The sequence below is a fragment of the Nuphar pumila genome, chromosome 4 (assembly GCF_984573655.1).
Source record: "Nuphar pumila chromosome 4, dmNupPumi1.hap1.1, whole genome shotgun sequence".
Lineage (NCBI taxonomy): Eukaryota > Viridiplantae > Streptophyta > Magnoliopsida > Nymphaeales > Nymphaeaceae > Nuphar > Nuphar pumila.
Window position 1 is genome coordinate 116,949,860 of NC_143252.1, and position 72,089 is coordinate 117,021,948.

At 38.1% G+C, this 72,089-nt stretch overlaps 1 protein-coding gene across 1 annotated transcript; it reads right to left on the minus strand.

Annotated features, from left to right (window-relative positions):
* Window positions 1-29,125: 29,125 nt before the first annotated feature.
* On the minus strand, window positions 29,126-58,115 carry LOC149840761 (putative glucose-6-phosphate 1-epimerase). Its single transcript, XM_090003302.1, has 9 exons — window positions 57,945-58,115; window positions 57,565-57,711; window positions 55,315-55,389; window positions 31,099-31,155; window positions 30,851-31,008; window positions 30,642-30,773; window positions 29,884-29,986; window positions 29,569-29,668; window positions 29,126-29,495 (listed from the first exon to the last, which is right to left on the minus strand). Exons 2-9 carry the CDS (start codon window positions 57,640-57,642, stop codon window positions 29,284-29,286), a joined length of 915 nt encoding a protein of 304 aa, XP_089859428.1. The 5' UTR covers window positions 57,643-57,711; window positions 57,945-58,115; the 3' UTR covers window positions 29,126-29,283.
* Window positions 58,116-72,089: the final 13,974 nt, after the last annotated feature.

Consider the following 72,089-nt stretch of genomic DNA (forward strand, 5'->3'; position numbering starts at 1 on the left):
GATAAAAAATAAGATCAAGCTTATTTAAATAAACAACCGAATATACCAAAACATAAACCGTTTGATTGTCATACAATTTCATACATTAAAGAGGAAGAATTTACTTTTGGCTTAAAAAGAGAGAATTTAGATAATTGAATAATCTTTTGAACACATAAAAAATTACTGAATTTTGATGTATGGTTAGAAAGTTAAAGAGGGTGCTTGGTTGATTGAAAAAGTTTGGGCTTGAGGATCTCATCCTGCGCATGGGTGACCATATGATAAGTGCAAGCATGAGGAGAAAGAGTAGGGTTAGCACCACAACAAAGCAGGGTATTAGCGACGACCACATTCCGTCGCTACGCCTGTTAGCGACGACGAGGCGACAGTATGCTTACGTCGCGAATTTTTCGACGCTAACTGGCGACGAATGTATTCCGTCGCCAGGTCCGTCGCTAATTGCGATGGACTAACGAGCGTTGTATTCCGTCGCCAATCTGCCGATAGTAAACGGCGACCACGGCTTGGCGATGGATGTACGTCCGTCGCTATGCCGTCGATAGATTTATATGACTAGCGACGGATGGTTCCATCGCTAATCCGCTGCAAAAACGAAAAAAAATTAAAAAAAAATTATTTAAAAATTAAATACCGAGAACAGTACAATTTATATTTCCTGTACAATTTATATTTCCTGTAAATAAAAAACAAACCACACAAAAAATTCTATATAACAAGATTCTACAACAATTAATCGTTCCACCTTAAAATTAACAAGTTTAATTATTTACAATTATAATTAGGAAACATAAAAAACTAGAACTTCTTCAACACAGTTCTCTAATCATCACCAAGATTTTGTGCGTCTTCTTGTTCATTGTCTTTATCTGTCCCTTCAGCTCCGCTACGCTGATTATCGCTAGCAGCCTACACAAGAAAAGAACAGTCAGTATTGATAAACAAAATATAATAAAATAATCTACACACTATATGTGATTCTATCATGTGCTCATGTGTGATCTAAGGCAATAAAAAAACTCTATATGTGATTCTATCATGCTCATATGTGCTCTAAGGCAGGCAAAAAGTTATATATGTGATTCTATCATGCTCATATGTGTGCTAAGGCAGTCAAAAAATTGAATATGTGATTATAGCATGTTCATATGTGTTCTAAGGCAGACAAAAAAACTCTATATGTGATTCTACCATGCTCAGATGTGCTTTAAGGCAGGCAAAAAACTATATATGTGATTTGATCATGCTCGTATATGTGCTAAGGCAGACAAAAAATTGAATATGTAATTATAGCATGCTCATATGTGCTCTAAGGCAGGCAAAGCAAAAAAATTTATATGTGATTCTATCATAAATGATATATGTTCTAAGGCAGTAAAAAAACTCTATATGTGATTTGTGCATGCTCATATGTGTTTTAAGGTAGTCAAAAAACTGAATATGTGATTATAACATGCTCATATGTGTTCTAAGGCAGTCAAAAAACTGAATATGTGATTATAGCATGCTTATATGTGCTCTAAGGCAGGCAAAAAAGCTTTATATGTGATTATAGCATGCTCATATGTGCTCTAAGGCAATAAAAAAACTCTATATGTGATTCTATCATGCTCGTATGTGTGCTAAGGCAGTCAAAAAACTGAATATGTGATTATAACATGCTCATATGTGTTCTTAGGCAGTCAAAAAACTGAATATGTGATTATAGCATGCTCATATGTGTTCTTAGGCAGTCAAAAAACTGAATATGTGATTTGTGCATGCTCATATGTGTTTTAAGGCTGTCAAAAAAACTTTATATGTGATTCTATCATGCTCATATGTGTTCTTAGGCACTCAAAAAACTGAATATGTGATTATAGCATGCTCATATGTGCTCTAAGGCAAACCAAAATTTTTATATGTGATTATAGCATGCTCATATGTGCTCTAAGGCAATAAAAAACTCTATATGTGATTCTATCATGCTCGTATGTGTGCTAAGGCAGTCAAAAAACTGAATATGTGATTATAACATGCTCATATGTGTTCTTAGGCAGTCAAAAAACTGAATATGGATTATAGCATGCTCATATGTGTTCTTAGGCAGTCAAAAAACTGAATATGTGATTATAGCATGCTCATATTGTTCTAAGGCAGTCAAAAAAACTTTATATGTGATTCTATCATGCTCATATGTGTTCTTAGGCAGTCAAAAAACTGAATATGTGATTATAGCATGCTCATATGTGCTCTAAGGCAGGCAAAAAATTTTATATGTGATTATAGCATTGCTCATATGTGCTCTAAGGCAATTAAAAAACTCTATATGTTATTATAGCATGCTCATATGTGCTCTAAGGCAGGCAAAAAACTCTATATGTGATTCTATCATGCTCATATGTGCTCTAAGGCAATCAAAAAGTTATATATGTGATTTGATTATGCTCATATGTGTTCTAAGGCAGACAAAAAACTGAATATGTGATTATACCTGAGAGGGACCTGGAATCAAAGATCCCCTGTTCAGAACAAGATTGTTGATCTCATTTCGGAGAAAGGGGGCGACAGTGTATTGGAAGTAGTTATTCAGTGATTCCGTAACGATCTGGCGTACATCATCACTGGAAAGAATAGTCTGCTGCTTGGAGCTTATGTTGGCGCAAGAAGTCGGTGAGCCGTAACTGGAAGAAGCAATAACTGGTGAAGTGTTCATATTACTCTCAAACCCGAACACACGACTTTTTTTGGGTTCATCTGCTGCAGTCACCCATGCTGTAGGATCAAATGATGGATGCTGAGTAGCGTCATCGCCATATCGCTCTACCATCTGTTGCTCATATGCCTCCTACAAAATAATGTTTAAAGTATTCATTAATAATTAATGATAACATTATGATAACTTGCATATATATTGCAATGATTATTAATTGAATAAATACATTACGTTGTCGTTCTCGCCTTCTCTGATACGAAGACTCCCGTGGTCTTTCGTTTATGTGTTTCAACAAACACATCCTTATATGGTACACTGCCTCCTTTTTCTGTTTCCTGCGAAGTTAAATGACAAAAGATTTAGTACACAAGTTTGCAACAATACTTATAAAATTAATATTATATATTGATGAGTTACCATTTTCTTCAGGTGGCTCCCAAATGTCTTAGATCCACCTGTGTGTAGATGAGCTTCGGGCATCTTCGATCGATTTTGTGCAGCCTTCGCAGAGCGATTTCTAAATGCATCTTCCGCCCACTTATCACACATTTCATCCCAGTAATCTCTCCTGATAGTAATAGGGCCATGACCCTTCCACAGTAATGGATCATCTATTACGCCAGATGCTTTTTTTGCTGCAGTCTTCATAGTGTGCAACATGTCTGCAAATCGATTGGCAGTCACCTTCTGTCACACCTTCCTTGCATCATTTTCTTCCACCGTAGTTGCGAAGCGATTCGAAGCCTACAAATATTTTCAGAAAGTTAGTAGACATTACTTAAATAAATTAAATATGAAACACATTAACTATGAGAAACAACTGTATACCATGAATGAGGACCACAATCTGTCTAACACCTCCTTTGGGTACTCTTTTCATTGAGCAACCGGTCCTGGTAGATGTTGAAGAAGTGAATTCCTAATCTCCCGTACTACTTCTTGTGGTTCAAACCTCGTGCTGCACATGAATTGTTACACAGTAAATATCAATATAAAATATTTATAAGATATGCAATAATTGAAAACAAAATACTTACGGTCGATTATCGATATACACTATTCAAATGAGTCTTCTTGTGCCAGCCTGAGAAGACCCTGTTTCCTGTGTTGGCTCCTGACTTGTGTGATCAACTGGTGTAGGTGGGTCGTGTACAGGCGCAACATCATCTGTAAAAAAATACGTTAGAAATTCTAAGAATGCGCATTTGAACTAATCAAGCATCCAATTAGTTATATGATATACCAATCACAGGAGCCCGTGAAGATGAAGGCTGAGCTTGGCTACTACTGGATGAGCGACTACTATAACCTCCACGAACCATATTCTAACAAATAACATATGTCATACAATACATTCAAATAATTCACATCAAGTATTACAATACATTCAAGTCATTCGCATCAAGTATTACAATAATTCAAATCATTCATATCTGCAATGCATTCAAGTCATTCACATCAAGCATTGCAATGCATTCAATCATTCGCATCAATTATTACAATGCATTCAAATAATTTAAATCATTCACATCAAGTATTGCAATAATTCAAATCATTTGTTGCATAAATTATAATACATTCAAATAATTGAAATCATTCGATCACATCAAGTATTGCAATGCATTCGAATCATTCATATCAAGTATTACAATACATTCAAATAATTCAAATCATTCACATCAAGTATTATAATGCATTCAAATAATTCGTATCAAGTATCATAATACATTCAAATAAAATTTTTAATCATTCACATCAAGTGTTGCAATACAACTCATGCATTCGCATCAAGTATTACAATACATTCAAATAATTGAAATCATTCACACCAAGTATTGCAATACAACTCACATCAAGTACTGCAATGCATTTAAATAGAGGTTTGTAGTATAAGATTTTGCTCACTAGCTTGAGAATTCTTCCTCGTCACTAGTTTGACTTTCTTCTTCTTCTTCTTCTTCATTGTTACAAATACTGGCCAACATGAGTATGGAGTTGATCTACCTCCAAATGGATTAAATCCATCTGTACATAGACCGAGTCTAACATTTCGCACTTTCATTGTGAAGTTCTGATGAGTACGATCAAAGTGCTTCCAAGCTTCAGCGTCAACAGGATGCGTAATCTTGTTTTCATCGTGTCGAACTTTATTTGCATGCCATCTCATGTGTTTAGCTGTCCTTGAAGACATATACAATCGCTGCAATCTAGGAGTGATAGGAAAGTAGCAGAGCGACTTGTATGAAACTTCCTTTGATCTCGTGCTACCATTGTCTCTTGTCTTTGGCTTGAACCGAGGATGCCCACATGACGGGCATGATATGTTGTTTTCCTGCTCCTTGAAATACAACATGCAGTGATTTGGACAAGCATCAATCTTTTTGTAACCCATACCTAGAGCGTTGACCATAACTTTCGCGCGATAGAAATTTTGTGGCAATTTCTCATCTTTGGGCAACATACTCTTCACAATCATGCACAAACGGTCAAAACATGATTGACTCAATTTATACTCGAACTTCAAATTCATTAGTTGAAGAACTGCAGACAAGATAGTGTGACTCTCACAACCGTTCCAAAGTGGCTCATCAGCATCTCTAAGTAAATCATAAAATCTACTAGCTGCATCGTTTGGTGATTCTTCATCTACGACAGTTCTTACATCACTAGAACTCATAGCAGAACCCAGTTTTGTTCATGCGGCATCAAATATCAAATTCGTATATGGATTATCGTGCACCATATTCACCCGTGCATCAAAATCGTTTCTAAATTCTTCTCCATGAAACATCCAGTTCTGATAATCACTCACAAAACCCTTCCTGTATAGGTGATGTCTAACGCCATGAGCTTCTACAAATCGATTATTCTTACAAATCTTGCAGGGATACCTAATCTGACCTGTGGGATCCATTGTGCTGACACTTGTCATTGCAAATTCAATAAAACTGTCAACACCATCCATATATTCATGCGATAACTCATTGTCCACTATCCTACTGTATATCCATTCACGGTTTGCAGTCATTTTCTTATGATGTTACGAATAATAGCCTAACGAATTAAAAGAGAACAATCAGAATGCTACGATGAAGAACATATCAAATTTATCATGCAATATATGATGTCATACAATAACAAGAATTTTGATGCATGCATTGATAACTTAATATTTTCATGTGCAAACTATTCATGACACGATACAATCATTTGAAACATGCTTTCATTATACAATTTCACATGGAAGTCATAATCAAATTGAAAGTTACATGCAAGCATGGATACAATTACATCAAACATTGCAATATATCGTAATCATTCAGATCAAACAAATGGCAAACATGTACCTGCAGCAAACACACTTCAATATCTCACTAACTACTATCATGCCTAGCATGGACTCCGTACTCCGAAAATAAGAACACTTCAATATTCATACATTAAAATCATGCTCAGCATGATCTCCGAACTTCAACGAAGCAACTCTAAATATCAATAACTAAGTGAGTGTGTGAACAATAAAGTGTTACATCTAATAAATTAAATAACATGTGATACACTTGCATCACTTACTCACCATGGGTATTTACCCGATTTGCATTATTTTTGACACTTACTTACCACAGGTGGATGAGCACGAGCTGGTTCCGTGGAAAAATTTGCAAAAAAAAACACTGTTTTAAAATAAAGTCACCACGAAAAAAAAATTTGTTCTGGCAAGGGGTCGACTCCCGTGCTGTTCCGGCAGGGGGTCGACCCCCTTACGGAACATAGGGGGTTAACTCCCTTACAGAACGTAGGGAGTTAACTGACCCCCTGTTCGGGCAGCGGGTCGACCCCCAACCTGTTACGACAGGTGGTTAACCCCCTGTCGGGGTCGACCCCCTGCCGGAAAGGCAGGGGGTTAGCCCTCTGCCAGAAACGCAGGGGGTTAACCCCCTGCCGGAAAACGCAGGGGTTAACCCCCTCCGTTTTCCGGCAGGGGGTTAACCCTCCGCCGGAAACGGCAGGGGACGCAGGGGGTTAATCCCCTACGTTTTCCGACAGGGGGTTAACCCCCTGCATGAAAACGGGGGTTAACCCCCTGCGTGAACCGGGAGGGGGTTAACCCCCTGTCGAAAACGACAGGGGGTTAACCCCCTGCGTTTTCTGGCAGGGGGTTAACCCTCTATCGGAAACGGGAGGGGGTTAACCCCCCTGCCGGAAACGGCATGGGGCATCCTTTACCTTTCTCCGGGCGGCGGATGGTGGGACCGGCAGACGGTGGGACCGGCGGACGGTGGGACCGGCGAACGGTGGGAGTGGGACCGGCGGGAGCGGCGAACGGAGGGAGCAGCGAAAGAAGAAAAGGAAAAGCTGCCTGGGATTAGGGTTATTCGAAAGTTAGCGACGGATTAATTCCGTCGCTAAGCCAATGTAAAATCAAATTTACGAAAATAGCGACAGATGAAATTCTGTCGCCACATCCGTCGCTACTTAGCGACGGACTAGATTCTGTCGCAAACGTCGTCGGTAAATGGTGCGACCGTAACGACAAAACAGTACGTTGCAACATCCGTCGCTACTTAGCGACGGACTAGGCGACAGACTATATTCCGTCGCTATTTTCGTAAGATTCATTAATTATAGCAATGGATGTTTGTCGCTCGCTAATCCGTCGCTAACTAGCGACGGAAAGATTCCGTCGCTAGCGTCCGTCGCTAACAACGTATTTTCTTGTAGTGTAGGAATAATATGAGTGGGTGAGGATAGAAATGCACATGAACCGAGTTCAATCCAAGCCTAAGCAGTTTGAACTCGACTCGCTTTAAAATGCATGTGTTCAAGCTTGGCTTGAGCTCAAAGTCGAGCTTGAACAATATTGTCCAGACTCGATTCAGTTCTGAGCTTGAGTCGAGCTTGACCATTATTCCATAAAGGAATTACCAAAAAAGGGTATTGCAAAGGTGGGATTCGATCCCCAAACCCCACAGACGATACACTTATGACCCACCATTATGCCAAACTCTGTTTTATTATTATTACGACCCAAAAAAATTACATATACTAAAATTTTCCTAGATTACTACAGAGAGAAAGTTTTACGGCATGAAAAAAATTGAACTAAACACCGACCAAGGCCCTATCCGTTACGTAAACAGCATTTTTTTGAATTTATTTTGCAAATATTATATATATGCATTCTTATGCAAGCCTTATCGAGCTTTTTGATCTTAATTGAGTTCAGCGACTTGACCAAGCTTGACTCATTTATCCACACCAAGCCAGAACTTGTGTTCAAGCTCAGCTCATTTTTTTTTAACGAGTTTGAGCCGAGCTTAAACGGGTTGAGTCTGAGCTAGCTCGACTTGTTGTGTATCCCTAGGTGAGGGTGAGGTCTCCATGGCAAGCGATGAAGGAAGATGAGGAGAACTGGGAACAGTAGAAGGTATGGGCACATATCAGAGAAAGGAGTAGGAGGGGCATTAATAGGTAAAAAAAAGGTAGGCTCTAGTGGGAGTGTGAGATTTGTTAGAGATGATATACGATGAGGTTGGAAAGGGAAGGATCTTTCATAAAAAATAACATGTCGGGAGACAATAACTTTTTGATTGGTGAGATTTAAGCAAAGATATCCATGGTAACTAGGATTGTGGCCAAGAAAATTATGACAGGAGGACTTGTAATCTAATTTATGAGCTCAATAAGGTTTTAGGTAAGGGTAATATGCACATCTGAAAATATTTATAAAGGTAGAATTAGGATCTTGATTAAGTAAAATCTTCATGGAAGATTGATGATATAGGCTGGGGGTAGTAAGTGGTTAATCAAATAGACGGTTGTGGAGAAAGCATAAGTCCAAAGCTAAGTAAGGACATGGGTGTGAGCCATAAGGGAGAGCCCTGTTTCGACAATGTGTTGATGTTTGCGCTTAACTGATCTATTTTGTTCTTGTGTGTGTATAAGAAATTTGATGTCCAATCTCAGAACTATGTGAAAACGTATCTACGGCCTTAAATTCTTTCCCACGTCAATTTGTAAGAACTTGATTTTGAGCCAACAATGTTTTCAACATGAGCTTTGAATTTTTTAAATATAGTTGCCACATCCTATTTATTTTTCATAAAAATATCCAAGTAAATCAAAAGAAATCATTCACAAAACTGAGATAATATTTGAAACCTTGAGTACCAGAGATTAAGGCAAGTGTCCACACATCAACAAATATCAAATCTAAAAGTTTTGAAATATTATACATACTGATAGAGAAGGGAAGTTTGTGGTGTTTCCTTTTTTGACAAGCATCACACACTTTATAGTCAATAAAATTAATGAACAACAAACTAAATTTAAAAATAACTTGTTGGACAATTCTTAACACCAGATAGTCCAGTGGACAATGTCACTATAAAGTAGCTTTTCACTCTCCAACATTGGATGTTTTATTGTGATTGAGTTGGACATGGTACAATCCATTCTTGGTCATTCCTCATAGTATTTCCTTCCTCGTTACTATATCCTTAACACAATAGTGAGACAATTGAAACTCAAAAATAACATTATTATCTTGAGTGAATCACTGAACATATAATAATTGCATTTTAATTGAGAAATATATAATATGTCTCGTAAATAAAATTTAGCGCCAACATGAGAAAAAATATATTCACCAATATGAGAGATAGGCAAACATGTCTAATTACTGATTTTTACTGTAGCATTGTCTTGAAAGTCAGAGTTGAGGGATAGAGAGTTCAAGTATGGCATCTTATGATGAAAGGCACCTGAATATGAAAACCAACCTTCATTTGAATAATTTGATATAGATGCATGATATGTCATGGGTGATGATTCTGACAAAAGCTCTCTCTGAAGAAGGCGACACTGGCTAGCTGTGTGATTTGTTTTTTTGCAGTATTGACATAAAACACTTGGAGTGTTCCATAAACCATTGAAATGTTCACCTTGGCGCCCACGACCACGAACCCTAAACTGACCATCTTGTTGGAAATTTCTGCCATGTCCTCAACAAGAGTTGATATTAAAATTGTTATTTAACTGCTAGTTGAAATTTGCTTTTGGAGCAACATCATGACTGGTTTTGGTGGATTTGACTATGTGAGTTTCCTCTAATAGAAGCACACTGTGAAGCTAGTTTATGAATATGGAGACTCTAAAGGCCACATACTTATGGCCAATTGGTGGGTGATGAATTTTGCTTTTTGAAAAAAGGTCATCAATACTCTTCTTTTTTTTTAAGGGTATGCAGTAGATCTTTTAACTACAATACACAATATCGAGAATGGGCAACATAGGTTTCTCTTAAAACTACCTAGACCTCATATGAGGTTTTTAAGCCAACGACTTGTGTGTGATCAGGTTAAGTTAAAGAGAAAATAAGCTAGCAAAGGAGAAGTTGGTTATGACATTGCCAACTCAAGATTATGCATTTGCTTTCCATTTTGGATAATTAATTTAACTGGGCATGGATTTGATTCATCAATGAATATGTATAGGTAATTGGAGTAGGTAATTAAAATCAATATTGTGATAAATTGTTTTTTTCATAGTAAATAGCTGTCTATAGATAAATTTATGCTGAAGAAATATTGTAGGTTTGTTGGAGCAGGAAAAATAAAACTTATCTTTGAAGTTGTGATGCAAACATGATGCCCAAGGTTGGCTCTAATACCATAAACGAGCATGCATTTAAGTGAAGAAAGAAATCAATCACAATCTAGACTTCAAAGAAATGTTCTATTATTGTCTTTTTTAAACTACCTACAAATATTTTTCTTTTTTTCTAATTCTCTAATATATCTATTAAATCGATCATCCTATGATGCATGTTCCGCATTGCTGGTTACTAATAAGTTAGCCACTAAAATAGAACAAAATTTCATGTTCAAATAGACTTTATTGGGTACTATGTTGGTCTCAATATGTCCATTTTTTCAATAAGATTGCTCCTGCAATTTGCAATGGATTGGGAGAATGATTTGAATTTTCTCTATTTCTGTTATTAAGAAAAAGTTTGTTCTCGAAATTTGCATTGTCATAGCATTTGTAGGATGCAAGGAAGATATGCCATAAGGTGAACTTGATTCAGGAAGTGGAAGCTAGAAGCGAGGCACTTCCAAAATTTTAAGAAGCGGGAAGCACATAATGACTTAGAAGCAAACCAAAAATTGTCTTGAAAGCGTCCTAGAAAGCAAACCGGAAGCAACCTAGGAAGCGAGGGAAAAGCGAAGGGAAGCGAAAATGGGAAAAAAGTAAAAAAACAATAGAAAACACAAAAAAAATGAAAAAATAAAGAGGAGTGCTTCCCAATTTTTTTGGTGCTTCCCTGCACGTTTCAAAAGCACCACGTTTTGTGCTTCCGAAATGCGCTTCAGAGAAGCACGCTTCTTCATATGCTATGGTGCTTCGGGCAACCTTGATCTGACTAATTTATTTCAGTCAAATTTTTTCTGTTATGATTTTTCAGAAGCCAATTCAGATCACTCTCGTTGGTGGGAGGAAGCAAAGGGTTGCCATTAAGGTACTTGTTCTTTCTTGGTGGTTTCCCTGCATAATGAATCAATGCTTTTGCTAATAGAAACTTTATTTGCTCATTGCAATATACTAATTGGGTTTCAATTAGCATTTTGTAATACTAAAAAAAAATACTTCTTTTTGTTTTATCTTTATTTTTGAGTCATAAATGCAGTTTGGAGTTCCAAAGGTGATTGTTTTATGGGTTGCCCACCACTTGGAAGCGATGCATTATGCATATGTTAATCTACATGGAAGGTGGAAGCGTCATCGTGCATGGTGATGCATGATGATGTTGCCATTTTGTTTGATTGATGGTTATGTGAGATAAATTGTAAAAGAAAATTATATCGAGTAGAGTTCTATTTTTTATTTCGTTGTGTTAATCAAAAGTTGTCGAAGAAGATATAAGAATAAGGGCGATATACAAGATTGCACAAACTATCGTGATATGAAACTCATGAGTCATACTATGAAACTTTGGGAGAAGGTGATTGTGTCTAGGTTGAAGAAGGTTGTCATGATATCGGAGAATCAATTTGATTTTATGCCTGGAAGATCAACTATGAAAGCTATACATCTTCTTAGACAACTTATTGAGAGAAATAGAGAAATGAACAAAGTTTTGCATATGTTTTTTATTGATTTAGAGAAGGCATACGATAGAGTACCTAGTAACGTTCTTTAGTGGACAATGATGAAGAAAAGTGTTTCTCTCAAGTACATTAGTATAATTAAAGATATGTATGAAGGAGTAGTAACCAATGTTCGCACTTGTGGAGGGGTGGCAACCAATTTTCTTATAACGGTTGGGTTACATCAAGGATCTGCTTTAAGCCCTTTCCTATTTGCTATAGTGATGGATGAGCTTACGAGATCAATTCAAGAAAATTGTTGTGGTGTATGTTGTTTGCTGATGATATTGTTTTGATTGATGAGTCTAGAGTTGGGGTTAATGCTAAGTTAGAATTATGAAGACAGACATTGGAAGCAAGAGGTTTTAAGTTGAGTAAGAGTAAGACAGAATATATGGAATGTCGGTTTAGTAAGCAATGAAGTAGTGATGAAAGTGTAGTGAAGCTTGGTGAGCAAGAAATACCGGTGGATGATTGTTTCAAATATTTGAGATTTATCATTCAAAAGTATGAAAAAATTAATGAAAATGTAAATCATAGAATAAAGATTGGGTGGATGAAATGAAAAAGTGCAACTGAAGTGTTGTGCGATCGTAGAATGCCATTGCGGTTGAAGGAAAAGTTTTATAGGCCGACTATTAGGCCTGCTTTACTATATGGTACGGAATGTTGGGCTGCCAAGAGACATCATATTCAAAAAATGAGTGTAGCTGAGATGTGTATGCTTAGATGGATGTGTGGAAATACAATAAAAGATAAGATTCAGAACGAGGAGATACATAAGAAGCTAGGTGTTGCACCCATTGAAAATAAGATGAGAGAGAATCATTTACGGTGGTTTGGACATATTCGGCGAAGGCTTAATGATGCTCCAGTTAGAAGGATGGAGAAATGGGAAAATATATTAGTTAAAAGAGGTCGAGGTAGGCCTAGGAAGACTTGGATGGAGATGATAGGAAAGGATATGAATGCTTTGAACCTCATCGAGGACATGGCATTGGATAGAAATGATTAGAGGAGAAGGATTCATGTGGAAGACCCAGAATGATTTTCTTTTTTGGTTCATATCGCGAACCCCAATTGTTTTGGAATGAAGGCGTAGTTGTTGTTGTTATTGTTGTGTTAATCAAAAGTGTTCAGTTGTGAACCAAGTATAGTTTTCTAACCAATTCAGTTACTTGTAGGGGCCTTGTTTTTTGGTTGGGACCTGCATATCATGTAAAAGAAACAAAAAATGGTTCAAGTTCCAACAGACTCTATCTTGGTTCATCCAAGTTATAAGGTTAGTTTGCTTTTCATACTTGTTTTGGTTTGTGTAGGACCACCAACAGGTCATGGTAAACTACCAACAGGTCATGGTAAACCTAACTTGATACCAAACTTACTAGATCCACAAGAGTAGCTCTGATAAGCAAATCAAGTCAAATCCTAGGCTTACCTCAAATGCATTATAAACTTGGTGTACAAGAAATTAGGTGGGTTGATTTAAAAAAGTGAGAAAGAAAGGATCCTTGAGTGTTTTCTCTATTACAGTCAACAAGAGAGATAGAAAAGTTTTAAATATAAATCTGGTACACAATGGTATGTCATCAGAGTTTGGGTGCACATTTTGGTCAACTTGAGTATAGCAAAGTGCATGTTACTACCCTCAAGAGATATGCCATTGCAGGTGCCTTTGGGGGCAGTTGTGTTGTAGGGCAACTCTCCATGCATAAAGAAGCACTAAAAGTGTTACAACAGGAAAAAAGTCTAACCACCCCCAGTTGGACCTTTTTTTCTTGGTTCTATATTGGTCAATTGTACAAGATTAAAAATTTCTATATAGGGATGGCAGTAGACTGGGGCGGGGGGTGGGGGACAAAGTCTCCACCCCCACCCCGTCTCAAAATTTTGCCCTCTATCCCTGCCTCCATTTTTGCACGGGTTTTGATTTTAACCTCTATCCCCATTTCATGTCCTCCATCCCTGATCCAAATGGGGTGAGACAGGGCGGGGCCCCATTTCTCCCTGGTCCACTGTCATCCCTAAAGGCATTTTAGTTATTTTACTAACAGGGATCGGGGATGGGGTGGGGCAGGATAGGGGAAAGTGTAAGTCCATCCCAGCACGGGTTTTGATTTTAACCTTCATCCCCACCTCCATCCCTGTTTCATGTCCTCCATCTTCGATCCAAATGGGGCAAGGCTGGCGGGGCTCATTTTCCCCGGTCCACTGCCATCCCTACTTCTATAACTGGTTTGCGTCAGACATGAGTTCCAAAGTGGTGTTGTGATCACTGTCATGGCCTAAGAAGCAAATAATGATATGGAGCAGCTATTCGGTGATCCCCATAAGCATATATGTCACTGATAGAGTGCAATTATACTTCAATATATGCATATTGAATACGATTATCAGAGTATATTGATTTGATGGACTTGATCCATCAAGAAAATACAACTAGGGATGTCAATGAAATGGATTTTATCTTGTATTTCACCGAATTCAATTCTTTTAGTTGCATTTGGTAAACCAATACCATATCCAATTATAACTGGATATGGGCATTATTTTGATTTTTTCTACTGAATTCAACAAATATCTAAATTTAATGGATATTTGAATCCATTTACACGTAAAAATACAGATATGGAACAAGTTTTTTACCATCCAAATCCGAACCTAAATTTGAATCTATTTAGCCAGCATTTGATTAGTTGGATATGGTATTGGCAACATATGATCTAAATCTATAACATTTACATCCCTAATTAAAATAGACTTAAGAGCTTATGCTATAAAATATAAACACACACACATGCAGTATATATGCATTTTAGGCAATGCATAAGACAAGCACTTGTGATCATGTCCCAATGCTAACAATATATTTGGATTATGTCTTCATATTTAACATTTCCATTAAAAGAAAAATCTATATTTCAACAAACATATATTCAAGTTAAAATCCAACAATATAAGTCAAGGAAATGCATTATAAAATTTATATGTATCTTTACTGTTAAAACTCATTTAAGCTCGAGGTTTGAGCTTCAATGGAACTACTGAGAAAAAGATTCCTTCAACCAATGGGGGCTCTGCGTGGTTGGTAGGAGCTGTCTGTGCAGGTCTCCCTGTGGTGGAACATTACAGATTCAAAACCCCAGTGTTATATTGAATAATAACTGGTGTGGGTCTTCCCAACCCCAACTTGCCTTAAAAAAAAAGATTCCTTCATCCTTTCTTAAATCACAATTTTTCTCCAAATCATGGTTGTTCTCATGAATTCTTGGTTCTGATATTTTAGTAATAATTGCATGGTCTTGTGCTTGTCTACTCATGTCACCATATAGTTCACTTCCATCAATAATCACTTTTTCCCTTGACTGAATTATTGAAAACTTGATATGAAAAAATAAGAGAAACAATTACATTCAAATTTAAAAGAAAAAAAAACTTGAAATAAGAAATACGAACAAAGACACCAAACAAAATTGAAGAAACTATATTGTATTAATGAAAAATATTACATAAGGGAATACTATGCAAAATGTACAACATGGGATTCCCATATTGCTATCATAATGCTTTCATCAAGTAATTATCATATACTTGTTTTCACCAATAAAGGTGTGCCTTCCAATTAAGTATTGTTGGATCAATATTGATGCAACCTAGGAAGACTAGAGGCAATCAAATTTATTATGCTAGAACCGTGTTTTAGAATCTTGACTTATGAACACTTGGCTTAATCCCTAACCCATGGGTTGAGCACCAAATTTGTCCATTTACTTCACATACAAGTTCAACATCATCCATTCATTTCAAATGAATCTCTCTCTCTCCAAAGTGGACCTTGCACAGGATGCACCAAACGTCAAAGAGGGAGCCGAGTTGTGTGGCATGTCTTCCTGTCTCACATTCCTTATTTGATATATGAGACATGTTGACAAACATCTCAAAGGATACTTAAAATCAAGAAATTTTGTTTTTTTAGGAAAATGATATGGTCCCAATCTTTGCGGACCTAGATCTTGATTTGAACAATGCGGACCTAGTCTTGGGTAACCCAGATCCAACTTCAAATACCCAAAAAATACAATTAGATCCCTGACAGGATAAACCAAATCCAAGATCCAATCTAGTTCCTAAGGACCGAATGAAGCAAACAGGATCCCAAATTGATTCAGATCCATTATCCAAGATACAATAGATGCAGCCACCCCTACCATGTGTCACCACCTCAACTCCAGCAGCTACCTCATCCTCATGGGACCCACCCTTGGACATCCCCCTATGAAGAGCATTGAATACATGGAATGACCCTCTAGAAGCCTCCAAAAATGTTGTGTTGCTTTTTCCCCTCTATGCACATCCTTAAGGCATTCAAGCCTATCCTTAGAGACTTGTATAGCCTCTTGAGAATACCCAAGCATGGCCTTGTGGGCTGGGCCTCTTAAGTTCCTTGGGGAAGTGAATTTGCCTAAGATAGGATTAGGTGCTTTGATTCTTGTATTTATTTTAATTAGGCCTAGTTAGTTGTATTTTGCCTTTATTATTTCTTGTTAAGTGTGATGTCAATTATGGAGCTCCCGTGGAGCCTATAAATTGAGTCACTTGTGTTGGAAAGGTAGGAGCCTATAAATTGAATCACTTGTGTTGGAAAGGTAGCTAAGCATTTTGAATTGAAAAAGGTTTTCTTTTGGAAAAATATCTTTCTCAAACTATTTCGTATTCATGCTGGTGTTCTAAGTCATCCTCAGCCCTAGCTTACAAACCAAACCTTTTCAATACTTTAAGACATCTCCCTTAGGCCCTGGTAAGTCAAACCCACCCTCACCTGGGCTCAAACACACTTTTGAACCTTCTTGACCCAAACTGGATATAGTTAACCCAATTAATTTTGCATGCTGAGACTTATAGAATTTAGCCCAATTTTCTTAGGTCATATCTTCCTAACTAGAATGAGTTTGGTTCTCAAATTTAAACCCTAACTCAATCCATATATCTCCAACTTAGTGTTCAAAAATCAGCCATAAACTCTCAAATAATTAGGAGAACCACTCTATTTACCAAAACCTATCAAAATAAAAAATTAAACTTGGGCAGATTTTCTACGGTTTGATCACGAACTCATAAATTCTCAACCAAAAGGAGTTTGACCTGTGGTTTATTGCAATATCTTCCCCCACGTGTTCCCTAAGTACCCTTTAAATTGAGTCACTTATGTTTAGCCAATTAGGAGAAATCACAGTTTTCCTAAAATCCATCAGAATTTTCAAAACCTATTTTTTGACCTAGACCCTGTTTTGACATAACTGACCTTACCCGAGCCTAGGTTCAAACACAATTTTACTCCAATCCCACTTGAGACATAATAAAAAACAACTATATGCATGAAGAGATTTAAACCTGAATAAATTGTTGTTGATCAGCAGTGCTTTGTTGGTGGTGGAGGTCCACCACAAAGGATGAAGGGTGGTAGGAGTCCGTAGAAGATGGGTGCACCCATTGGTGGTAGTGTTTGTAGAGGTGAAAACACACATCAGACTAGGTTGAGGTGGTGGTGAGACAAGTTTAATAAATTTAGTGCAAGAACACACACACACTCACACGTGAGCACAATTTTAATGTAGTTCAACCAAGCACATGTCTACATCCACAAAGAGAAAAACTATTTTTTCTCTCTCTCAACATTTTTCAGAGAGGGAAGAGGTTCCTTCATATAGAGAGTTGCATGTTGTTTAGGATTACAATCCTGAGTTGCATGTTGTTTAGGACTAGAATTCTTCTCAGGGTGAACATGTTTAGACATTTTATTCCAATTGGTCTCTTTTTCTATAAGGAGTCCAACTACATTAGCCACCTTATTCACATTAAGAGTCTTCATAAGTCAATTTGCATTGACTTGATCTTTACTGATTTGGTGAAACGTGGGGTCCATTTTGCCTAATTGGACCTAGACCCGATACCTCCTTAATAGCCCCCCTAAAGCTCAATGACCTAGGAGGGGTGTTGAGCTTTGAGCTTGTCTCAAAGTAAATTGAATCTGAAGTTGAAAAGAGGTTTGGTCATGACGTCAGCCAACTGATCTACAAAGGAGATATATCGAACTTGAAGGTGCTTTTTGGCAATATGATCATGAATAAAATAGACAATGATGTCAATGTGTTTGGTGCGATTGTAAAAGACAGCTGAGAGGTAAGAGGCACCAATGTTGTTAAACCAAATCGTTGGTGGAACAAAGCTAGTAATGTGAAGATCTTTCAACAAAAACATGAGTCAAAGCACCTTAGTAACAGTGTTGGACAGGGGATATTCTGCTTCAAAACTAGAATATGCCACCATGGACTGAGCAAACCAAGAAATGAGGGAATCACCAAGGAATACAACGAAGCCTCCCGTAGACTTGCGGTCATCGACATTGCCAACCCAATTTGCATCTGAGAAGGCTGAGATGTCAAAGTCGCGACATTGAGGAATAAGATCATAGTCTAAAGTATGCTTAATATAGTGAAGTATCTACTTGACAGTTGTCCAATGAACACTAGTAGGTTGGTGTATGTATTGGTTGACCTTGTTGACCATATAGGCTAAGTTTGGTCTGGTCAAAGTCAAATATTGCAAGGCCCCCACGACCTGTTTGTACTGGGTGGGATCTGCAAGTGGGTCACCATCATGGTGAGCAAACTTAGTTGATGCAGCCATGTAGCGACTCGTTTAGCCTTAGTCATATGAGTTCGATCCAACAGGTCTAGCATATATTTTTGTTAGGAGAGAAACATCCCAACAAGAGTAATATTGAATTTAATGCCTAAGAAAAAGTGTAGATTGCCATGGTCCTTATGAGAAAATTTAGAGATCAACCTGTCAATAATGTGGGTTAAATAGCTAGAAAAGTTGCTTATTATAATGATGTCATCGATATAGATAAGCACATAAACAAGGAGCATGAGCTTGTGAAGAACAAATAATGAAGTGTCAACTCAATGACCCATAAAACCAAGGTTGAGGAGAAAGGAGCTTAACCGTTGGTACCAAGCTCATGGGCCTCTTTGAGACCATAAAGAGCCTTATGTAATTTGTATACATGGTTAGAAAATTGAGGATTAACAAAGCTATGTGGTTGTGTCATGTACACTTCTTTATTTAGAATCCCATGTAGTAACACATTATGGACATCAAGTTATCGAATAATCCATCCTAGGAAAACAACAATGGTGAGGACCAAGCAGACAATGGGATGTTTTATGCAAGCATGTGCACACTCACACGTGAGCATGATTTTAACATGGTTTGACTAAGCACATGTGTATGTCCACGAAGGAAAAAAATATTTTCTCCATCTCTCTCAACATTTTTTAGAGAGGGAAGAGGTTCCTTTATATAAAGAGTTACATGAGGAGTTTCATGTTGTTTATGTTACAATCCTAAGTTGCATGTTGTTTAGGATTGCAATCCTTCTCAGGGTGAACCACTACATGTTTAGACATTTTATCTCAGTTGGTGTCTTCTCTTACAAGGAGTCCAACCACATTAGCCACCTCATTCACATTAGGAGTCTTCATGAGTCTATTTGCATTGGCTTGATCATTAACCACTTGATGAACCATGGGGTCCATTTGCCTAATTGGATTTGGACCTAATATCTTCTTAACAAAGTTCTACTCGACAAGTGGTAGTGGCATTGGTAGAGGTGGTTGTGCACAATAAGAGGCGTTCAGTCGGCGCAATTATTGGAGATGTAGCTGGTGGTCATGTTGGTAGTTTTACACATGTGGGGCTCCTATTGGTGGTCAACAACAACAATAATGGGGACCACTATTGGTGGTTCCACACAGCTAGTGGTCATGATGGTGACACAATAGTGGGGAGACGAAGAGAGGGGAGGAGGCAAAGTCATGTGGTGGTGGCATGCAAAAGGGAGTCTGTGTTACGACCCAAATTTCAGAAGATAGTGTAGATATGAGCTTTAGGATCCACATGTCTTTCCTTATAGGTAGTGAGGGTAGTCCAAGCCTAGGTGGGACCAAAAAGGGTGATGTGGTAGTTGAAGTATCCTCCTCACATGTATAAAAGTCAATGAATACATGTTTAAAATAGAAGAAAAAAAGCATGATACTTTTTTACACTATAAGAAAAGAAAGCTAGCTAGCAGAGCTCACATAGAAGGGCATTAATTAAGAAGTCTTGGGTGGTATGTCTCGACCTCTCTAGAGGATTCTTTTACCTTCCAAAAATGTGATTAGGGAGAGTCTAATCAGATATTCTCAAGTTGATTTTAATTAAGACTTATAATCAATGTAGGAATCATGACAGAGGTAGGACTCTAAAATCATCTCTCTAGTCTAATTTTTTTCATAGTAGGACTCTTTATGACTTATGTGATTAAGTAGAGACTTTATCTCAAGCCTCCCATCTATAAATAAAGGTATAAGATTTTCTTTTAATGCAATGAAATAATATTGAAGTTTTTTTCTACCCTTTATTTCTCTCTCTCTCTCTCTCTAGATGTTTCTCTCTCTCCTTCTTTATGTTTTTCCCTCTCTTATCTGTAATTCATGTGATGTCAGGCCTCTCTAAGCTAGTCATTCATCCCTTCCAAGGACCCAAGTGCTTCTTGTACTCTTATCTTGCATCAGAATGCCTCCTTACATGTAAAAGCTAATGTTGAAGCCCTGTCAATCATGGTTATGTCGATTAGTCATCCTCTCAGGTATTTATGCACTCTTTGAACCCATATCATATCTTAGGATCAATCTCTAATCTTCTTTAAAGTCTCCTAAGTTGTCTAAACCAAGATCACACCTGAAACAGTGCAACCCCATTTTGCGGACTGTTTTGCCTTTTCTAACCTCCTGCAAATACCCTGACCACACATGAACTTATTGACCCCTTTAGGACCTCCTTATACCTACTACATAACCTCTAGACATAGCTAAGACCCTACCCACGTTCGAGACATGAAATACTAAAATTGTACCTTGCCAATTTAGCAGAATGTATAGTTTTGTTCATTTGACCTAATCAGCCTCCCGAACGACAACCTCTCCGACCCTTAGCACCTATATCAGACCCCAATACACGTCTAATTAAGTTCCCCCATAAGAAAAATCATGCCATGTTCCTTTAAGCATTACATGTGGTTCATAACCCATAAACTATTCTTTTATCATTTTACATTGAGAAATCACATATCTTAATCGGAACTTGGGTTGGACCCAAGTTTGATATGAAATTTCACAAACCATAACAAGCTTTATATACTAACGACCCTTTGGTTTCGACCTGAGTTCGAGTCAGACCTTGTTCTTTATCTTTGAACTCTAACCCTATAGGGGTCTTAGTCAAACCCGACCCATTGACAGCTCTGATATCATGACAATTATCTTTGTTATCATTAGAGTAATTTACAACAAGCTTCTTCAATTATGATCTATTTACAAAAAGTGACCCAACGTTTAGATTGCTACATTTAGCTGCCTGTTTCTGTCGATGACAAGTTTGATCCTAAAAGGACACTGGATACGACTATCATTGAACAGCAAGAAAAATATACGGCCCTTCTAAGTCGTAATCTTCTTTGTTTTTTTTAAGGTCTCCATGGAATACTTGTCTTAATTTAAGGGGTGTTTGACTCGGGGGACACACTCCTACAGGGACCGACCAGTCCTGCCAGGGTGCTGTTCCGCGTTTGATACACGATGCGGGATGCATCCCAAACAAGACAAATGGTGTTCCACCCACTTGCACAAGGGGCGGCAAAGAACAAATCAATAAAAATGAGTAGAGAATGACATAAAAATACAGTCAAAACTTGCGTTCTTTACTTAAAATTAATCCAAACAATTTACTATAATGTAGCTTTTATAATATAAAAATCAATTCTAAAAACGAAAGTATAATTCTTTTAACACAAAACAGAAATTTATATTGTCCAAGATTTCAATTTCATATTGGGTGGATCAAGCTTTGATAATTGTTGAGTGGTTTCTTGGTTTCTTAATGAGTCGTGCTTAATCACCAATTTTTGTTCCAATTAATCACAGTTTGTCAAAGAAGACAATTCCCCAGCAATTGTAGAGTCGTTCAGCTATTGTGGATAAAATATCCATAGGTCAAGCAGCTCTTCTCTTTAGTACATATTCTGAGGAAAATGCTTCATACATAAGTGTTAGACAAATCTAGGAAGTAGGTTGACATGTATAATAAATCCTATCTATCAAATGTTTGATTATTAATATAATATACGTCATTGATTCGTGGAAATTACAAAAAAAGAAAATTCAAAATTTAGAAAAAAAATATTTCCTTTCCTTAAACAAAACAGAATAAAACCAAATCCATTTAGGTTAGGAACAAAACTATAAAACTTTGTATTTTTTAGTACTTAAGCTATTCCCTTAGTCCAACCCAAGTTACTAGCCCAAACGAATCTTTGTAAATGATAAGTTTTTTTTTTTTGGACATTGACGTAGATGGCTCTCGCTTTTATTGAGCATACGAGAGAGAGACGACTTGAAAATGTGGGTGAGAGGAAGATGATAAAGAAAGCTCTTCTTGTAGCAGCTTATCTGATGAGATGACGTAAAAAAAAACTGATAGATGGTGGAGAATTTTTTTTTTATAAAAAACCTTTATTTTCAAAAATTTTGTCATTTGGACTGGTTGGAAAAGTCATCATTTTTTTCTTTCCTACTTGCATTTTTTCAATCATTTTTTTGCCTTCAAACGTGCCTTTTAAGCCCCAAAGGGAGGTTGGGGCAGTGGGGTGGGGTCTTGGCTGCTAGACGCGCAGTCAAGGTTCCATTTCCATAGGTGTCTCTGTGCAAGCTAATGAGTAGCGTAAGGCCCGGGGGCAGGGGTCCTAATCTCGGAGTTTTACGCCACCAGCACAACCACCGTAGGTATGGTAGCTGAGCCAGCGCGACCAGGTCTTCGTGCCGGGTGCGGTTTATTCAGGTTATAAATAATAAAAAAACGTGCCTTTTAAGACATCGAAATAAAATAGCTACTTGGCCTAAGACTGATTTATGTTGCATCTTAACTCCTTTTCATGGTTTCTACTTCGGTTCATAGATATTCGTCCCTCCTTGGAGCAAGGGGACAAATAGGTTTAGTATGAACGGAATCATTGATAGATTAGTCTATAATTTTTCAATTCCTTGGGCATATCCTATATGAATTATGACGCTGATCAAATTGATTGTTTGGTTTTTTTGGCAGTTTTCTTCTTGCTTATGATGGATGCTGATGATGTCAAGACGGAACGCATCCAAAACTTGTACAAATGAGATGCCCATCAATTGGATGGACCCATTTTTTTTTGTAATATAGTGTGTTTCGGATGGACAGCATAGGAATGGTTTAAATGAATGGCTCACAATGTGCTTGTTCACTGTTTTGATGGGTGTAATTCATCTTAGTCAAAGGCGGTTCCGTGATCCTCTCTCTATCACAGGCCTACTTCTTCAATAGGCTAGTGCGGTGCAACGGTCATTCCTTACCACCGCAAGCCTTTCGGTTGCTCGCTTGCCGCTGCAAAAACTTTGATAACTAAAAGTGTAAGAAAGCGAGAGAATAGAGAGGAAGATAAATCACAATCACTCGAAAGCAATCACAATGAAGGTGAACAAAAGAAAGCTCTTCGCATTTACATTCATTCACATTTTGCCTGAAGGCTCGTTACAGTTCAGATCAAAGGGTTGACCCTTCAGGGTATTTTTTTAACCTGAACCAAAGTACATGGGTGGCCCGGAGAAAGTTACAAGTCACTCGACACTCTACATCAAGACTCAACCAAAGCAAAACATACTCTAGACACAACTGTACAAAGTAGGTCGCAGGGGAATAGGCTCTCCCCTTCAAGTCATGCACCACCATCGACGCCATTTGCTTCATGGTAGGCCTTGACTTCGGCCGGATAGCAGCTCTTTATTCGGAATGCTAGCTCCCACGTCAGCTTCGTTGTGTCCTCCCACTGCACAAGATACTTCTTTGCTTCATGCAAGTAATTGACCTTGTAACAAAGGATTTTGCTGAGACGCTTCTCGGTCTGTTGTGTTGTCGGAGCCCTCTATAGGATAGGAGTGTATTGTGGCATGCTACATTCCGGATTTCCTTCATTCGTATGGAATGGTTTCAGGCTGCACACGTGAAACACCGGGTGCACCTTGAAGTTTGGGGGCAGGTCCAACTTGTACGCTAGTTGTCCACTTTCTTGATGATGGTGAATGATCCCTCGTACTTCCTTATCAGTCTATGGTGCCAACCACGGAAGATGCCTATGCGATCCGGGTAGAGTTTCACCAACACCTAGTCCCTAACACGGAACCCAACAGAACGACGATGTTTGTTCACCCACTTCTTCATCCTCTTGGCCACTTTGTGCAGAAATGTCTTCGCCAGCTCGGTCTGCTTGTGCCAATCTCGAACAAACTGATAGGCAAATGATGGATTTTCCTTCTCCTGCGTGGCTAGAGTGTGCGGGGTCAACGATTGTTGTCCTGTGGTTATCTTGAACAGGCTATGACCTGAAGACTCGCTCTTCTGAAGATTGTAGCAGAATTGAGCCACGTTCAGGAGTTTTACCCAGTCCTTCTGATTAGCGCTAACAAAGTGCCTAAGGTATTGCTCCAATAGTCTGTTGATGCACTTCGTCTACCCATCGGTCTGTGCATGAAAACTTGCTAAAAATAGCAGATCGAAGCCGAGTAGCCGAAACACTTCACATCAGAATTTGCCCGTGTAGCGAGCATCGCGATCGCTTACAATGCTTCTTGGTACACTCCAATGCTTCACCACATGCTTGACGAATAACATTGTCGTCTTCTCTGCAAGACACTCTTTTGAAGCTGAGATGAAGGTGGCGTATTTAGATAAACGATCCACCACCACCAGGATGAAGCTGAAGCCATCTACTTTCGACAAGCTAACAATGAAGTCCATAAAAATGTTTTTCCAAGGATGTTCTGGGATAGATAGAGGCTCAAGGAAGTCAACGGTCTTCTAGTTGGTCCCCTTGTCTTGCTGGCAGACAAGACACGTTCGCACATACCCCTCCACATCATCTCTCGTTTATGTCCAATAGTAACTGCGCTCAAGGAGTTCTAAGGTCCGCTCCTGACCTGGATGACCTGCCCATAAAGCATCATAGCACTCTTTAAGCAATTTACAGTGAAGGCTTTCCCATAACGGCACAAACACGCGTCCCCCTTTAGTCAAGAGGAGGTCGTCCCATAGCCAGAATCACTGAGTCTTTCTCTCATGCACCAGAGAGACAAGGTGTTACGCTATTGTGTTCTTTTGCATTCCTTCACAGATGCGGTCCAGCAATGCGCCCTCCAAGCAAACTTTGAAAGGCTCCACCGTCAGTTCTGCCTTGCAACTCTGACGTCAACAATAACATTGGTCTTCCCCACCTTATACTCCAAAGCGAAGTCGAACCCCACTAGAAACATTTGTCATCGAGCTTGCTTGGGTGTCATCTTTTTTTGCATTTGAAAAAGCTTGTGGCGACGTTGTCCGTCTTGACAAAGAACTGGACACCTAGAAGATAGTATCGTCAGGTCCTGAGGCAGTGCACGATGACCATTATTTCACGCTCGTGCACTATGTAACATCTCTCCACATCTTTTAGCTTTCGACTCTCATAAGCAATTGGATGACCCTCCTATAAGAGTACTGGGACGATAAAGGGTGCTTTAGAAGGATGAATAATGCCTGCCTCCAACATCTTGTCCAACTGCCTGCACAACTCCTTCAATTCGGCCTGCCCCATGCAATAAGGGACCATGGCAAGAAGCTTTGCTCTAAGGGTCAACTCTAACTTATGGTCAACCTCATGTCTCGACGACAGACGCTTCGACAGTTTTGGGGGCATCACTTTCTAAAACTCAGTCAATAGTGGGGCAAGGGTCGGCAGCACTGTTGCTTTCACATTCCTTTCTTTAATGTGCACAACAACTAAGAATGTCTGATCTTCATGCTTGACACCCTTCTTCAATTGCATAGCAGATAGCATAGAAGACTTACCTCTATGAGTAGGACATTGCACCGTGTGTAAAAAATTTAGCCCCATGATTGTCAACGAGTTGAACTTCAGTAGCATCATCATATTCTGTCTACGAAGAAACTTCATGCCCAAAATCATTCTGAAGTCGTCTAGGGACACCACTGAGAAGTTGGCTTTGCCGGCTCACCTTCCAATTTGGATAGCCACATCCCTTGCTTCACCAAGGATTGGCTTGGCCTCAGAGTTCACCGTCTTCATGGTCCTCTGCTTTGGCCCAGGCTTCAAGCTCAACCGCTCCGCCTCTTTCAATGAGACAAAGTTATGCATGGCACAGGAGTTTACCATTGCTCGTAGTAGACTTCTCATTCGCAATGACTTTCCAATACATGAGTTCTTTGCTAATCGACATGCTCTCGGTTGCGCAACTTCTAACTGCATTGATCGTTTGCATGGCTTCCATCCTTAATTGCACGATCTCAGCATCACTACTCTCCGCCTACACTGCATTGACCTGCCCATCGTCCTTCAAGAGGCGCTTTGGACATTGCCTAGCAATATGTCTCTCGCCACAGAATCAACAAGTCACAACTGACCATTTGTTGTCGTTATTGTTGTGTTTTCTATAATTCTGCTTCTTGTCATAATGGTGCTCGGTCGACGACTCACCTTTATTGTCGCATTGATCCTCCTTCTTGCATCTGTGGTCTGACTTCTTCCCAACCTTAGTCGATGGAGTGAAGGACTTACGTTGTGTATCCACTAGTCGCTCGATCGTCACATATGCATCTTTCAAAGTTCGGGATTGCTCATTTCCACTTGTGTCTAAGGTTGTAGTCCCATAATAAACCAATTGAGTTTGTCTTCATCCGACATATTGGGTACGTCTAACATGAACTTTTTAAATGTTCCGATGTAGTCTTGCAAGACTCCAGTATGCTTGAGTTCTACCACCATCCAATAAGCTTGGTGTTGTGTATTCCTTGGCATCAAGTAGTAGTTTCATAGCTCACTTTTGAAGGCTTCAAATGTATCAATCACGCAGTGGTCCCTTTCTATATCGCTACGCTACCATCTCCACTAGGCTATAGCATCTCTGTTGAGTAGAGCTATTGCCACCTTCACCTTGATATCTTCGACCAATACATTCTGAATGTCCAAGTAGTCTTCCACTTTGAACAAAAAATTTCTTATGGCCTTTCTATCCCTAGAACCATTGAATTTAGTTGGTCTCAACACATCTATCTTTGATGGCCTGTCGTCATTTCTGCCATTGAAGATAATTGTCCGCTGCAGAGTGCAGTTCTTCAATTGAAACTCCTCAACTTCAGTCTGCATGGTGGTCACTATCGTAATCAGCAAAGTAACATGTCTCATCATCGTGTTTACCTGCTCTCATAGGCTCGTCACCTCATCGTTCAGTCCTCTGAATGACTCAATTGTACATGAAATCATTTTCCCATGCAAAGTTACATCAGCCACTAGTCTGTTGATAGTCACAGTCATCTGCTTATGACCTCGAGGTGAACCCATCTCCTCAGCCTCGACAACAACCTTTCCTTTGGTGCTCCACAAGTGAAACGGTGCACCACAATGTCTTGCTCAGAAATCGTGACTTGCTGACACATCTCTCGGCACCGACTCTTGAGTTCCTTCTCCAATTCGAGAACGAGCTTTAATACAACCTGTCACAGGCCTACTTCTTTAATAGGCCAACGCGACACAATAGTCCTTCTTTACTGCCACAAGTCTTCTGATCGCTCACTTGCAATTACAAAAACTTTAATAACTGAAAGTGCAAGAAAGTGAGAAAATAGAGAGAAAGAAAAATCGCAATCACTCGAAAGCAAAAGGGTGAACAAAAGAAAGCTCTTCGCATTAATATTCATTCACATTTTTGCTCGAAGGCTTGTTACAGTTCAGATCTACGGGCCAACCCTTCAGGGTATTTTTTCAACCTAAACCAAAGTACAGTAGGTGACCCAAAGAAAGTTACAAGTGACTCAACACTTTACATCAAAACTCAACCAAAACAAAACAGATTCTAAACACAACTGTACAAACTAGGTCGCAAGAAAACACTTTCAATGGTGGGAGAAAAAGTCAGACATTCAAAATGCCTTGTAAGCCCACTTGTGGTATGTACTTAAAGTCCACTTATTTTTCAGCCCTGTTTGGAAACTAACAACTAGGATGGAAAGTGGCATTTCATATAGTTGTTAATTTCATGCTTTAGGCCTTGTTTGGAAACTAGTAGCTGAGATGGGAAGTGACATTTCAAGAAGTAGCAGCTGCCAAATCCTGGATTTGGTTGTCAATTCCATGCTTTAATGTAAATACAATGCCTCTTCCCATCCCAAATAGGGATGGCAGTGGACCAGGGGACAACTGGGCTCTGCCCCGTCTTGCCCTGTTTAGACCGGGGATGAAGGGCATGAAACAAGGATGAAGGTTAAAATCTATCCCCCATGCAGGGATGGAGGGAGGGATGAACTTATGCTTTCCCCCGCCCTACCCCGTCTCAATCCCTTTCCCCGCCTCATCCCCAATCCTTTAAGGAATGACTATAGACCGAGGGGAAACTGGGCTCCGCCCCACCTCACCCCCGTTTGGACCAGAGATGGAGGACATGAAACGGGGATGGAGGTTAAAATCCATCCCCGTGCAGGAATGAACGCTCATATTTTGAAACAGGGGGGGGGGGGAGTGGAGACCTTGTCCCCCGCCCCGGTCAACTGCCATCCCTAATCCCAAATGCATTAACTCCCATCCCAGCTAACAGTTTCCAAACATCCACCAAGTGGTAGTTGACCAACTTTTGCCAAATGCATTAAATCCTATCCCAGTTAGATTCCAAACAGGGGTAAATACAATGCCATTTCCCATACCGAATGCATTAATTCCCATCCCAGCTATCAAGTGGTAGTTTGACCAACTTTTTGCCAAATGCATTAGCACCTAGATTCCAAAGAGGCCCTTCCTTCGTGTGTTTCAAACGCACTTTTAGGGGCCCTTTGTAACTTTGTGCAGAGGTCAATAAAAAATCCGACCTTGGGACGTCCGAGTCTTGCATCCCACATGGAGATGTTAAAACACGTCCCACACGGGGGTACATTTCAAACGTGGCAACCCCATTCTGGGACTGCATTGTCCCTGCGCAGGATTTGTCCCACATCACCTCTACGGGGAAAAACGCATCCCTGCGTAGGATTTGTCATGGGAATCAAACGCCCCCTTGGAGTGGGACTTTTACCTAAGCTAATCAAGGCTATACAAAAAGCTACCATAACCTTTTGAGATGCGAACACCATGTTAGAGAAGCTACCAAGAACCAACATGTGATGATAAAGATTACAGACATAAGGATGAACATATATGACGTAAGGAACCGAACACTGACATGTATCACAGAAGGCTACTTTTCTATTGCAGGCTCTGAACAGGTGGGGCTAGCCATAAAGAACTTTCCAAGGATCCAACTGACCACTACAGTAGCTGGAATGAACAGTGGATAACTCTTGACAGCCCTTCCACTCCTCACGGGGCTTAAGAACAATGGGGTGCTCAATGGCAGCTGAATCAATGCACAGCATGATCTTGTAATCTTCATCCCCAAAATCTGGCAGTACCTTGGCCCTCTTGTCCCATGGGTTCCAAACAACTGTAACACACCATAGATAAGGGGGCCAATAAACAGAAGGGGAACACTAAAATGAAAGGAAAATACCAAATACCTGCATCAGGCAATCCTTCCTTTCTCAACACAAAGGTTCTCTTTTTCTCATGGTCTATGGTTGCAATCTTGGGTGGGGTGCTTAGATAAATTCTGTCTACCTGTTAAAATGAACAAGGTAACAATTGCCCATTTATTGCACTTCAAGCAAAGCAGTCAGAAAAAAAAGTTGGGCATCAATATATTCTCTAGAACAGTAGAACTATGTGCCTCTGAATTTGATGAACCTGAAACTGCCGTTTCCAACTCGAAAGTCACAAGATGCATAATTGGAAACAATCAAAATAACCTTAGATAATCCGAATCTGGAAAGTACCTCTCCGTCAAAAGTGACGGCATCTGTTTGCTCTGTGAACCTTTGTCTTTGCACCAGATTATCAAAGTAATCCAATGTCTCCAAGCCCTCCACACGGATTTCACTGCCAATCAAATTGTAACATGCATCTGTCAAAGATGAGGGAAAGTTTGTCTCCAGTCACAGATTGCGCTGGAGGAAGATAATCTCACCAAGCAGTTTGACTGGTTAGAAAATAAGATGAAATACTGCCTTACCAAAACACATGTATTTTGATAAATTCTATTGTGGATCTGAACCACAATACTGTACAGTGGTACACTCTCTGTTTGCATGGATCTAGCCCCTTATCCTTTGGCCTAACCACACAGACGTGTTAAGCATGGTTCATTTACTACATGATTTGAATAATCTTTAAATCATCTTTAATATACCATAAGACTCAACTTTCAAGATACTGAAAAATCAACGTAATCCATGAAGATGAGAATGACCTAAAAATGCCACAAACTGTCATCTTGGAATCAGCTTTAATATATGAAAATAGTAAGTAGAACATGGTAACCAGATTCCAGGGGTTAGCTTTCACCTTTTGGGGATTAGATCTATGCAAATCAAGTGTACCAACATAAAGTCATGGTGGTTCAGTACCACAATAGACACATAAGTAAATAAATAACCGTATATATATATATATATATATATGTGTGTGTGTGTGTGTGTGTGTGTGTGTGTGGATTATGTTATGATAAAAAATAGCTTATATGCAAACCTCAAACCTGATATCTGAGACAGACAAGTAGTTACGGATTGCAAATGTGAAGGAGAAGGCTCTATTATCAGTATTCCGTACTCGCGGAATCAAAGTCAGCTTACCAGGACCCAGTGAAATACGAAGTCGCAACTCAAAGCTGCAACAAAATTATCATGAAAACTAGTGGACTTTCCAGGGGATGGAAGTTATCTATTACTAGAAGAGTTTCTGTACCTGCGTGGCCAAGTTTTTAAATCTTCATCTGTAGACTTCAGAATGAGATCAACAGTCGATTGGTTATTTGCAGGTGACAGTGGTGAAGGGCAATCATCTATAGACCATAGCCTGTTCCTTGCAAACCCATGCTGCTCTAATGTACCAAAATTGCCAAACTGCAAAATCAGGATATTAGTTAAATGAAACCCAACACTGCCCAGTCTAGGCCCTTGTCAGCACCATTTTAACATTTTACACAACCTAACCTGAGGAAAGCAGATGGGTATTCCGCCCCTAATGGCTTTGGGTGGCTTCAGAATTGCCTGTGGAACAGCAGGAAATGTTTATTTTTTTCATCAGTCTGGAAGACAAATATGAGAAAAAGAGCCCATAGATTACCATCATCTAGAACTCAGGTAATATTTCATATAGCCCAGAATGTTACAAATTATGTCACAACAAACAACAGAAATATTCTCATAAGTTTTCCAAATATTTAAGATGAAGTTAAATGCAGCTCTATGACCATTTCTTGGTGACTTGTGATTTTGAGATTTCTCACTGTCCCATGCAACCAGATTTCTTGGAATATTAGTTGGAATCAGATTATGTAGACCAAAATAAACCACCATATCATAAAAATAGAAGATAAAAACAGTAAGAAGGATTATCACCACTGAAAAAATAAAAAAAGGAGCATTCCTAAAGATCAAAAATACATGCAGCTTCCTAAACATGAAAAGGAGTTTCACTATCACAATGTCAATCTTCCTTAGATTGATCACATTATGATCCAGACCAAAAGGAAGATGCCACACTCAAATCAAACTCTATACCTAAAAAAGGGAATGTGTGACTGGCTTTGTGTGCTTCCCTTTCTTAGGTATAGTGTTGTTAGCAATAGAGGAGTGGTGACATCCACTCCTCTATTGGATTAGGTCACCAAACTTAAAATCACTAACAAAGCAAATTGAACTCAAAACACTTGGTAAAATTGTCATTCAAATTTAAGCATGCTTTATGTTGGGCTGCCAAGAGACATCATATTCAAAAAATGAGTATAGCTGAGATGTGTATGCTTAGATGGATGTGTGGAAATACAATAAAAGATAAGAAGATAAGATTCGAAATGAGGAGATACGTAAGAAGGTAGGCGTTGCATCCATTGAAAATAAGATGAGAGAGAATCGTTTACGGTGGTTTGGACATATTTGGCGAAGGCCTAATGATGCTCCAATTAGAAGGATGGAGAAATGGGAAAATATATTAGTTAAAAGAGGTCGGGGTAGGCCTAAGAAGACTTGGATGGAGATGATAGGAAAGGATATGAATGCTTTGAACCTCACCGAGGACATGGCATTGGATAAAAATGATTGGAGGAGAAAGATTCATGTGGAAGACCCAGAATGATTTTCTTTTTTGGTTCATATCGCCGACCCCAATTGTTTTGGGATGAAGGCGTAGTTGTTGTTGTTGTTGTAAATTTAAGCATGCTTTGCCTGTAAAAAGTCCTCCTCCATTCTTGAACCTACCTTACCCACTTTTATACTTGCAGAATGTTGTTTCTTCTTACTAGAGAAACAGGATGGATGGTACTAACCAAATTGCAATAGGTCAAGTTTTACCTTCTTTCAAAAAATAGATCAAGTTTTACAAAAACAACAACATAGTAGTTGACAAGAACTGCCTGATTTCAATACTTGGCTTTTGGATCAACCTCTGCTTGAATAAATAAAGTTCTGATTAAATTTTATTATAAATGGAAAAAATGAGTTTGACAAGCCAAAATGGTTGCTGAATGATCCCTTTTAGCATTCAAAATGGTCCTTCCTTATAAGTGCTCAACCACACAACTTTCATAGGTGATTTGAAAGTTATGTGCTGTTGATGCTTAGAAGTTCTGACCAGCAGTTCTGGATGACCTAAAACCTCACCCAAATGGTCCAGAATGTCCATGGTTCCAACTAGATTATCCAAACTCACATGCGACAATGCCACCTGAATAACCCAAAAGTAAACCTTCAGGAAAGCATAATCTAGAGTAGTTTACTTATGAAATGTGACCAAACTTCAAATGACTTCCCAAATTAAAAGCATCAACACAAAGCTTGCTAACATGTGAAAGGGAAAACTCAGCATCTATGATGATTTAATCACTCAAGATCAATTTCTTCTTAACACTGGAAATGAAATCGTGTTGCTAAGCATCCTATATAGTAATTCTCTAGTTTGCAACCACAGAATTACAAACCAATCCCCCCTTAAACTGAATGTGAAATATCATTGTTCAAGTTTCACCTTCTTTAAGGTTTTAATCCCAATAAGATTTAAAGGTCTCTTCAAAATTTTGTTCTAACGAATAGCATGTTATCATCCTTGCCTATGTGACTGTAATTATTCCACAAAGACTACTCTTCAAACTTATGGCTTCATTTGACCATGATAGCAATCACTTGCAAGAAGTGTCAAAGAACAAAGGAAAAGGTGGTAACAAGATGACTGTACATGCTGAAAGAAGCATTAGATGAGAAACAATAACTAGATGACTGAACAAGGGGCAAGCGATGGCGATATAAGATGAAATGTTATCAATGGAATGGTAAGAGGAGTTTATGTATTTTCCATGTTCATTTCCTTCCCTTATTCTAAGGAAATAATGGTAAAAATAAGATCGTTCTTTAGTTTTTTTTCTTTTTGCCAATCTGTGATTTCTATTCTTTTCTGGCTCATAATCTTCTTATGTAAGCTACATCCATAACTTTTTTTGTTATAATTATTTATGTGAAATTCTTCACCAGAACCTGTTTTGTGAGAAAGAGAAAAGAAGAGGAGAATAGGGGTTGCGGCTGTCACGATTTCCTTAATGAAATCGTGACCTAGAATCTGTATTTAAGGTTTTAAATTACAATATGGGTCCGGGTCAGTTATGATATCCAGACCCGGTGCATGGTACATTCAGTAACAAGTGATATTATACAAAATGTTGCTACTCTTTCACCTCCCCTCAAGTTGATCATGGTTTTGAACCATGAACAACTTGCCTTTAAGCATCCAAAAACGATCTTTTGTTAAGCCCTTTGTAAATATGTCTGCTACTTGACTTTCAGTATTAACAAATTCAGGCTCGATCTCTTTTTCTTCAACTTTTTGTCTTACAAAATGCTGGTCGATCTCAATATGCTTGGCGCGACTGTGATGTACTGGATTGAATGACATGTTGAGAGCACTTTGATTGTCACACAACAAGGTAGACCGAGAGATCATTTCTCCCACTTCAATCAGTAAATGCCTGACCCATGTGACTTCGGCAGTAGCGGCAGCCATGGATCTATACTCGGCCTTAGTGCTTGATCTAGCGACGGCCTTTTGTTTTCTACTACTCCAAGAGACTAAGTTTTTTCCAGTGAAGACACAATATCCTGATTTAGACTTTCATTCATCTGGATCTCCTGCCCAGTCTGCATCATAATATACAGTAAGTTCACGCATATCCTTGCGTGACGATTTTGGAGAATATATCAACCCATCCCCAATGGTTCCTTTCAGATATCTGAGTATCCTCTTAACTGCCTCCATATGTCCAATATGTGGTGCATGCATAAGCTGAGACACTTGATTGACTGAATAAACAATATCAGGTTGAGTGAATGTGAGATACTGTAACATCCCTATTAGACTGCGATAGCTGGTGGGATCCTCACACAGGTCTCCATCATGAGTGCTTAATTTTTGGTGGAGTACGCTTGGAGTTTCTAAAGGTTTGCAGTCTCTCATACCTGCCTTGCCGAGAACGTCTATCGTATACTTGTGCTGAGTGAGAGTCAAGCCATCAGCCCGACTATCGACTTCTACCCCAAGAAAATAGCGCAAGGCACCAAGATCTTTCATTTTGAATCTCTGACCTAATAGGTTTTTCACTTCTTTGATGTGATCTCCAAAGTTTCCTCTGATGACAATATCATCCACATAGATTAGTAATAGGGTGATCACATCCTGCCTTTTAAAAATGAATAATGAGTGGTCTAGTAAAGAGCGTGAAAAGTCATGCTTTTGAATCTCAAGTGAGAAGCTGTCAAACCAAGAACAAGATGATTGTTTTAGGCCATAGATAGCTCTCTTTAGCCTGCATACATGTGTTTTACAATCTTGCTCATGATATCCAGGTGGTTGTTCCATGTAAACTTCTTCCTTCAAATCCCCATGCAAGAATGCATTTTTTACATCAAGTTGACTCAGCTTTCATCCATGTTCAACAGTCAAAGAAAGAATAATTCGAATGGTTCCCATTCGCACCACTGGGCTAAAGGTCTCATCATAGTCTTGCCCTGCTTCTTGGGTGAACCCTTTTGCCACCAGTCTTGCCTTGTATCGTTCAATGGTCTCATCTGGTTTATACTTTATTTTGTAGACCCATTTGCATCCGACAACATTTTTGTCAGATGGTCTAAGAACAATTTCTCAAGTTTCACATTCATGTAAGGCTTGCATTTCATCATTCATGGCTTCTACCCATAATAGGTTCATCTTCCTTATTGAGGGCAGTTAAAAAAAGCTGAAAATCCAAGGAGAAGTTATTATAGCTAATCCACTAATCAATAGGATGTCGCATGCGATTGGGTCTTCTGACCTCAAGAATATGAGAGGAAGTAGGTGCAGTTGTTGTGGCGTGATTTAAAAGACCTGACGCGGTCGTTCTTTGTCTAGTATAGAAAATGCCCATGTATCTGCCCCGTACCGATGATGGTATTGCTTCTTCATTCTGTGATCTCGGTGCATCAATAGTTTCAAACCTTTCTTCTTCAGGCTCAACGCAGTCTGAAGGACAAACTTCATTGGGACTAGCAAAAAGTTCTGAGTTCAGCAAAGGGTAATAAACCTCAGTTGTGGTAGAAGGAATATCTGTTGTGTCAGCTTTGTGATCAAAATTTTGTTCATCGAAGACAACATGTCTTGAGATTCTGATACGTCTGTTAGTGGGATCATAACACCTATATCCTTTATAGTCGTCTGCATATCCCACAAATCTACACTTCTGAGCCTTGTCTTGAAACTTGTTTCTCAGGGACCGATCAATGTACACATAACAAACACATCCGAAGGCACGTAAATCATGATAACTAAGATGAACTCCAAAAAGACAGTAATAAGGAGACTTATTTTCCAAAACAATCATAGGTAATCTATTTATCACATGTACGACAGAATGAAAGGCTTTTGACCACAGATTGATGGGAAGATTACTATCATGGAGTATACTCATTGTACTTTCAACGATATGCCTGTGTTTTCGCTCAGCAATCTCATTTCATTGAGGTGTGTGAGGACAGGATACCCTTCTTCCTATATCATTATTTTGAAGAAAATAAATAAAATCACTAGATGAGAACTCCCCTCCTCCATCACATTGGAAAAATTGTATGGACTCAGAGAATTGATTTTTTACTAAGGAAAGAAAGTTTTAAAACAAAAGAAAAACTTCCGACTTATTTTTTATGAAATGTATCCAAGTGTATCGAGAGTAGCTATCAACAAAAATTAAATAGTATATGCTTTCAGATCCAGAAGCAACTGGGGCAGGTCCCCATATATCAGAACATATTATCTCAAAAGGCTTTAAAGCTCTCTTATTAACGGGGTGAAAAAACAGTACATGACTTTTGCATAAAAGACAACTGGAACACTTTTGACTTTTCTCATCCACATTGAGACTTTCTTTTGAAATGAGATTATTGGAAACAAATTTCTTAATAAAATGACTCCCACAATGTCCTAACCGACTATGCCATAGAAAAGGCTTATTACATTCAGAAATACTAAAAACATTTGCTGAAGAGAAAGAAGACGACTCTAATGAAGACTTCAAATCCAGATAAGTAGGGCGGACAGGATGGCATGGAGCTTCTTGAAAGACATACATATTGGCTTGTCTTTTTCCTTCAGCGAATATTTTCCTCGTGCGAAGGTCCTTGACCTGCACAGAGAAGGGAGTGAATTCGACTGAAGCATAATTATCATCAACAAGTTTAGAAACAGAGACAATATTTTTCTTGATATTAGGAGCATGAAGGACATTAGAAAGTTCAAGAATAGAATGTGACATGGGAATGACAGATTTTTCAACGTGAGAAATAGGATGGTGGGATCCATCCCAAGTGACAATCTTACTTTTACCAAAATAAGGAATAAGTTTAAAAAGTTTACCTACATCACCAGTCACGTGAGTTGCTGCCCCTGAGTCAACGAACCAAGTTCCTTGATCATTCTACTTTAAATTCAATTCTGACAAGGCGGATATCAATAGATCTTGAATTTCTTCATTGTCTCTGAAATTGCTGGACTTTCTTTTTTGTTCTGTCTGTGGAGTCTTTCCTTTATTTTCAGGATTATGCCAACAATTCGCCTTGATATGCCTTTTTTTGTTACAAAGAAAGCAAGTGGGGATAGATCTCTGTCCCTGAGTATGGGTTGACATGTTTGGAGTGGGAAGTAATCCACGTCCTTCGTATCCACTTCGCCCTTGTCTTCCTCGCCCCGTCTTCGACCATAAGTCACCCCTGTGGCAAAAACTTCTTGAGAATTTGTATGAGTGAATTTTTTCAGAAAATCCTTTCAGAGTCATTTCATACTTAATTAATTTAGCCCACAACTCATCAAAAGTAAGAAGAGCAGGCAAGCACAGTAGTGAAGTGACGATCATATTATAATCGGATCTCAATCCACTCAGAGTTTGTTGTACCATATCACTGTCACTCACTGCACACCCTATAACTGCAAGTTGGTCTGTGATAGCCTTCATCTTATTTAGATATTCCATGATGGTCATAGATTCTTTTCTCAGCAGCTGAAATTTCCTCTTGAGAAAAACCATTCTCGCCTGTGAAACTTGTGAATACGTCTAAACCAATCTCTCCCAAAGTTGCAGCGTTGTATAATTGTCAGGAATTGCAACAAGAACCTCTTGAGACAAGGTAGAGGTAATGTATGCAACTACTGATTGGTCGTTCCTTTCCCAGTTAAGATATTCAGCATTTTTGACATATACAATTGAAGTTGCCCCTTTATCATCTTTCTCTTCTCTCGTAACAAATTCTAGCGAGACTGGAGTGGTTCCATCAAGATGACCTAAGAGACTTTGGCTCCTTATAAAAGGAATGATGTGTCTCTTTCGAATCAAGAAGTTTGAGGTGGTTAACTTTTCATAAACAAGTTGGTTGAGGAAACTCGAAGGAAGACTCGATTGAGAAGAATGAGAATCCATAAAAAATTTAACAAGGATGTTCACGAAGTGTGAAATGCAAAAATTAAACAAGGCTATTCAGGAAGTGCCCAGTCTACTGCCAGAGAAGTTTGCTGGTCGGCCCCTCTTTTTTTTTTTTTGAAGTTGAGCAACCTTCTAGGACCTGACAATCAGATACTGTTAGATTTAAAGAGAAACCAGACCTAAAATTTTCCCTTCCCCCTTTTTTTTTATAAGGTTTGTGATTGACGCAATAAGGAGTTCTCACATGTTGAACAAAATTTGGAACTAACTGTGTTTTCAGGCAAAACACAGATGGTGACAGCAAGAAGAAATATGCTATAAGGTGGAGATGCTTGATAGAAATAAAATCAGATTGGAATCTGCTGACAAAGAAAAATCAAGTCTAAACAAAAAACTTAATATTTCAGATCTGATGCAACTTCAGATCTGAATATTCCGGTTCACGTGAAAGGAGAATGCACAGAGATGAAATGTTCAGATCTGGTGCAAGAACACGACCAGATCTGAATATCCCAGATGAAGAATAAGATGGGTCGACTTTAGGGATTCACGTGAAACAGGAAATTCACGTGGAACGTAGTAAGAATTAGGGTAGTTTAAGATATTCACATGAGACGTGATGATTTTAGGGATTCACGTGAGACGTGAATCCTCCGAACAATGGAAGAGAAGAAGGTGAGATGAAGAAAACGAAAGGAGGCGAGATGAAGAAAACGAGAGAGAAAATGAAAAAGAAACCTCTGCTCGTACCTTTTGGAAGCCCCTTCAAGCCCTATGTGGATCTCGGCTCTGATACCATGTGAGATTCTTCACCAGAACCTGTTTTGTGAGAAAGAGAAAAGAAGAGGAGAATAGGGGCTGCGGCTGTCACGATTTCCTTAATGAAATCGTGACCTAGAATCTGTATTTAAGGTTTTAAATTACAATATGGGTCCGGGTCTGTTATGATATCCAGACCCGGTACATGGTACATTCAGTAACACGTGATATTATACAAAATGCTGCTACTCTTTCAATTTATGCCTGAGAGACAAGGATTAAAGTAATCTTTGCCTGCATTTCTTTATCATATGTATCATATGATTTTTTTCCTAGTAAAAGAGAGTCAATGGCTGCTCTTCTATTCTATCTTTGTTTTCCAAGTGAAGCAGTCATAACCCATCTTCTTCAGCAGAAAGTACACGCAGCAGCATCAAAGGGAGTATCATCATTTTCAAAAATTACAAATGAAGTTTCTAATATATACATAATATGAGTGGGAAAGAAATTCACTGAAACTGAAGGATGTGGTACAGGGCAACCTACTAATAAGGAGGTGATGAAAACATCATATGCAAGATAGGAACTAATGAATCTTTACCATCTTTATAGGTACAGAATATATGATGAATGGGATTGCTCTCATGAAATTGTTCACTTGATGAATGTGATCATATATGACATCATACAAGGAAGATTATAAAATTGAAATTCTCAGGGATTAGATGAGCAACAAAGGACAAGTTAGGATCCTACACTTCCCTTCCCACCCGCAACTCCCTTCTCCCTCTCCCCCTTACTCCTTTCCTATTCCGAGTGAGGGATGACATAAAAATTTAAGTAATATAGTTGCTTCAAGATTTGCATGTCAACCATGTGAAATGTGATCTGAATATGTGAAAATAATGGCAAAGCAGAACAATTCTCTTTGGTTTACAAACGGCATAAACAACATATCGAGAGGGGAAACTACATCAAGGACCTGCTAGCCTGATGGAAAATCAAATCTGCCCCATGTATTCATCTCTCTTGATAGTGAATTTCTTATTAGATGGGTAATTTACAAAAAACTGCCTAACTTATCAACTATTTATGAAAAGATACCCGATGTTTCAGTTATTACATTAACTGGCTGATTTATCCAAAGTTCTAAACCCATTTTAGGTCTAAACTGACATTTTTGTCCTTGTGATAACTCATCTTATGCTCTTCTATTAGACAGTTCAATAATAAAGGCATGTTTATTTTATTAAATAAATGTCAAATGAATTATCTTAAACATGTCTTTGGAACATAAATGAAAAAATAGGTAGCTGAATGTAATAGTTGAAATGTTGACTTCATTTCATAAATAACTGATATGTTAGGTGGCTTTTGTAAATTATCCTCATTAGATTTGAAAACAAGGAGGATATGTCTTACCATCAAAGCAATGGCTCTTCGGTGGCTGTTGGACATGCTTTGCTTGTAGCACCACGGGAAGGAATGGGGTTCCCTAAGTTTCTATGGTGAATTAACAATGCCAGTATGGGTCCTTCTCTTAGTGTAATAATATTTTAGGTTGAAATTTGATATCTATTGATGACAGAACAAAGATTAGAGACAGGTATCATTTTGACAAGTTGTTTCTTATAGTTCTAGCAAAACCACGATGATCCACTGGAAACTGTTTTATTAATCTGTACAAGTGTCAAAATATATGTATGTATATATACATATATTCATATATACTTATTTTTGTCTTATAATAGTTAAATGCCCTATAGGGGCATTTCTGTCTTTTCACATGTATATAAATATTGTTTATTAAAATAGTATTTTTTTCTTTTCTTGTTTTTTCTTTTTTTTTATTTCATGTAAATAAGGGAGACCAATGGGGGCTCTATGGTCTTTTCATTGGGACTCTTTGGGAGCTCCCAAGAGTCTCCCTTCTTCTTGGTTTTTGTTGTGTATAAATAGGGGTCTTCACCCCTTATTATTATTCAATAAAAAATATATGTTTTAGTTGTTTTCCTTTGTTCACTCTTTGTATTGTCCAATAGTGGACTTGTGTTTTTTTGTACTTGTGTCTTCATGCCCTTGTCTATTATTGGACTTATATGTGCTTTTGCTAGTTGTTCCAACAATTCTGTGTAATTCGTTACATGGTATTTGAGCTAGGTTGCTCATGGTCCTTTGGGAAAGTGGTTATATCGTGAATGTGAGATAGCATTCAAAGTGTTTGTGCGTTGGTGTTGCTTTCGGAACTCAAGGTGGAGGAGCTCTTTCGTGATCTTCCATATTTTCTCATACTTCTTCTATAAAGTCAAAATGAAGAATGAACAAAAAAATAGACCTCTCCTTCAAATTAAATGGTTTCAACTACATTACGTGGGCATCCACTATGAAAAACAACCTCAAATGCAAGAAGCTTTGGGGATACGTGATGGGCTTTATTTTGAAGCCTCAACTCAAACTCGCTAAGTTGGAAGCAAATCAAGAAAAAGCATTGGATGGAGATGCCTGAATCCAAAGTAGAGGATTGGGAAAGTAAACATGCAAAAATTTTTGCACGGCTCGTTAACAATGTTGAGCTCAAAATATGTGTCAACATTGCTAAGTTCTGCAAAGTTAATGAGGCTTGGTTTTTTATGAAGGGTATGTATACCCAAAAAGACCTTGCAAGGCAATTTTTTCTTCAAAAAAAAAAAATGTACCATCAAACAAAAGGACATAAAGGTTCGTGACTACTTTAATACTCTTGGTCCTCTATGGGACGAGTTATCCCTTCTTGATCCCAAATGGGTTGCTAGTGAGGATGTTGAGTTAAGAAGGAAACAAATGAAAAAAAAAACTTTTTTTAATTTTTGCATGAGCTTAGGCCCGAATTTGAACAAGATCTTCTCTCCTCCATCGATCTAAACCTCTTCCTTATGAAGACGTCGTTGGCGAAATATGTCAAGAAGAAACTCATTTTGGTATGATTAAGGGAGGAGATGAAGTATTGTCCATTTTTAAACCCAACAATCATATGAAATCTTACAAGCCTCCATACTTTGGGAGGCAAAATAGCTATAATGGTAACTATAAAAAGGTTATTTGCTATCATTGCCATGAACCGGGGCATATAAGGCCTAATTGCCCTAAGTTAAATGCTTCTTCAAAGAACAAGGTGGCTTCTGTTGAAAAATCTACAACAAAGAAGGATGAACCAAGTAAGGGAATAGACTCTTTTTGACTTACTCAACTATCGGAGGCAGTTCAACAATTACTCAAATCTCCATGCCACGATAGCCTCATCTTCTCTTCCAGATATATCGTCTAGGATCCTTGATTCGGGAGCTTCCTTTCATATGACACCTCATGATAATGGTCTATCCGATTTACGCATTAACTCAAAAACTATCTATGTTTCCACTGTCGATGGAACATCTTTGCAAATTAAAAGTATTGGAACCTTAAATTCCTTTCAAAAATTTTGTATAACAAAAGTTAGGGTTGTTTACAAATAAATTTGAATCTCTTATCCATTTCTAAAATTTTCGATCATGGATGTGAAATCTTCTTCTCATTTAAGGGTTGCTCCGTGCAGGATCTCTGATCCAGGAAGCAGATTGAGTAAGGCCATAGGAGTGGAGATCTCTACTTCATAAATTATCTAAATCTTCCTCCAAATTCTTTTTATAATTATGTCCAAGAAAAATATATTAAAACTTGGCATAAAAGACTTAGACATCCAAGCTTCTCAAAGATGTATCTTCTTCCTTTTAGAAAAAAAAAATTGTAATGAAAAAGATTTAATTTGTAAAGATTGTATCTTTGGAAAGATGAAATCCATTCATTTTCCTAATAGAGCTTTTATCTCTAAGAGACCTTTTGAATTAGTGCATTCTGTTATATATATATATATATATATATATATATATATATATATATATATATATATAGATATATATATTTCTGTTTTATCCAAAATACTCGATAGGGGTATTTTGGTCTTTTCACATATAATATAAGTTGTTTTAAAACAACTTATTTTAGGCTTTTTCTTTATTCTTTATTTTATTTTCTTTATTTTTTATTCTCTTTTTGGATCATTGGGGAGCCCACAAAGGGAGTCGTTGGGGCTCCCCCAATGACTCCTTTGTGGGGAGCCCCAATGCTCCATCTCTCTCTCTTTTGCTTTGTATATAAAGGGGTGCTCCCCCTCACATTATGTAGTTGTTCTCTCACCACTTCTTAATAATATTGATTCATTTTTTGCCTTTTGGCATTTTCCCTTAGTGGGTTTGTGTATTTGGAGTTTATGTGCTTGTGATTTCTCCTTGGTGGGTTTGTGCATTTGCACTTTATATGCTTGTGATTTCTTTTCCATTATTGAACATCACTTGTTATATGTATTTTCGCTTATTTTCTTACATGGTATCAGAGCCATGTTGAGATCAAGCTAATTTGTTTTTTCGGTACACTGAAAAGCATGCCATTCAAAATTTGAAAAGGAGGTGAAGCTCTTTTGCAATTCCTATTCAAGCTCTTGTGAATTTGTGATCGCGTAAAGATCAGTGGTGGAGTATTCATTATCTCTCCTTCTCTTCTCCTTAGATTAGATTAAAGAAAAATATTTACTCGGTATGTGTCTTACATTTTTTAAGTATTTCTTGTGTTATTTAGTTCATGCATTATGCATGAGAAAACACTTAATTTCTTTATCGTTATATATATATATATATATATATATATATATATATATATATATATATATATATATATATATATATATATTTTTTTTTTTTTCTATGTTATTTTTTAAAATAAAAAAAAAGTATGTTTTAAGATTTTTAAATGGTATTTTAATCATCGTTGAACTTGTTTTCTTATCATTTTTGGTTATTTTTTTAGCAAACTAGATGTATGTATGTTTGAAATCATGTTTGAGTCTTAAATTTCTCAAAAACTTGCTTTAATATATATATATATATATATATATATATATATATATAATCATGTATGTTTGAGCATGTATTGTTGGCCTTAGTTAGTTTAAACAAATCATGATTATAAAAGTCAATCATGTTCGTATAGGTACATATCTTAAAATAATTTGATATTTCAAAATAATGATGTATTTTACAAAGTATAATTTTACTTGAACTTGAGTATAATATTTCAAAATAACTTGTGTGTATAACAATAGTGATGATATTAGGTATATCATAGAATTATCTTACATGTCTTGCATATGATTTAAATATTGTGTTGCATACTTGGTGGACATGGGTGTTCATGTTTAAAACTCTTGACTCATTGTATACTTAAAATATAAATTTTTATATGATGCCTTTAGTGCTTTAAATCTATAACTTGCATATATGCTTAAAATTATTCTTATACGTGTCTTTTGTATGAGATATGTAGCTTTAAGTTACTTAAATTATTGCATATACATGAGTTCTTTTTGTGAGAATGTATACACTTGATTTTTCGTATGGTTCTTTGAGAATTCTTATATATGCTTTGGTTCTCTTTAATGGCATTGATTGTCTCATAGTAGACTTGTGATTTAAATCTAAATAGCTTCTTTCTAGATCATATATATTGTTTTTATCTTCTCTTTGAGAGTCATTGGATCTTTTGTATGTAATATGCCTTAGTGCACTTATTTCTTGATTGATGTATCCATAAATCCCTTTTGCTAAATAGCTTCTTTCTAGATCATATATATTGTTTTTATCTTCTCTTTGAGAGTCATTGGATCTTTTGTATGTAATATGCCTTAGTGCACTTATTTCTTGATTGATGTATCCATAAATCCCTTTTTTGAAGAATTACTTATAATAAGCATGATTCTTATTTACTTAATAAAGATTGTAAAAATTGTCATGAGACATATTATTGGACATATGATTGCACCACATTCATTATAAGATTTCATCTTCTTTACTGAAATTCTAATTTTGGAACTTTATATTTTCAAATTGGTTCTTTTTATTAACTAGATTGAGCTATCTCTTTATATAGCTTGCTTATGTTAAGAATGCTTATAATTGCATGAGCATATGAGTCCAAGTTTTCCATCTACCATTATTGAATTTGATTTGAAACTTTGCTTTTCAAATCGATATTTGAACTCACTTGTTTGAAAAATGATTTCCGTGAGAATTTATTGCCTTCTTATTGCATTTGTGTTGTCCATCACACACTTTTATATGATACATCAATCTTCTTAGCCTTATTATTATTGAATTATAGATGTTTCTTAGAGTGGGTTGTATGCACCTCTTTTTATGTCATTTTAGCTTGTCAACTTGTAGTTTGACTCTAACTGACAGTTATGTGTTCTCTAAGTCATTCATTTGTTTTTTGCCATTGTTTTTATTATGAATGTTTTTAATTATATGTGTATCTGTGATAGCTAACTATTTTTTAAAATCATGACGTTTCGAAATGTGGTTAAAATTGATATTGATTGCATTAGTGTGTTTCCATTACAAGTCTTCTTACCTCGGGTGTCTTCTCCTTTTATGTCTCTTTTTAAGTGTCATTATATGTAGACAAGAGATGTTTATTCACATATTTGTGTATGATTTTTAGCCCACTGTTGGCTTTGTACTATTGTTCTAGTCGCTGATACACTTGTTTTTAAGTGTCATTATATGTAGACAAGAGATGTTTATTAATACCTTCATGTATGATTTTTAGCTCATTGTTGGCTTTGTACTCTTGTTCTAGTCGCTGATACACTTGTTTTTAAGTATCATTATATGTAGACAAGAGATATTTATTCACACCTTCGTGTGTGATTTTTAGCCCATTGTTGGCTTTATACTCTTGTTCTAGTCACTGATACACTTGTTTTGAGTGGCATTATATGTAGACAAGAGGTATTTTTGCACACCTTCGTGGGTGTCTTTGGCCCTTTAGTGGCATGTTGTTTATGCTCTTAGTCTAGTCGCTGATACACTTGATATTTGAGGTTTGGAGAACTAGGAGGTGACTATGTGTGATGGTTAAACCGATGTTCTAATTAAAAAAATCATTCCGATGTTTGAGAATTTTTAATCTATTCGTAATTTGTCTAAAGACTCTAAACTCATCTTCTCTTCTACGAGAAATGATTGTTAAAATAATTTCATGCATTTTGCATTGTACGGTTAAAGTTTGCAAAATATCAATTCTTGATATTTGTGATAATTTAATTTTTATACTTTTCACAAATCAGTGTCGATTTGCAAATATTTTTTTTTCTTGTTATATGAGATTTTTAAAATCTCTCTTTGAAATTTTTAAACTTTTTGTAGAAGATGTTTATAGATAAAAACTCCACGTCTTCTTGTGTACTCTTTATATTATAAGTCTTCTTATATACTCCTTTGAGGGTTTTGTGAGTATGTCCCTTATATAAACACTTGTGTATTGTTATGATAGGGACGTTGGTTCACAACTGAAGGTACTTAATTTTTTTCATACTTGTTATATGCTTTTTGTTGATAAAAATAGTTATCCTTTTATTGTTGTTTCATACGCATTAAAAATGCTTTAATTGCATGATGCATATATATGTATTAGCTTGGTTCATATAATTGTATGCACGAAGTTAATTAGCTCTTTCTAAAAGCTTTTGAGCTCTCTACGTAAAGGTTTTTTTTCATGCCTTTATGCATTTGTGCCCCGTTGTGAGTGTTATCTAGTGCCTGCACATATCTTCCATTAAGATTGTTGTAGGTTAATTAAGTCATTTTTCAGACTTGATTCTTTGAAGACATTTTCACATAGTGCTTGATTGAAATGCTTAAGATATTTTCTCTTCTTAATGAATCATATGACTTTAAATAATCAAATCTTCTTATGATCAATGTTATGGTTTCTTGAAAAATGAGTTGATTTTATGATTAAATTTATCTTTGTTGGGGTCCCAACGACTTGTTTGAAAAATTATATTCTTGTTAAAAATATATTGGTTTTAAAACTTTATAACTGTTCGGCAAAGATATTTTTTTTGTATACTTGGATCTCTCTGGTTTGTTCCATATGTTCTTAAAGAAGTGATGGAAGAGTACTTTTGATACATCACGGAGATAGTAAATGAAGGTGCTTGGGGATGATTACCATTAAAAACAGTTGAAGAAGGGTGACATTTGCAAAATTCTTTGATATGCTATAAAGATGGTGATTTCCATTAAAAACTCTTGAAGACTTGGAGTCCTTCCTTTCGTATTTTCAAACTTTTCGTCCTCTCCCTGTAAAGTTTGAGGGTGAGTGTTATATATATATATATATATATGTATTTTTCTGTTTTATCCAGGTATTTTGGTCTTTTCACATGTAATATAAGTTGTTTTAAAACAACTTATTTTAAGCTTTTTCTTTATTCTTTATTTTATTTTATTTATTTTTTATTCTCCCTTTTTGGATCATTAGGGACCCCACAAAGGGAGTCGTTGGGGCTCCCCAACGAGTCCTTTGTGGGGAGCCCCAATGCTCCATCTCTCTCTCTCTCTCTCTCTCTCTCTCTCTTTTGCTTTGTATATAAAGGGGTGCTCCCCCTCAAATTACGTAGTTGTTCTCTCACCTCTTCTCAATAATATTGATTCATTTTTTGCCTTTTGGCATTTCCTACTAGTGGGTTTGTGTATTTGCACTTTATGTGCTTGTGATTTCTTGTTCATTATTGGACATTCAAGTGTTATCACTTATTATTTGTATTTTCGCATATTTTCTTATACATTCGGATATTTGGGGACCTTCTCTCGTCATATCAAAATAAGGATATTCATATTATGTTATTTTTATCGATGATTTCACTAAATATGTGTGGATCTACTTCCTTAACTTTAAATCCGATGTGTTCTCTTTCTTTAAAAAATTTCATATGATTGTCAAAAATCAATTTCAAAGCAATATTTCTATTTTTAGATCTGATTCGGGTGGTGAATACCTATCAAATGAGTTTTAAAATTATTTAGAACAAAATAGAATTTGTCACCAAAAGTCATTTCCTAGAACTCCCCAACGGATTAGCCGAAAGAAAATATAGGCATATTATATAAACCACTAGGACACTACTTATTTCTAAAGATATTCCAAAAAGTTTTTTTGCTGAGGCCGCTTTAACATCAAAATATTTGATAAATACAATGGCCTTATCATCCTTAAAAAAATGTATCTCCTTATGAAAAATTATTTGAAAGAGCACCCAATTTCAAGCGGTTGCGAATTTTTGGATGTAAGTGTTTTGTACTCTTCCATAGAATAGATAAATTATCTCCAAAAGCCATTGAATATGTATTCATGGGTTACAGAGAAACCAAAAAGGATATAGATGTTTTGACCCTAAGAGTAACAAATTATATGTTTCTAAAGATGTAACATTTTTGAAAAATGAAAATGGTTTTGAGAGAACCAAGGAAAACAAGGAAGTAGATTAATGTTTTTCTATTTGACAGCTTGTCACAAGAAGAGTTGACTTCTTGTGATGATTCTTTGAATGATAACGGTGATAATACCTTGAATGATAATAAAAATGGTGATAATAATGTGCATTCAAATGATGAGAATGTGGAATCACCTATAAGAAATGATGATATTGTTGATAAACCCATATACCTGGCGTGAGCAAAGGAATCCTCTAAATGCTTTTAAAAAATATTTACAAAATTCATCTTTATAAGAAATTCCGCTTAGAAGATCCAATCATGTCTCCAACCGACCAAGTAGGTTTGTATTTTATGACATATTGATACCAAATTATAGAGCATGTCTAATAGTTTTGCATTCCTATCATGAACCATCAAATTATAATGAAGCCAAAAATCTTCCACAATAGGTTGAAACAATGAATATAGAACTTAAAGCCCTTGAAAAGGCTAAAACATAAGAAATAACTTCATTACCCATAGGGAAGAAATCTATAGGATATAGATGGATTTTCAAAGTTAAAACCAAGAATGATAAGATTTTAAAAAGATATAAAGGTTAGTGGCCAAATCGTACTCTCAAGAATATGGAATTGGCTATAAATAAATTTTTGCCCCACTAGCTAGAATGACTAGTGTTAGGATACTCATAGTCACTGCATCTATTCAAAAATGACCTATATACCAACTAGATGTTAAAAATGTTTTTTTAAATGATGAATTAAATGAGGAAGCTTATATAGATCCCGTTGGTGTTTCGTATTGAAAAATGTAAAATTCTTAAACTTAAAAAAGCTTTGTAACAAACTCCAAAAGCTTGGCATGATAAATTTAGTAATGTAATGACTCATATGGGTTTTCATTCTTGCTATAATGACACTGTTCTTTTTGTCCAAGTTCTAAAGTTGTTATTCTTCTACTTTGTATAGATGATATTATAATCATCGGAAGTGATAAGCATGGAATCAGTGACATTAAGAATATTTAAAAAAAAATGATATATTTGATTTAGGTTTTCTAAGATATTTCTTAGAGATTGAAGTTGTATACTATCCTAGAGAGTACATTCTTTCTCAAGTGAAACTTGTTGCTGACATTTGTACTAAGTTTGGTATTTCGAATAATAAGAAGATAGAAACTCCTTAAGTGATTAATGTTAAATTAAGGTTGAAAGATAGTAACTCTAGTCGAAGATCCTACACCTTACCATCAATTTGTTGGGTCTCTCACTTGTCTATCACTCGACCAGATATAGCTCATGCAGTTCACTCTGTCAGCCAATTTCAGCAAGCTCTAACCACTGTGCACATTGGTGTTGTATTAAGAATTGTCAGATATGTCAAGCATACTATAACCAAGGGAGTTTTCTTATCCTCATCTTCATCATTAGATTTACGCTGATTGGAGAGGATCTCAATAATAGAGTCTCAACTACCGTTTTTTGTTTATTTTTAGGTGACTCTTTGATTTCATGAAGATACAAGTGTAACGAAATAACGAAAAATACAAAAACAGTATCACTAAGGAATTTACAAGATCGCAACACAATGTGCACATGCACAATAGCCATCAAGGGGCAACAACACAAGCACTAAGTGCATATAAAATACTAAGGAACTAAATAAAAAAACACAAAATATAAAAAATATTCAGATTTATTGAACATAAATGCTTAAGAGAAGCATTAATAATTAAGGGAGAACAAAACCCCTTTATATACACACTACAAGGAAAAGAGACCAAATGGGAGCTCCCAATAAAGTCGTTGGGAGCTCCTAACAGTCATATTTATGATCGTTGGAAAGCCTCCAACAACTCTATGGTCAAAAAACCATAGAGCCCTTACTTAAAAGCGCAAATTACAAAAAAAAAAAAGTAAAAAATTGCTCCTAATGAATAATCCCTATTACATGAGTAAAATGACGAAAATACCGCTAGAAGATATTTACCAATTACATTATTATAAATAATATATATATATGTGTGTATATATGTATAATATGAAAGAAATACATATGTATCACAATACATACATACATATATATATAATATACCGAAAGTTTGGAAATACAACAAAGAATCAATGGGAAGGATCTAAGTTTTCAAATGCCTTTATTGGTGATCATCCCCAAACGCATGCATTGGCTATCTCTATCTTCACGACATGATGCATCAAAGATATACTTTCTCAATCCATCGCATCTTTAAGAGCATGTAGAAAGAATAAACCAAAAGATTCCAACTACACAAGGAAAATATCCTAGCCCAATAGTTATAAAGTTTTAAAACTAATATATTTAAAAAAAGAATAGAATTTTCAAACAAAGTAGTAATAATTTTTAGAAACATTAGATGATCATTAAGAAAGACAAGAGGAGTATTTCTCAAGGATGAAGTTTTATAAAATCGAACCATAATCATAAAATCAACATATTTTTCAAAAAAACATTACATTGGCCACAAGAAAATTTAATCATTAAAGGACATGATTCATCAAGAGATAAACAATTATGTATAAATAATATCCTAAGCATTTCAATAATGCACATAATAAAAAAAAGGTCTTAAAAAAAGAGCTAATTAACTTCATGCATACAATAATGTGAACAAGATAATTAATATGAAACACACGTATATATCCAACATGCAATTAAAACATATTTAATGCACATAAGCCGATAATAAAAATAGTTATTTTTATCAATAAAATACACATAAAATGCATGATTTTAATGTAAAGAATCAAATAGCCTTCAATTACGAACAAAAGTGTCCATCAATATCACGTGGACAACACATTTGTAAGGAACACATTCTCACACCGACAAAGGGGCACATGCAAAAAGGCTCATAATATAGATAAAACCTCAAGTATGAAAAAAAAATGCTTGAAATTTTTATCCATAAAGGGATATTTAAAAACTCACATAACAAAGAGAATGATATTTGCAAATCAACACTAATTTGCGAAAAATATGAAGATATATAAATTCTCGTAAATATCAAGAAGTGATATTTTGCAAATTTCAACAATACTTTGACCACCACAAGCAATCACCTCCTAGGCCTCCAAATCTCAAATATCAAGTGTATCAGCGACTAGAATAAGAGCATAATCATCATGCCATTAAAGGGCCAAAGCCACACACGAAGGTACGTATAAACATCTCTTATCTACCTATAATAACACTTAAAAACAAGTATATCAGTGATTAGAATAAGAGCATAATGCCAACGATGGGATAAAATCACACACGAAGATGTAAATAAACATCTCTTGTTAATGACAGCCAAAAATCAAGTGTACCAACGACTAAATCAAGAGTATAATGTTAACAATGAGCTAAAATCATACACGAAGTTCTGAATAAACATCTATTGTCTACATATAATGACACTAAAAAATCAAGTGTATGAGCGACTAGATCAATAGCATAATCACAATGTCAACAATGAGCTAAAAACACACACGAAGGTGTGAACAAACATCTCTTGTCTCCATATAATGACACTTAGATAAAAGACATAATAGGAAGAAACACAAAAGGTAAGAGAGCTTGTAATGAAAACACACTAATGTTATCAATAAAAATATCATTTTTAACCATCTTTCAAAACACTATCATTTCAAATATAGATAGTCATCATAGATAAACAGAGTTACAAGCATCCATAATAACAATGATCATACAATAAATGAGTGATACAAGACACCCAGATTCAAAGATCAAACAATTGTCAGTTAAAGTCAAACCATAAGTTGACAATCTAAACTAACATAAAACGAGGTGCACACAACTCACCCCAACATCTCTGAATAAAAAATAACAAGGCCAAGAGAAATGATGCATCATATAAAATTCTATAATGAACACAACAAATGCAATAAGAAGGCAATAAATACTCACAGAAATCATTTTTTCAAACAAGTGAGTTCAAATATAAGAACCGATTTGAAAAAACAAAGTTTCAAATCAAATCAATAATGGTAGATGAAAAACTTGGACTGAATATAGTGCAATCATAAGCATCGTTAATATAAGCAAGCTATGTAGAAAAACAACTCAATCTAGATTACAAGTCTAGTACAAGATAATCAATGCCATTAAAGATGACCAAAACATATATAGAGATTCTCAAATAATCATATAAAAAACCAAGTGCATACACAAGTACAATTAGTCATGAATTCTCACAAAGATATCAAAAGAACTCATGTATATGCAATAATCTAAATAACTTAACGCTACATATCTTATATAAAAGATATGCATAAGAACAAATTTAAGCATATATGCAAGTGATAGATATAAGGCACTAAGGGCATAATATAAAAATGTATATTTTATAAATAACAAGTATGCAATGAATCAAGAGTATTTAATAAAAAAAACACATGTCTACCAAAGATCTAAGTGGACAAACACGTCCATCAATAATTGACAAGTACTAAAGTGAACCATGAAAGAAACATATATCTCCCATAAAAACACAGAATTTTCTCATGATTTTCAACTTAATATTTTATTAAAAACTAAGTATGCAACACAATATTTAAATCACATGCAAAGCACGTAAAATACTGCTATGAGACTAATAACATAATCATAAGTGCCACAAAAAGGATAAACAATATAAACACCTAATATCATAACTATTGTCCCACAAAAGACCTATAAAAGACATTTATCAAAGTGAATGACTTCTCATAAAAAATTATGCTCAATACCTTATGCACGAACAAACAATCTTATTCATCATGTAAGGCAATCATAAGTGCATAAGGATCAAATATCAATAAAAATTATTTTATAAGCTAGATCATAATTTTTAACACCTCATTTGCTATTTTTAATATACTAAGAGTAAAGAGAAATATTAAACACAAGTTCAAGCAAAATTTCATAAAATTATACTTGCAAAATACACACATCATTATTTTGAAATATCTTGAATTATTTTAAAATATATAACAAATTATCAAAAAAGAACAAAACCAAGTTCAACAATATGAACATGATTTGACATTTATAATCATGACTTGTTCAAATAAAGCATCTAAATGCCAACAATACATGCTCAAGCATACACGATTGTATACATATATATCAAATAAAGCAAGTTTTGAAAAATTAAGATTCAAACATGATTTCGAAACATACATATATTTAATTTATAAAAAATAAACAAATAAGTCTTATAAGATATTTAATAAAAAATAAGTCTAACGATGATTAAAAAACCATTTAAAGAGATTTTTTATTTTAATAATATATATATATATATATATATTAACGATAAAAAAATAAGCGTTTTCTCATGCATAATGCATGAAATAGATAACACAAGAAATACTTAAAGATATAAGATATATACTAGGTCTATATTTTTCTTAAATCCAAGTCACACAACGATCATGAATCATTCACGAAGCACGAACTTGAACCAAAAATCCCAAGACCCAAAAGAGCCAAAATGCCAAGAAAATTTTCTTAGCTCTGATACCATGTAATGAAATAGCAGAAAATACAAAAACAATGCCACTAAGGGCTTTATAAAATTATGATCACGAAAGTGCATAAGCACAAACCAATGTCATTAAGAGCTTATAAGATCGCAACACAATGTGCACAAGCGCAAGTCCACTATAAGACAAAACAATAGCCATCAAGGAACAACACAAGCACTAAGTGCATATAAAACATTAAAGAACTAAATAGAAAAATACAAAATGTAAAAAATATTCATCTTTATTGAGCATAAATGCTTAAGAGAAGCATTAACAATTGAAGAGGAACAAAGCTCCTTATATACACATTACAAGGGAGAGAGAGACCAAATGGGAGCTTCCAATAGAGTCGTTGGGAGCTCCTAACGGTCATATTTATGACTGTTGGAGAGCCTCCAATGACTCTATAGTCAAAAGGCCATAGAGCCCTTGCTTAAAAAGGCAAATTACAAAAAAAGAAAAATAAATAAAAAAGGGAAAAATTGTTCCCAATGAACAGTCCCTATTACATGAGTAAAATGACAAAAATACTTCTAGAGGATATTTACCTATTACATTATTATAAATAATATATATACATATATATATGAGTATATATATGTATATATATATATATTATAAAACAAATATATATATATGTATATACAAATGTGCATCTTAACGGCAAAAAGCAACAAAAAGTATCTCTATCTTCAACAAAAGTTGAATATCGTGTGATGACTATAGCTATGGAGCTTGTATGGCTAAGAGGTCTTTTCAGAGGGGATAATAATCTCAAAACCTTCGAAGATGTGTTATGATAATAATAGTGCAATTTATATTGAAAGCAACTATACCTTTCATGAGCGAACCAAAGACATTGAGATTGATTGTCATTATGTTCGTGATGAATATCTGAGAAGAACCATTGAGTTGTCGTATGTTACATCAAAGTATCAGCTAGCTGATTTTTTCACCAAAGCTCTCCCTGCTCGTAGGTTTATTTTTCTCCTTAACAAATTTTTGGTTACTTCGCCATAAGTTTGAGGAGTGTTAAAATATATGTATGTGTGTATGTATACGTTGTATATATACATATATTCATTACAAGAAGAACCACGTGAAATAGGAATACAATTCAAGTTTTCTTTCAAACTTTGCTTTTCATGTGCAAATTGGTTCTCATACTTCTATGCCCAAAGAAAAGTTGCAAGATTAGCCACGTAGAGGCTGGTAATGCTGGATGGCAAGTGGTTCAAAGTTCAAACAGAAAGAAGACTGCCTTGACAGAGATGACCAATCTAGTTTTGTTCATGATATCAGAGATAGGGAGCATAAGGTAGTCTCAAAGGCCAAAGGGACGTGTTCACAAACTTTCCATAATTAATGGCAGCATTTCCCTAATTGGCAGATATCATCTATAATTCCACCCATTACAGCCTTCTCAACAATTCCAGAATATTTGACAATCTGAATGATATATGCTGATGATACAGGAACTATTTATCATGAGAGCTTGGTGACAGCAATTCACACCAAAATTAGGGCATCATGTTTGTCAGTAGAACCAAAAGACAGATACCTTGCTGCTCATGAAAAGCAATTCCTCGTGACGATCATTTTTCCATGATATAACTTGCCCACCATAAAGAAGCACCTGAAAGCATTTAAATTTGAAAACACATAAGTGACTATCAAGATGTCTCAACAATTTCATAGCCCAAGCATGGAAAGTGGAAAGCTTATTAAAAACGGTAAACTTTATAAAAAAATGAATTTGAGATATTCTTATTCATATAACCAACAATAATCATGCATAAAGACAAACAAAAAGAAAAAGTGTCTACCAGCAAACTAAGATCTAGTTTTTTCATTAGCACAACCCAAACAAAAAGGAAAGCTACCAATTTGATCGATCCTGCAGATATCAACTGAACTCTGCTCATAAACGGTGTACCAATAATGACGAAAGTCAGAATAGAGAAGAGTTTGAACAGAGTGATGCAGAGTAGTGTACAGAGCAGATATGCAGCCCCTATAAAGCATCTTTAGATTGGCATGGAAGAGGAGACAACTTCCAATTATCCTCACAGGAAGAAAGATAATCAAATGAGAACAAATCATTCCTCATATGGCACCTCATAGTTCTTCCCCAAAGATCTATTGGGCAGATACGATGGAGTCAATAGATCAGTAACAGACCTTGCAAATTCAATAGGCTATTGGTATTGAGGGCTGGACAGTGTAAGATAAGATATAACCTAGAAGAAGAAAATAAATTATTTAGAAAACTACAGGTTTTAAAATTAAATCAGGAACCTGTCACATAGATATTGCAAAATACATATAAGCTATTCCCCAGAGTTGTCAGTCGAGGAAGCGGGAAGCGATTCGGGAAGCGGAAGCAGGAAGCGAGGCACTTTCGAAATTTTAATAAGCGGGAAGTGCAGGACAACTTAGAAGCGAACTAGGAATCCTCTCGGATGCGAACCAGAAGAGAGGAGAAGCGAAAAAGAGAAAAAAAATAAAAATAAAAACACAAAAAAATGAAAAAATAAGGGAAAGCGAGCTTCTCCTAAATGGAAAGCAGGCTTCTCAATTTTTGCGGCGATTCCCAGCACTATTCGGAAGCACCATCTTCCGAAACGCACTTCGGGGAAGCACACCACTTCCCCGTGCTCTATGGCGCTTTTGGTAACTTACAGGTATGGGTAAGGAGGGTAAGACACGGTAATCTCAAAAAATGAGGATACAAAGACATGGCTAAAATATAGAGAGAGAGAGAGAGAGGAAAGAGTTTTGATCTGGATCATATGTGGATCCATATTAAGGTTTATATTAAAAATTAAAAAAGTGTGTAAATGTAATTTTTGAAAAAAATGAAGAATGAAAATTTTAATATAGAAAGGGAAGAGGTATTTCGTAACACCTCTCTCTCTCTCTCTCTCTCTCTCTCTCTCTCTCTCTCTCTCTCTCTCTCTCTCTCTCTCTCTCTCCAAGGAGAACGAAAAGATGAAGACTAGGAGGGGGCCAAGTGAGGACCAGCCTCACCGCCTCTCTCTCTCCTCCTCTACTTCTTTTTCTTTCTTTCTTCTTCTTTCTCCCTGCCTTTCATCGACATCAAACAACAAAAATGGTTTGGGTCAAGGTTGTACCTGACCAAGAGCAGTGTGGTACCTGCCCCCGTGTCGACGTGTGGCGACACAGCGTGTGCCTGTTACATAGGCATTCCCATTTATGGGGTTTTTATTGGGAATAGTATACAAGGGGATGCGGTACAGGATTAAAGATGAAGTGTCTATGTGAAATAGTTCACACCCCATTCCAAACAAATTCAAGTTCTTTCAACATTTCCTTTGGTATTCCTTGGCCAACCAAATGAAACGAATATCATCTTGGTTCGGACTAAAAATAATTAATCAAGTTGCAGTCACTAATATGTTGCACTTTCATGATCCTAGAAAGATCTACCAGCCCTTATTTTTAAAACATAAGTTCGAATCTGCTAACACAGGCAGCTCCTGAGTGGTACAGCTCGATTCAGAAGCTCCTTGTCAGCTCGCTATAGATAATTTCGAAGATGGTCAACGGTTTTAGCATGAAATCAGAATCTTCGACAATGGCACCCTTGACGTGAATTGTAGTTAAATTGGTATTTTTTCTTTCCTGTAGTTTAACTATCCTGAGGGGCCTGTGACAAAAAAAACACACTTGATTTCCCTAGAGAAGATATCACAACCAGATAAAAAAAGAAGAAAACGCCAGAAAAGAAAGAACCAAACACAGGAAAAAATTTGAAAAAGAAAAAACGAAGGGGGACCAAAGTGGGTACCTCCACGGACGATCCGCCGGGCTCATTAAGAATGACTTTGGGCAAACCGTCGACCCCCCTGATGATATTGGGCGGCATCGGTTTAGGCCGAAACCGAGTGGGCGTGTGAAGATTTGAAGGCTTCCCTTTCCCTTTCTTCCACTCCAGCTTCAACAACATCACAAGACCATTACCCACCAATTCAAAAATCTTATTCATGCAAAAGACGCGCACAATACAGAGAGAGAGAGAGAGAGCTCGTATTTCTTAGTGTTCTCAAAAGAAAGCAACCCAAAGCCCAAGGTGGGATATCTTCGTTCAAGCAAGCAAAGTAATGAAAAAACGTCCAAGAAGAGCAAAGGAGGACGGAAGCTATGGAGATGGAATCAAAGGTTGCTTACTTTCTCCCTTTAAAGATTTCGTATGCAGCGCTAGAAAGGCAACACTAGTGGAGCAGAGACCAGGAAAATCCTCTGTATAAGAGAGAGAGAATTGGAACTCGAGGCATGCACATATATACAAATACAACCACTCTCTCTCTCTCTTCCATATTTGCTTTGCTTTGTCATATTGAGAGAAAGAGAGAGCATTGGATCCCTTTTCTGTTTGTTGCATACTGTCGCTTTCTGTTGAGCAGGAGGAGAAAGAGGAAGAGGAGGGCACGGTTAAAGCATTGACGCATGAATGCACCCATGTAAGCGTGCAGCATCATCTCCTTAAATTTGTTTTCCACCCTTTTTATCAACAAACAAATATGGGACGCAAGAGAAGTTGAGAAGATTAAAAAAACACAAAAAAGAAAACCTCCCCCGTTCTCTCTCTCTCTCTCTCTCTGGCTTTGGGCTTTGCTTTGCTGAGGGTAGAAAAGTATTCCCCAACGTTCCCTTTCCCATCACCTTTTCATGCACGAAAACTTCCCTCGAAAAGACGTCCCACCACGCGACAAACTTCACCTCCCACCGCTACGGTTTGTGCCACTCCAGCCCCCACCACATTTTGTCCTCCACTGCTACTCTCCTGTACCAACAACGTACAATGCATCGTGCTAGACAATGAAAAAGCAGTGAAATTTGTAGGAGAGACGACCTTAACCACTCCATTGTAATGTTTACTTATACATAACATTCACAATCATATATGTTTTCGATATTCATGTATAGAGGTCATCTTTTAGGCAGTGGCGTTGCATGCTTGTGATCATCAATCTCAACATGCTTAGCATGCAGCTCCGTTGCTGATGACCATCCATTTAGACATTTCTCGTGATGGACACAACACCCATCTCGAAAAATGCCACGATGGGTGACTGTCAAGCACGTCGTTACATGCTCACCATGCAACAATGCTGCATATAACGTGACGTCTATAACATATATGTGAGTAATGCGATCTTTTTTACTAAAATCCTCTCTATTCTCATATGAACCGAGTTTTATAACTTTTTTTTTATTTCTGAAATCGGGATCTTATAGATGTGTTCTACATGCTTGATTTGTTGTTCAATTACCATAAGTTTTTATAAGATTTAGAAATCAATGGCTTAAGATTTCATAAATATTAAAACTTCAAAAAAAGTATAACTTTTCATCAGAAAAACACGATTCAGGTGTCAATTCCTATCAACTGGATAATGTCAAACACATTGCGGGGTCTAATTTGCCAAAAAAAACGTGTCGGAAATACCTAGTTTGTGCGGAGCATGGTAAGTTTCTAGCATGGATATTCTTATTCCCCACATATATAGATAACAAAAAGTTAGTAAATATATGAGATCATGTGTTAAAAATAAATAAATTTAAACAAGCTTTGATTAGCCAAAGTTCAAAGCATATGTTATATTCAAGTTAAAGAAATTTAAAAGTTGTTTTCTGTGCTCTGGAAAAGGACTCGGCTGAGAAAAGGTTGCCACTAAAAAGGGGGATAGGGCATTGATTTTGGAGGCCTCTTTCTGAGAGGAAAATGGCTTCCACTTTTGGGTTGCCGTGATGGAGACAACAGAAACTCATGGTTTGTAACGTGCTCCCATTGAAACCCAAGGCTTTTGCAGTACATAATGCATTCTAAAAGGATGCTTGAGCTTGGCTAGTATATAAAACTAAGCTCAAGTTTCCCACAAAAACTCAGTTCATTGTGCAGCCCTACCCCCACTTGGCACCAACTTTGAAGAATCCATATGACTCACCCACTTGAATATACGTATGTTTTTGTGAAGATAGCAGGACTGGATCCAGCATCGGATCTAGATCCAAAGTTCAACATGAATCAAGAAGTCTCCCAAAGGCTTCCAACGATTGAGTCCAGTCTTGCAAAGAGTCTCGCCCGGTTAATGAGTCCCTAACTCATGAAAAGTCTCAGAAGATCAAGATTCTAAAGCTGTTAATGTAACCCTTAATGAGATGACCCCTAATGAGAGTGCATCTACAAAGAACACTCAAAAAACGTGTATTTCTAAAGTGTATGGACTTTAAGCCCACGAAGAATTGTAAAGTCCAAAATCACCTTGTAAGATATATCTTATTTAAATAAACAAGGAACAACCTCTCCTCTATGCGAGGGAGACTCTTCATCATGGACATAGGTCAATCCAAACCGAACCACATTACATTGTGTTTGAGTTTCCATATTTTTATGTGTATTTTGGGTTTTCATGGTATCAGAGCCAAGTGGTCTCTGATCTTGTTTGAGCATGCCCAATGTTCTCTAATGGTGTTTGAGTCTGCCCAGCATTCCTCCCTGTGTTTTTTAGATGGTGTCATCCTCGTCTTCCTTGGCTTTGAATCCTACAATCCAATAAAACGCTTTTTCATTATTATTGTCCGTGAAGCTGAATAGGGGCAACTACTTGTCGTGGTGCTCACATATTGAGTATGTTATGTTCATCCATAATTTAATCAAATATGTTGATAGCACTTGCCCGGTACCGAATCAGGTTATTACTAAAGGAAACCATATAAAATCTAATCCAGAGCTCATGTTATGCAAACAGGTAGATCAACTCGCACTGAGTTGGATCAAGGCCACTGATATTGAGGCCATGCTGGGACAAATTATTCGCGTCCCATTTGCTAGAGAGACATGGATTGTGTTAGAATAATCCTGTGCATTACATCCAAGTGTTTGAATTCTTCAGTTAAAATGAGATCTCCATAATATAGAAAAAAAGAGAAAAGGAGTATGATAAATTATTTAAATCATGTCAAATTTCTTGTGGACTCCTTTTATACTATCAATGAACCAATCTCTGATGCAAACCAGGTACAGTTTACCTTGAATGGATTATATTGAGAATATGAGAGTTTTATCACCACCGTTACTACCTCTTCTCTTGAAAAGCTTTCAAAATTCATTAAAAAATTATGATCTTCTATTGAATCAAGAAAAGAGACTGCAAATGTTAAATCTCAAACCTTTTGAGTAGTCCTGTCACCGCTTTCTTTTCTTAAAGAGGGTGTGGTCATGGTCGAGGAGGTAGAGGAAGAGGGGTTGGATGTTTCAATCCCTTCCTTCAAAAATTTTAAAATTTTGATACAAGAGATAATCAAGGACAATTTAGGCCACCTCAATGTGAAGGCAATCTGAGATGGTCAGGTGATTTATCAATTTTGCGGATATAAAAATCACACTGCTCGCACATGTTTTGATATTCCCAAGGCCTTTGCAGCTATGACACTCAATGGCATGCAAGACTCTGCATGATACCCAGATACAAGCACCACCCATCATGTCACCTCTGAAGATCAAGGTTTAACCAATAAGAGTGAATATTAGAGATCGGATGGTATTATAGTTGGAAGCGGGACTCATCTCTCTATCTCGAGAGCATGTAATATTTTTTTGAACATTGAAAATAAGAATTTTGTGTTGAAAGATGTTATGCATGTGCCTTCTATTAAAAGAATCTATTGTTTGTAGCCAAGTTTATAAGAAATAATCATTGTTTCTTTCAATTCGATGCTAATGGTTTTTGTGTGATGGATCTTTGGAGCAGGACTACTCTCCTAAACGGACCGAGTAGAGGAGGACTTTATCCATAGCTGAGTGGATATCATGGAAGCATGAACCAATTCCCTTCAGTTAGTTTTGCTAAAGTTGATAATAATGAGTTTAGATTTTTTGATAAAGTTTGGCATTGTTGTTTGGAACATCCTAGTTTTAAGTTTCTTAAAAAACTTGAAAAAAAAATAAGTATATTTTATTTATGAATGATAACATTGATTTATGTTCATCATGTGCTATAAGCAAGATTCATAAATTGCCTTTTGGTAAGGCAGAGTTTTATGCTCAAGCTCCTTTAGAGCTTATTCATGCGAACATCTGGGTCCCGCTCTTGTACCATCTCGTGAAGGGTATAAATTTTATCTGCTTCTTGTTGATGATTTTTCAAAGTTCTCATAGTTATTCCCTTTAGTCAAGAAATCTGATACTTTTGCATGCTTTATAAACTTCAAAATTATTGTTGAAAAGTATATTGGTAGTCAAATCAAGATCTTTCATAGTGATGATGGTGGAGAGTTTGTGAGTGACGATTTTATAAAGTTTTTAAGTTAATGTGGCATCAAATATTGGTTGTCATGTCCTCACACTCCTGAACAAAATAGTATGGTAGAAAGAAAACTAACATGTTGAAACAGGTTTGGCTTTATTATTTCATGCCTCTTTGGATCATAAACTTTAGGTAGATGCTTTCAGAACTACTACATATCTCATTAATCAGCTTCCTACACCAAACCTTAGCCAAAAGTCTCCATATGAGCTCATTTTTAAATGTATCCCAGGTTATGAGCACTTAAAAATTTTCAGGTGTACACGTTATCTTTACGTGGTTCTCTACACAAAGTCTAAACTTGATCTAAGATCCAAACCCTATGTTTTCTTATGATACAGTACTAATTATAAATGTTACATGTTCTATAATCCTATTAACAAGAAAACCTTTATCTCTAGGCATGTCATTTTTTTTATGAAGGATCATTCCTCTATGATAAAAAGAAAGAGCCATCATGTCTCAACAAGTGTTCTCCTGAATTTTGAGTCAAAGATCCAACCAACTTCAGAGTCTCATTGTCTTTGAATCTTTAGAAAAGAGTCACTCACATAGTCTAATAAGTCTAACCAACCTTGAGGTATTCTATCCTAATCACCACATTGACTTTCCTGGCGATCCTCCACAGAACATGTGACCACTTGCATCTCCTAATCATGACCCAGTTTCCTATCCTAACTAATCTAGTGTTATCTAAGATATCTTTATCGATCCTGCTACCCTAGGTCTGAATCTTATCTTTGACCTTCCCCCACCAAACACATGTTGGAACCCATTACATGGTTACCAAATTACAAGACGGATCTCTAAAACCAAGATTATTCTTTGGAATCAAATATTTATAGCCATTCTTAGTGAAAGTCAGGAAGAACAAAAATCATGCTCGTTTCACCAAGCTCTTAACGAACCTAAATGGTGTCAAGCTGTGAAAGAAGAAGTTATGACCTTACACCAAAATCATATATGGTTCCTGGTTCCACCTGATAAAGTTATCAATCATGTTGAATGCAAATGGATGTATAAGATTAAGAGGCATGTTGACGAGTTCATAGCAAGATATAAAGCCAGATTTATTGCCAAGGGCTATAACCAACAGAAGGGCATAGATTATGTTGAAACTTTTAACTCAGTTGTCAAACCCATGTCTGTTAGAATGGTCATTTTCATAGCCGTTGGTTTGGGTTGGTTGATCCATTAGTTAGATGTTAATAATTCTTTCCTCTATGAGATACTAAAAGAAGAGGTCGACATGAGTCAACCTCCAGGGTTTGAAGATAAATCTCATCCTAATTTTGTGTGCATGCTTGAGCATGCTATATATGGTCTAAAGCAAGCTCTCAGGATGTGGTCTGAAAGATTACGTACTTAATTAAGAAGATTGGGATTCATTGAGTCCAAAGTTGATCCATCATTATTTGTTTCTCACAACCAAGTATTACACATGTTTGCTCTAATTTATATTGATGATATTATTATTATAAGGAGCTCACATATCAATATTAAAAATATTATTCAAGACTTTGGCGTCAATTTTTCATTAAAGATTTGGGTAACCTGCACTATTTTCTTGGGGTAAAAGCCATATAGGAGCCTTCAAGTATTATGGTTGTCAGAGAAAATACATTCTAAATCTCTTGGTTAAGATAAGAATGACAGATTGTAAGCTAGTTGTTACTCATGATGCTCCAAACATAACCTTCTTAAAGCATGGAGAACAACTCCTAGAAGACGTCACTCAGTATAGAAGCATTGTTGGGGCCTTATAATATGTCACATTTACCATACCTAATATTGCATACTCATTTAATAAAGCTTGTCAATTTATGCATGAACCAAGCTAGGACCATTGGGCCTACATAAATAGAATTATGTGTTACTTGAAGGGGACTATCAAGTTGGGCCTATAAAAGAAGTCTCGTTCTTAGTGTCTGTTTGCATTCTCTGTTGCTGATTGGGCATGATGCCTTCTATCATGAAATTCAACAAAACATCACACAGTTGTCAAGGCTAGCACAAAAGTTGAATATAAGGTCATTGCAGGTGTCACGGGCCTATTTCCTTCAATGGGCCAGCGCGGCGCGACGGTCCTTCCTTACCGCCGCAAGCCTACTCGTCAGCTCGCTTGCCGGTCGCGGAAGCTTATGATCAGAGTGCAAGAGAGCAAGAGAGAATAGAGGGAGAGAAGTTGCAATCACAAGAAGCAATCACAACGAGGGTGAACAAAAGAAAGCTCAACGCATTTGATTCATTCACAATTTTGCCCGCAGGCTATTACAGTTCAAGTATACGGGCTGCCCCTTCGGGGTATTAATTCACCTGAACCGGGCAGCTTACATCAGACTCAACAAAAGCAAAACAGACTCTAAGCGCAACTGTACACTGTAAGTCGCAAGGGAACATGCTCCCCCCTTCAAATCATGCGCCGTCCTCGGCGCCATCTGTTTCGTGGTAAGCCCTGACTTCAGCCGGGTAGCGGCTGTTCATTCGAAATGCAGGCTCCCACGTTGGTTCCGCTGTTTCCTCCCACTGCACCAAGTATTTCTTCGCTTGCCCCAAGTAGTTGACCTTATGGCGAAGGATCTGACTGAGGTGCTTCTCGGCCCGTTGTGCTGCCGGGGCCCTCTGCATGATGGGAGCGCGTTGCGGCACATTGCGTTCCGGGTATCCATCATCTGGATGGAACTGCTTGAGGTTGCACACGTGAAACACGGGGTGCACCTTGAAGTCTGGGGGCAACTCCAGCTTATAGGCTAGCTTGCCCACCTTCTTTGTGATGGTGAAGGGTCCCTCATACTTTCTGAGTAGTCTGCGGTGCCGCCCGCGGAAGATGCCTGTGCGACCAGGATATAACTTCACCAACACTTGGTCCCCAACTTGGAACCCTGCGGGCCGACGGTGTTTGTCCGCCCACTTCTTCATTCTCTTTGCCGCTTTGTGTAGGAATGCCTTCGCCAACTCATTCTGCTCGTGCCAGTCGCGAACAAACTGATAGGCAAAGGATGGCCTTCCCTTTTTTTGTGTGGCAAGCGTGTGCGGGGTCAGTGGCTGCTGCCCCGTGGCTATCTCGAACGGGCTGTGGCCTGAAGACTCGCTCTTCTGCAGATTATAGCAAAACTGTGCCACATCAAGGAGCTTCACCCAATTTTTCCGATTGGCACTAACAAAGTGTCTGAGGTACTGCTCCAAGATCCCGTTGATACGCTCTGTCTGCCCATCAGTCTGCGGATGAAAGCTAGTTGAAAACAGCAACTCAGAGCCAAGTAGCCGAAATACTTCACGCCAGAACTTGCCCGTGAAGCGAGCATCGCGATCACTCACAATGCTCTTTGGTATGCCCCAGTGCTTCACCACATGCTTTACGAACAACTCTGCAGTCTTCTCTGCAGGGCACTCCTTAGAAGCTGAAATGAAGGTGGCATACTTTGAGAAACGATCCACCACGACCAAAATAGAACTAAGGCCCTCTACCTTTGGTAGACTAACAATAAAGTCCATGGAGATGCTATCCCAAGGACGTTCTGGAATTGGTAGAGGCTCAAGGAGACCGGCAGCCTTCTGGTTTGTCCCCTTATCTTGCTGGCAGATGAGGCATGTCCGCACATACCCCTCAACATCGTCTCTCATCTGCGGCCAATAGTAGCCGCGCTCAAGGAGTGCTAAGGTCCGCTCCTGACCAGGATGGCCGGCCCATAGTGTATCATGGCACTCCTTGAGTAGCTCTCGGCGGAGGCTTCCCCACCGTGGTACAAAGATGCGCCCCCCTTTTGTTACGAGGAGGCCGTCTTGTAGCCAAAATCGCCGAGTCTTCCCTGCCTGCGCCAGAGAAACGAGGTGTTGTGCGGTCGGATCTTGCTGCGTACCCTCGCGGATACGGCTCAACAATGCACCCTCCAAATGCACTTCAGAAGACTCCGCACGCACAGCTGCCAATTCAGCCCTACGGCTCAGGGCATCCGCCACAACATTGGTCTTTCCAACCTTGTACTCCAAGGCAAAGTCGAACTCAGCCAAAAACATCTGCCATCGAGCTTGCTTGGGTGTCAGCTTCTTTTGCGTCTGAAAATAGCTCGTGGCCACATTGTCCGTCTTGACGACGAACTCGGCACCCAAAAGGTAGTGCCGCCAGGTCCTGAGGCAATACACAATGGCGGTCATCTCACGTTCGTGCACTGTGTACCGCCTCTCTGCATCCTTCAGCTTACGACTCTCATATGCGATCGGATGCCCGTCTTGCATAATAACTCCGCCAATGGCAAAGTCTGAGGCATCAGTGTGGACTTCGAAGGGTCTCGAATGATCAGGCAGTCGCAGCACTGGCTCTCTCACTAAGGCTTTCTTCAAGCCCTCGAAGGCATCTTGGCACGCTCCTGTCCAGAGCCATACCCGATTTTTCTTCAACAAGTCTGTGAGGGGCGCAGCAATGAGGGAATAACCTTCGATGAAACGCCGATAATAATTTGCCAAGCCGAGGAATGACCGCAATTCTGGCACTTTGCTTGGCGGAACCCATTCCTGGATGGCCCTTATCTTCTGCCCATCCATACGCAGCACACCACGCCCCACAACGTGGCCAAGGAAGCTGATCTCCTCCTGCCCGAAGAGACACTTCTCTCGTTTAACACAGAGGTCATTCTCCTTCAGCACCTGAAGCACTGTTCGCAAGTGCCCGACATGTTCCTCCATGTTACTGCTGTAGATCACGATATCATCCAGATAGACTACCACAAACTTGTCTAAGTAAGGGTAGAAAATCTGGTTCATTAGAGTCGTGAATGTGGCTGGAGCATTTGTCAACCCGAATGGCATTACTAGAAATTCGTAAGCACCATAGCGGGTGACACAAGTTGTTTTCGGCTCATCACCTTCGGCAATCCTCACCTGCCAGTAACCCGATCGCAGATCTAGCTTGGAAAAGATACGGGCACTGCCTAGCTAATCGAACAAGTCTGCTATCAATGGCAATGGGTACTTGTTCTTCACCGTGACCTTATTCAAGGCCCGGTAATCCACACATAACCATTTAGAGCCATCATGTTTCATCTGAAAAAGAACCGGGGCACCAAATGGGGCTTTTGATGGACGAACAATGCCTGCGTCCAACATCTCGTCTAGCTGCCTGCGCAGCTCCTTCAACTCTGCTGGCCCCATACGGTATGGAACCATTGCGGGAGGCTTTGCTCCCGGGGTCAACTCAATCTTGTGGTCGACCTCGCGTCTTGGCGGAAGACGCTTTGGCAATTCCGGAGGCATCACCCCCCGAAACTCCTCCAATAGAGGGGCTAGGGTCGGCGGCACTGCTGCTTCTACCTTCCCTTCATCTGCACGCACTGCAACTAGGAATGTCTGCTCCCCATGCTTGACACCCTTCTTCAGTTGCATTGCTGATAACACTGAAGACTTGCCTTTCTGCGTGAGGCACTGCACTGTGTGGGACAGGTCTGATCCCATGATCGTCAACGTGTTAAACTTTGGCAGCAGCATCACATTCTGGCTTCGCAGAAACTCCATCCCCAGAATCACCTTGAAATCGTCCAGGGGCACCATAGAGAAGTTGGCTTTGCCGACCCAACTCCCCACTTGAGTAGCCACATCTCTTGCTTCACCAAGAATGGGCTTGGCCTCAGAGTTTATTGTTTTGATAGTCCTCTGCTTTGGCCCAGTTTTCAAGCCCAACCGCTCTGCCTCTTCCCGCGAGACAAAGTTGTGTGTGGCCCCGGAGTCTACCATTGCCGAAGTAGACTTTCCATTCATAATGACTTCTACGTACATAAGTTCCTTACTGACCTGCATGTTCTTAGCTGCGCAACTTCTAGCTGCGTTAATTGATCGCATGGCGCCCATCCTCGGTTGCATGGTCTCAGTGTCACTGCCTTCAGTGTCGCTGCATTCTTCCTATGCAGCATTGGCTTGCCCGTCGTCCTTTACAAGGCGCTTTGGGCATTGCCGGGCGATATGTCTATCACCACAGAACCAACATGTCACAACCGCACCCTTGTTGCTGTTGTTATGCTTTGTGTAGTTCTGTTTCTTTTCGGGTTGATGGCGTGTCGACGCCTCACCTTTATCGTTGCGTTGCTCATCCTTCTTGCCTCCGTGGTCAGGCTTCTTCCCAACTTTGGTTGATGGGGTGAAAGGTTTGCGCTGAGTATCAACTAAGCGCTCCGCCGCCACATATGCATCTTCCAAAATACGGGGGTTGCTCCTTTCCACTTCGGACTGTGCCCATGGTTGAAGTCCCACAATGAACCAGTTGAGCATGTCGTCCTCTGGCATGTTAGGTATCTCCAGCATAAGCTTCTGGAACGTTCGGACATAGTCTTGCAACGAACCAGTATGTTTGAGTTCACGAACCATCCGGTAAGCCTGTCTCTGCGCATTTCTTGGCATGAAGTAGTTGCGCAACTCTACTTTGAAGTCGTCAAAGGTGTCTATCACACATTGACCCCTCTCCATGTCATTGCGCTTCCGCCTCCACCAAGCGATAGCATCCCCATCAAGTAAGGCCGCTGCAGCCTTGATCCTCAGATCTTCAAGGGTCACATTTTGGATATCCAAGTAGTCTTCTACTTGGAACAAGAAGTTCTCAATAGCCTTGCTGTCGCGAGAACCATTGAATTTTGCGGGTCTAGGTACATCAATCCTTGATGGTCTCTCACCATTTCCGCCATTCAGGGTCACCGTCCGCTGCAACGTACGGTTCTTCAACTCAAGATCGGTCACTGTAGTCGTCAACGAAGTGACCTGCCCCATTAGTAAGTTCACCTGCTCTTGCAGGCTCGCCACCACATCATTCAATCCATTGAATGATTCACATGCGCGTGAAATCGCTTCATCATGCGAAGTCACATCTTCCACCAACTTATTAACAGTTGCAGCCAACTCTTCTTGGCCCCGAGGTGAATCCATCTCCTCAGCTTCGGCAACTGCCTTGCCTCTGGTGTTGCGCAAGTGTTGATAAGGCGCCACGATGTCTTGCTCACAAATCGCAGCCTGTCGGCGTGTCTGTCGACACCGACTCCGGAGTCCCTTCCCCAGCACGAGAACGGGCTCTGGTACCACTTGTCACGGGCCTATTTCCTTCAATGGGCCAGCGCGGCGCGACGGTCCTTCCTTACCGCCGCAAGCCTACTCGTCAGCTCGCTTGCCGGTCACGGAAGCTTATGATCAGAGTGCAAGAGAGCAAGAGAGAATAGAGGGAGAGAAGTTGCAATCACAAGAAGCAATCACAACGAGGGTGAACAAAAGAAAGCTCAACGCATTTGATTCATTCACAATTTTGCCCGCAGGCTATTACAGTTCAAGTATACGGGCTGCCCCTTCGGGGTATTAATTCACCTGAACCGGGCAGCTTACATCAGACTCAACAAAAGCAAAACAGACTCTAAGCGCAACTGTACACTGTAAGTCGCAAGGGAACAGCAGGTATCGTGTTATTAACTCGCTTGTGAAGTCCTTACATTATGGTGTGACAATCTCGGTGCGGCCACATACCTAGAAGAAAATCATGTTTTCCATGCACGAACCAAGCATATTGAAATCAACTATCACTTCATGCGAGAAAAGGTTTCACGATGCCTCTCGTAGGACCTAAGTTCATTTACTTCAGAGACAAACTCAACCTCGTGGAGGTAGGCTTGAGTTGGCATGGGAAGATAGCAGGTTGAGATCCAGGTCTAAAGTCCAGCGTGAATCCAGAAGTCTCCCAAAAGCTTCAAACATTTTCCAAAGGAGTTAGTCTTGCAAAGAGTCCCACCTGGTTAATGAGTCTCTAACTGATGAGAAGTCTCATGTTGATCAAGATTCCAAAGTTGTTAATGTAACTCTTAATGTGATAACCCCTAATGAGAATGCATCTAGAAAGGACACTCAAAAATGTGTATTTCAATAGTGTATGGATTCTAAGCCCATGAAGAATCGTAGAGTCCAAAACCACCTTGTAATATCCTATTTAAATAAACAAAGAACAACCTATCCTCTCTGCGTCAGAGAGACTCTTCATCGTGGACGTAGGTCAATCCAGACCGAACCATATTATATTATGTGTTTGAGTTTCCATATTTTCTTGTGTTTCCTGTGTTTTCAGTTTGTTCAATCTAGGGTAAAAGATCAAGCTTGCTGAACAAATCGATTTCACTCATCCACTATGTGATTCCTATTTTTTTATAGTCCAAGGGACCGAACCCCCCCTCTCAAATTATGATGACATTGGCTGGCCTCTAGTTGGTAAAACCCTTAGGTCCCCCTGCCTACCGGGGAGTACACTCAGCTTCAACCTTGGGGGCAAAGAGCACCGCCCGTGGGTTTTGAACGTGTGACGTCCCATTAAGTTGGTGACATTCACAAGTTGCCCATACCAGATGAGTGAAGCCCCGTATGTCATCTCTATCTTCATTCCCTTTCTTGGGATTTCATTGATGCAAGTTGTTTTCATCAAATAAGCCTCTGTAGGTGTTATCTACGTTATTTATTTAGTGAAGATCAACCTTTAAATCGTGAAAATCCTACTTGTGTACAAGATTTTTTTGACGGTACAAAAATTAATAACAAAACACAAAATTCTATGATTTAAAAATCATATTTTTTCTTAAAAAAAATATGATCGAAGGGTCAATTCTTAATTAAATCGTCCATGTTACATCCATATATAAGGTCAGATTTGATGAAACAACTTGTATCATAAGATTCAAGAGGGTTACGAAGACATTGCGGATGAGTGAAACCGGATGAAACGGTTCAGCTCCAAGGAACTCTGGCACGTTCTCCCAAGTCTTAGCATTTCTGCCAAAGATACTTTTGAATTGGCTGACCAGCTCATACCCAATATACAGCAGACGAAATGGACTTTGGTTTGGGCCTAAGCTTGATAAGAACATATGTCTAGCCCAGTCCGGATCAGAACCTTACTGGGTACAACGGGTAATCATGGATTCGACCCAATCTTAAACCGATGCCCACGGGTGATAGCTAGGGGTGGCAATCGGGTCGGGTTGGCGGGTCAACATACCTCAACACGAACCCGATCCGAAACGGGTCGGCTGTGGCAAACACAAACCCGACCCATTTATTAAGCTGGTAACCCGACACGGTTAACCCTTTTAATAAACGGGTCGGGTCAGGTAAACGGGTTGGCGGGTTAGCGGTCGGGTCGGGTAAACGGGTTGGCAGGTCGGGTTCGGGTAAACGGGTTGACCCGCCCTCCTAACCCGTTTATTAAACAGATCAGCCGGGTTGGCGGGTTGGCATACCCCTAACACGAACCCGACCCGTTTAATAAACGGGTTTAGGCGGGTTGACCCATTTACGGCAGGAACCCGTTTAAGCCAAACCCGAACCCACCTAAGAAGCGGGTTGGCGGGTCGTGTCAGATTTTGCCACCCCTAGTGATAGCAACCTGACCTATAACTCGTCTCATACCAATGCCATAAAGGGAGATGTGTGTATGGTTGGGATTGGACATAACCAATGGATCCCTTATATACAATAGGACCTGATTTTCTCTCTTAAAGGTATGGTTTTTGGTGTTGAGCTTTTTCTTTCTCTATTTCCTTAAATTACATGTATTTTGTGTGATATAAGAAATCTGGACTTTGAGGGGGCATTTGCATGTCACGGAAGCACCCCCTTTCGTGGAAACCACTGCCGTGTAAAGGGAATCGGACTTCCCTCCCATGAGAACCGTTTCTGCGTTAAAATTAAGGGGGGTCCAGTGTGCATTTTGGCACGCCCATTGAGGGGATTCTACGGTACCATGTTTGTTTAGAAGTTTTGAGCACTTCTGAAATGCACACCCATCGATGTGTTTATGCAGAAAATGCCCATTTTCCGTGACATGCAAACTCCCCCTGAATGAAAAGTGTTTGTCATATTGAATAAGTCAACAAATAAAGCCAGAAAGAAATAGTTGCATGCATCAACATCATTCAAACCTTATTAGGTTCCCATCACTTCCCCCATTGGAAAGCAAAAACTAAAAAAAAAGGAGGTTGGGGGTGGGAAGAAAGTC

What these genes read in the sequence shown, in the direction of transcription:
- LOC149840761 (XM_090003302.1), bottom strand. Translation starts at nt 57,642, where the DNA reads ATGCCGCCCAATATCATCAGGGGGGTCGACGGTTTGCCCAAAGTCATT. An exon ending in CCGGCGGATCGTCCGTGGAG is followed by an intron (nt 55,390 to 57,564) that starts GTACCCACTTTG and finishes AAATGCTTTCAG; the next exon opens with GTGCTTCTTTATGGTGGGCA. An exon ending in TTGTCTGTCTCAGATATCAG is followed by an intron (nt 29,987 to 30,641) that starts GTTTGAGGTTTG and finishes TTTGATTGGCAG; the next exon opens with TGAAATCCGTGTGGAGGGCT.